Raw genomic sequence first — 68360 nt, forward strand, 5'->3', positions numbered from 1 at the left:
GAAAATTAAAAATTTTGATAAAAAATGGAATGACACCAAATACATTTTGATTTATTAAACAATAATATAAACTTAAAATAATTAATCGGCCCGGCCCGATTATTAAATGGGCCGGCCCAAGCATGGCACGAAGTACGAATGAACCGACTTTAAATGGGCCGGACCGGCCCGTTGTACACCTCTAATTATTTGGTAAACAAATTTAGCAAGTATAAGAATACAAATATGTATGAAATTCATCTGTCCACCCTCTTCTAAGTTTTATTTTGTTCCTTTTTTGGTGTGGGAGGGAAGCCGATGGCCACAAAAAGAAAAAGAAAAGGAAAATTACACTGAGACGTCTCGGAGTCTAGCAACTCCAGTTAAGTCCTCATACGGATAGCAATTGGAGATCCTTGTAACCCAAAACACATCGACAGCTCAAATGAGGCAGTAAAATTGGCAAAAAAATTCTTCTCCCTCAACATATATGAGAGAGTACATACCCTTTCGAATAATTTTTGCTTTTTTTTTTTGTGTAAAAATTAGTGTTTTTTGGAAGCGAAGCCTGAGAGCTAAGCTGACCAACGAAGTTTATGGCTGGAAGAGAATATGCATATTAGAAAAGAGACCAAAGGACATAATAGCCCATTTCCATTTTTGAAGCCCAACAGTTGCGGCTCATTTTCATTTACAGCAATGGATCAATGCACACGACTATGTTATTGAGCCTCGCAATGACGTGGAGAAGTTCGAAGGTTTTATTGATTGTCTAAGAAATGAGTATGGATGGATGGAGTAATGAATTAGAATTAGATTTATATTTTGATTAATTTTAATATTAAAAAAAAAAAACTACAAGAAATAATAAGTATCTTGTTACCAAGTCCAACAAGCAAGCTGGCGATGAATTTTATTTTCTTTTTCGACTTTGACGAAGATGGGTTCAAAATTTGGAAACGTGGAACACACATACCTATAGAAGTAAAATTAGAAACATTTTCATACCAAATATTTAAAACATTAATAATGAATATGTTGAGTGATTGGGTATACATGCATGCATGCATGGTCCTGCCCAATTAAACCCTATCGATTAGAAATTGGTCAAAGGAGACATTGGCCGCTGCAATTGAGTACGTAACACGTCCAAATTATTTTTGGATGGACCTTATTATTGTAGGCAGAGAAAAACTTACTTATTATAGGAATATGGATTGAATTAGGATTTCAAGAGATAGTTTATGTTTTGAAATTAAAGAAATTTTTATATGATGAAATATAAAACATAAAAGTATAAGTATCATCATGTTATTAAATTGAAATACCAAATCAATTGTATTTCTGTTGCAAGGAAGTTTCTCTCTTGTAGGCAGAACCTTCCCCTGTTAGCCTTAATTACCAAATTCCATGTATAGCATCCAACCACAGTGTAGATGAACACATGCTCTAATTAAGAAGTAGGTATTTTGGGTTAGCTGGACCACCATTATAATTTGGTGTGAGCCGGCCACAATTAATTCTAATCGCTCTAACTGCATCACATTAAACAATACAATAATATTATAGCACCAACCATTATGTTAATTTTAGGTACCAATTTATATGAAATATGACATGTCGATCTGTTTTTTATTTGTCGTAAATAAATGATGTTTAGAATAAATCTGGTAGTGAACAAATGAAATATTGTTACATCAATTAGAATTCATAAAGTTGAGATAATAGTTAACGCTTCTCATATTACTCTTAACAATATTATAAGTTGTCACCTCCAAAGGTGTAAATCCCACACCTTTCATACTTGTGAATTACAAGCTGAATTCAAAATCAACATATATATAAAAGGTAATTTATGGGTACTCACATTCCCCGACAATGCAAAGTAGAATTCATTCAGTCATTCCTCTTTTGTTAGAATACAATTTTCATGTTGTAGATGTATATATACATTTTGTGCTTATGTCTCTAATCACGTATTAGACTAAATTAGACGTATCCACCGCAATGTGAAAGTTTATTTCCAACCATTGAGGCATGAGAGGAATATATATAAGATGATCATGTTGAATTATGAACTTACCACAATATATAATCCCACCACAGTTGTTATACTTATTCCATGGGTTTTATAAGCTTTGTGGAATAAACTAGAAAGTGAACATTTACGACTAGCTTAACACATGCGCGCAAAGCAGATTAGTTGGGGAAGCTGATGGGTTTTTTTCAGTTTTTTTATTTTTATATTTTATCTTATTTAAAGAAAAATTAAAAGTAAAATATAATTTTATTCAAGGACAATACTTAGGGGTGACCTCCATATACACCCCATCCCCCAAAAATGTTTGTAATCGGAACAATTCATTTTTTAGATAACTTATTAAAAATCATTTATGCCAAAAATCAACTCAATCAAAAATCGTTTAGTTATATAACTGTTATCGAATAAATAGAATAAATGGACATTTTGTATCTAAAGAGTGGTTTCTTGACCAAACTATCCATTTATTCCATTTATTTGATAACAGTTATATAATCAAACGATTTTCGATTAAGTTAATTTTTTGCAGAGATGATCTTTAATATGTGATCTAAAAAATAGACGGTTCTGATTCTGAACCTGTACTTTTGAATAAGCATTTTTGAGAGGTGGAGTGACCTGCACTGTGATAGAGGTTATGTCTAGGATTAATGAGTGATCAACGTGTTCACTATGTTAGTTAAGACAACTAATCATTTAGTTAGTCTGTTGCATAATTGGGTAGATAGTTAGGACAAGAGAAGGGCATTCTTGTCTTTGTAATGAACGGTATAAAGCTGATCTACTGCAGGTAGTATATTCATTCAATAAGTGTAAAACAAAAACAATTAATCTCTTGCTTACTTTCTCTTTCATTTTCTCTGAACTGTGTTCATTATCTTCGTCAATTTCTCACATGGCTATCACAGTGCAGGTACCCCCCGGGGGTCATCCAAGCATTATCCTTTATTCAATAATTAATCATAGCTAACTAAGATAACCATATGTAATATATGGCAGACACCTAATAAGATAGTAATGCTCGCCACCTAATTCTAGGTGGTGAGCAAATTTGCTCTCAAAAATTAAAAATTAAAAGGTGTGCCAAGCCGCTAGGAGTACCTACATGCAGTATGGGCCGCCAAGGCTGCTTTTCATTAAATTAAATTAAATTAAATTATTTTTTGGCTTCTTGCTATAAATATCATAATAGATCATCTGGGTATGCTTCACAAACTGTACTGCTTTCATAATCATAATTATTCATATCTAAGTGATCATCATCTTTTTGATCATTTTGTTTTTTTTTTCTTTTAGGAAATTTCAATTAATTTCAACAAGGTCTAGCTTTCGATCATCAGAATTATGTCGACTGGTTTGTCAAAGAGAAAGATGGTAACAGTGCTAAGCATTGATGGAGGTGGCATTAGAGGCATAATTCCCAGCACCATTCTAGCCTTCCTTGAATCCAAGCTTCAGGTACATATATATATATATATATATATATATACTGCTTCAACAAATTAGCCTTAATGCACTTAAATATTCTTTAAATTATATTTGCTTATAATTTAGTGTGTGTACAGGATTTGGATGGAGCCAATGCAAGAATTGCAGATTATTTTGACATAATTGCCGGAACAAGCACAGGTGCGCTGGTCACCACCATGCTTACAGCTCCCAACAAGGACAACCGACCCATGTATGCTGCAAAGGACATCAACAACTTCTACTTAGAACACACTCCTAAGATTTTCCCTCAAAAATGGTAGTTCTATAGCAACTAGAGGAATTTTATGGGAATATTCAGTGTTGAATATATATTCCGCAATGTTGTTAGATCAAACTGTGAATCTGTTCATCAGATAAATTTTTATTAAATTACGTAATTTAAATTCAGTATGATAATATAACACGTCATATATTTGACAAAAGACTATACTGAACCAATTAAAATTATACATTTATGTGAAATTAATGTGCAGTTGCAATAACTTCTTGACAACCATAACAAGCATGGTTGGTGCGGTCATGGGGCCAAAATACGACGGCAAGTACCTGCGCACAATGACCAACGGGCTGCTTGGCGACCTCACTCTCAAGCAGACCCTAACCAATGTGGTTATACCCACTTTTGACATCAAACACCTTCAGCCTGTGATTTTCTCAACCATCGATGTACGACAACAGTAAGCCATTTTACACTTTATGATTTTTAGATTAAGGATTGTAGTTATATTGTTTGATGAGTAATGTTAAATGTACCATATTTGTACTGCAGGCAAAAGAAAACCCTTTGAAAAATGCTAAGCTTTCGGACATCTGCATTAGTACCTCTGCAGCTCCCACTTATCTCCCTGCACACTACTTTGAGACCAAGGATAACGAAGGCAGGACCCGCACTTTTGATCTCATTGATGGTGGAGTCGCTGCAAACAATCCAGTAAGTAGTTCGGTACTATTCTTTTGCCAAATACGTGACATGTTATATTGTCAGACTATCAAATAATATATTCCGTAAATAATTTATTTGAAGTATTTGGCTTTTGTACCAATTGGGTTTGTAGGATAGTTTGTATTCATTGATTTTCTGTAATCTACCACAGACAATGATGGCCATAAGCCACATAAACAGAGACATGTTGAAGCGCCACACAGAGCCTATGGATGCCACAAGGTTGCTAGTCCTGTCACTGGGGACGGGGGCTGCCAAGCAAGCAGAGAAGTACAATGCAGCCACAGCCTCCAGATGGGGCTTGCTGAATTGGATGTTTGACAATGGGAGCACGCCTTTGGTAGACATTTTTAGGGATGCAAGTTCCGATATGGTTGACATTCACGTGTCCACCCTCTTCCAGTCCCTCAATTGCAAGGACAACTACCTCCGTATTCAGGTACATTTTTTACGCCCCATAAAATTAAAAATAAAATATTTGAACCATATTTACTGATTACTTTGTCTCTATAGAACTGAAACTCTTTTATATAAGTCAGTCTGACCTCTATTAGACCTTGCACTACAACATCAGAATTGGTGACCCAAAACTCATTTTGGGTCACATATGGGTCACACATGCACACTATAGGCCGAAATTTGTGACCCAATATAGTCTAAGACCCAAAGTGATACCAATATATGGGTATCAGTGTGACCCAAACCCAAATCCAGCAGGAGAGCCCACATGAAGGAGAGAGAATGGAGCGTAGCAGCTGAAGCACGCCTTAGAGGTGGGCCCCGCATGTGGGGCCGGTCTGTGTGAGTCTCCCCTGGCTCGTGCAAACCACCAAAGGCCAGGATTAAAGGCCCGTTGGTGGATGTGCGGTTCAAATTAAAGGACCGTTGGTCCTTTTTAAAAAAAAAAAATTTCTGACACGCCTTTTGAAACCAATGGCCTAGATGCGTGGACCGTTGGGGGTGAACGGCCCTGATCGCTCCTTTTTTATGTTTTTAAATAATACAAAAATCATTAAAAATTTGAAAAAATACTCGAAAAAATTTCAGAAAAATTTAAAAGAATCCCCCAAACGGCCATAGTCCCAAAATGTAGTTGTTGTTGTTGAATGCAGTTGTTGTTATTCTTTTTTTTTTTTTTTTTTAAATCATCTTGTTGTTCTTTTGTTTATGTTTTTTGAAGTCTCGATGTTGTACAGCTTGTGTTGTCTAATTTATGAAATTTCTTGTTTTTATGTGTTATCTACATGGGTATTTGAATTATATTTTAAATATATACAATATTATACTCATTTTGAAGATCTAATTAAAATATTAATAATTATATAATATTAATAATCATAAAAGTTTATAAATTTTTAATTAACAGCCACTTAATCAATTTTAGACATAAAAATGAGAAATGGATTTTAACACTATTTGAGACTCAAAATGGGTTTTGGGTCTCATTGTAGTAGAAGACCTTAGAGATGTGGTCCAAATAGTTGTATTCTGCAAACAAACAAATGTATGATGCTAATAGTTTGCTATTGATGATGTTGTGAAAATTATAGGATGACTCGTTGAGTGGTGATGAATCATCAGTGGACATTGCAACAGAGAAGAATCTGAAGAGGCTTGTGGAGATTGGGAATGAGCTGTTGAAGAAGCCAGTGTCAAGGGTGGATTTGGACACAGGGAAGTATGAGATATCTGAGGGAGAGGGTACCTATGAAGAAGCACTGGTCGATTTTGCCAAACGGCTCTCGGAGGGAAGGAAGCTCAGACAAAGCAATTGATCAAACATTTGATTCATTTTTTTAATTATTCAGTTTTTCTTGATTATTCAATTGTTTTAATTGAAAAATAAAAGTATAAGTACCACTGGATGTAAGATCACTGAAGTTATGTTGAATAAAAGATTGGATTTTTATGTTATCACATCTATAATGGAAGCTAGGTTGAATAGGATGGTTGTCTTTTTTGAACACACAACCCCACAACAATAGATATGGGTATTATAATTCAATAATGTTTGGGTAAGGTCACGGGGCCTGACCTTATCCCATATCATCATAGATTCTCCTTAGCTATGCAAAAAAGGGTCTAACATAAACCAATTAATAAATGAAATCCCATGATGTTCTTGCCTCAATAACCCTGCAAAAATGCCAAAAACTACCAAGGAATTAGTTGCTTATTACAACTTTTCATAAAAAAAATAAATAAATAAATTATAATAATAATAAAAGCTTGTTATTACAAGGAAGAAAGAAAAATGGCAAGTATACAACTATACAAGCAGCCAGGGCTGTGCTGTCTTTCTCATTTGACTTTGACAAAGATGAGTCCGAAATTTGGAAACATGGAACGCACATACCAATAAAAGTAATTTAAAGTAAACTAAAAACATTTTCATACACTTTTGCGTGCATTATCGCGCTCAAAGATGAAAATCCCCAACCTTTCACACGAATGGTAGTTCATGACTTCATGGGTACTCAGATTTTCAGACTGTTAGCATGATGTAAATTGTTGAATGTTTGTTCATTTTTTAACAGCTTAAATTTTAAGGCCTCGTTTGGTGCATAAGATAAGATAAATAGCTAAATTCATGTGTATTCAGGGAAAAACATAAATAGTGTCTTCTAATTTGAAGGAAGAAGATGAATTATTTAATCCCACCATTTTTGGGGGGATTGGAAGGGATGAGTCTCCCCTTATGATTAGTCCATTTTAATACATGTTATTCTTTCAAGTTAGAAACTTCTTCTTTGAATACACATGAATTTAGTCATTTATCTTATCCAATCATATTCTATGCACCAAACGAGGCTTTAGAGTTTAGTGATTGTATAACAGAGTACTAGAGCTCTAGTTCTAGAAAGTCCAGTCTTTGAAACATCTAATCTCATCTTTCACTTATTTTTTATAAAGTGAAGCTGCACTTATGTTATCTGCATTTATATGTTTCTATGTAAAATAAGATTGCACAATATGAGTGATAGAGTGTACCCAGGGCCGGCCCTGACTATTGAAAGGCCCAGGGGCGAAATCTAAATTGGGCCCCTAATAAAATCTTTTGCCAAACAATTCATAATTGACAAGAAATCAATTAAGAAATTTTTGGTTGAACGTTAAGAAAATAATTGAAAAAAAATAATAATTTATAGGAATATAAGAGAAAAATTAAAAGAGAAAAACACACACTCAAACATTAATTACCTTCTTGCCTTAATGGGACCTCTCTAATTTCTTTCAGATTGAAAGAGCCTATGGAGAACACACAAAAAAAAAAAACCATTTTTTCACAAGACTATATGAAGAGGTAGAGATCCTTCTTTACCAATTCAAAGCAAATATGCTCTTTAAATCCAACTTTTCAAAAAAAAGGCATGTACTTTTGTTGAAAAAAAAAAAAAAAAAGGTGTAAACCCAAGGGCAAAAAGGACCCACTGCCATGCATATGAGGATGTTGGCTTGCTTCTCTTGTGATTCACGTATGTGAGAAGCCAAAGAAAAAATAAAGCAAGTTGGCCAAACACAAATTAAGAAAATAAAAAGAAATAAAAAGGTGGCTTTCAACTAATAATAATAAAAAATAGATTGCAGAACCCAAATTTTATATCTTAAAAGGGCCTAGTTTTTTTTTTTTTTTTGTACAAAGAGGGGCCTAATCTCAAAGAAAGAAACTAGATAACTACAACTCTGACACAATAAATAAAAAAGCCTAGTTACAGCGAAGACATTATAAATAGACCCAATATCTATTTTTTTAAATATATATATTTTTTATATTATATATTTTAATATATATAATATAAAAATTTGTAGATTTCCTTAAAAGGTGGGCCTTAGGCGGTCGCACTCGGTGCCTCCTCCCTTCGGGGCCGGCCGGCACTGAGTGTACCTTCATATATATCGTTGACTAATTCTTATATAACTTAAGCAATAATTGTCATATTGACACAAACAATACGATGAAAGACCCGAACGAGAGGCACGAGGAATAATATGGGAAGATGATCACGTTGAATTATAAACACTGCAACAAAATAATGTAATCCACTACAGCTGTTCTACCACTAGCCTTATAAGTCTAAGTCTTCCATTAAATTAATCATTTGAGAAACTACAACTTTGTTTTTTGGCCACTTGAGAAGCTACCAACTTTATGCATTTGGCAGCTTTCCTAGAAAAGAGAGCCTTGCTTTTAATTACCATCGTTCAAACAATGGTATCAAATTATCAATACAAGTCATGCATGGAGCGACCATGCTGCCCTATTAATATTTTGAAGTCAATATTAATTATTAAACTTATGTTCCAAGTTTCCAACAGCATCAACTTCTACCATAAAGAAAAAAAAAAAAAAAAAAGGCATCAATTTGCAGTCCTGCAACAATAATACATTATTGTTATTAAATTAAAACAATTTAATTTAATTTCTTGGAAGCTTCAAATAATGTTAGGGGGTGTGAGACTGTACCTCTTGCTAGGTAATATTAAGGTACACAACAAGTGGATTAAAAGATGACGTGTATCTAAGAAATAAAAAATTATTCATTAAATTTGGACATAAGTGATATTTTAACTACTCATAAGTATGAATTTGGATCATCTATTTGATTTTGTGTAAATTTTAATCCTAATTGTGTGCTCTAAATTCAAAATTCACAGACCATAAGTATTGTATGTAATTAAATTTGAATTCTTTGCTATACTTGTTTTTGCTTGATTCAAATCTAAGTTTGAGCTACAAATTCAACAGTACCAGATGAGGAAATGATAAAATCATGAGTAATTTATTATAAAAAGGGGTAGATAAAAACCAAACAATCATCAAAATCCCTTATAATTAAAATCGAAGTCCCTATGTAACATAATGAAGAGAATTGATATAGACTTGGCAGTTGACCACACATTATTAAAAAGTTAAGGGTGTACCTAGCTATAGTCGTCGGTATGGACCGCCATGGCTGCTGTTAATCTAATTCCATTAAATTATCTTTGGGTTCTTGTTATAAATACCATAATTGATCTGGGAATGCTTCACAAAGTACTGCTTTTTCAATCATAAGTACATATTGATATTGATTTTATAAAAACCAATTTCAATTTCAATTTCAACAAGCTTTGGGGATTATGTTGACTGGTTTGGCAAAGAGAAAGATGGTCACAGTGCTAAGCATTGACGGAGGGGGCATCAGAGGCATAATTCCAAGCACCCTCCTGGCCTTCCTTGAATCCAAGCTTCAGGTATATATACACATAATACTTCATTAGCCTTAATCACTTCAATTTGTTATATAGATTTGCTTATAATTCAGTGTGTATATATAGGAATCGGATGGAGCGAATGCAAGAATCGCGGATTATTTTGACATAATTGCCGGAACAAGTACAGGTGGGCTGGTCACCACCATGCTTACAGCTCCAAACAAGGACAACAGACCCATGTATGCTGCAAAGGACATCAACAACTTCTACTTGGAACACACTCCAAAGATTTTCCCTCAAAATAGGTAAGCTTAAAACAAACTAGAGGAACTTAATTTATAGGATATATTAAGGTCGAAAAGCATGCTGGTTGCCTTCTTCTCTCGAGTCTTCTCTTTCTGCTCCACAATGTGAATTCTTTAATGTGAAATATATATACGCCACAATGTTCTTTTTATTAGACAGTTTATCATATTATGATATTAGACTATAGACCTCAATAATCCTTTAGGTAATTTTTGTTAAAATGTGTGATCTAAATTTAGTATGACAATCAGTACTAGAATGAGTGACTTCCTAGTAAGCCCTCGTGTTGTATCTCTATATTTTTTTGACTAAAAAAAGGAAATTAATATGCCAATATAACATGTCAAATCTTTTATGAAAAAACTTTTGTTTATGTGCAGAAATAAATTCTTGGCATGGAAAACAAGTATGGTTGGTAAGGTCAAAGGGCCAAAGTATGACGGGAAGTACATACGGTCGTTGACGAACGGGCTGCTTGGTGACCTCACTATCAAACAGACTCTAACCAATGTAGTTATACCAACGTTTGACATCAAACGCCTTCAGCCTGTGATCTTCTCAACCATCGATGTACTACAACAATATGCCATTAATTTCATTTTTGTTATTTTTCTTACTGTCTAGCTAGATAGGTGTTTTCAAATACTTTCAAATGAGTAATACTATGTGTATACCATATTTGTACTGCAGGCAAAAGAAAGTTCTTCGAAAAATGCTAAGCTTTCTGATATCTGCATCAGTACCTCTGCAGCTCCCACATATCTCCCTCCACACTACTTCGAGACCATGGATAACCAAGGCACGACCCGCACTTTTGATCTCATTGATGGTGGAGTCGCTGCAAACAATCCAGTAAGTAGTTCGGAACTGTTCTTTTGCCAAATACGTAACATGTTATGTTGTCAGGCTGTCAAATAATATATTTCATAAATGAAATATTTGAATTATTTGAATTATTTGGCTTTTGTACCAATTGGGTTTATAGGATAGTTTGTACTAATTGATTTTCTGTAACCTACCATAGACAATGATGGCCATAAGCCACATAAACAGAGAGATGTTGAAGCACCGCACAGAGCCTATGGATGCGACAAGGTTGCTAGTCCTGTCACTGGGCACAGGGGCTGCCAAGCAAGCAGAGAAGTACAATGCAGCCACAGCCTCCAGATGGGGCTTGCTGAATTGGATATTTGACAATGGGAGCAGACCTTTGGTAGACATTTTTGGTGATGCAAGTTCTGATATGGTCGACATTCATGTGTCCACCCTCTTCCAGTCCCTCCAAGCCAAGGACAACTACCTCCGTATTCAGGTACATTTTATACGCCACATAAAAGAATAGAACTCAAATCCGCCTGCACAAAAGTGGGTCGGAAATGTGATTAGTAAGTGTGGTTCAAATAACAACAATTTCGTTACATGTATGATGCTATAATAGGTTACTGATGATGTTGTGAAAATTATAGGATGACTCATTGAGTGGTGATGAATCATCAGTGGACATTGCAACAGAGACGAATCTGAAGAGGCTTGTGGAGATTGGGAATGAGCTGTTGAAAAAGCCAGTGTCAAGGGTCCAATTGGATACAGGGAAGTATGAGAAATGTGATGGACAAGGTACTTATGAAGAGGCACTGGTCTATTTTGCCAAACGGCTCTCAGAGGGAAGGAAGCTCAGATAAAGCAATTGAAACTAGTCATACACTTCATTAATTTCCTCATTTATTTAGTTTATCATGATTATTCCAATTTTTTAATTGAAAAATAAATAAAGTGCAATTACCAGTGGATGTAAAATTACTGAAGTTATGTTTAATATAAGATTGGAGGCTTTGGCATCACATCTATAAATTAATGCTTTTGGCATTTTTTTCTTCTCTATGGAATAAGTGGAAGGTTGAATAGGATGGTTGTCTTTTCTGACCTTATCCCATACCATCATAGAACAACATAGTGCCGCTAGGCATTCGTGCAAAACTAATACATGGGACATTTCTTCACATACAGACCCGGTGACAACAAAGCACACCTCGGAATATTGATTTTTCTCTCTGCCAAAGTTAAGGTCTCTATAATATTAAAACAAAGGATTGGTTGGAATTCCCACCGAACAAAACAATTCACAACTAAAATAAAGCATAGGCAACAACATAGTAAAAAACAAATCATGAAAAGGTTGCTCTATATATAATAAGTAGACAATGAATGCAATGGATAGGCAGAAGTTCCAAAACTCCTCTGATGCAAAGAGCAAATGGAGTCATATGATGAGCAAAGAGCCCACAGCTATTTGTACAGAGCAAGAGAGTTGGATGAAAGCCCTGAGAAAGCATTGGGGTCTAAGTTGGCAGAACTGATCCTGACCAAGGAAAAACTCAAGAAAGCTAAAGAGAGCACTATGCAGTCATGGCTAGACTCCAGGCCTCTCATTGACAAGCTCGAAAGGCTTAAATCTGGCCTTGCTATTGCCAAAAACCGATGTACTACACCCAATATCATCTCAGAGCTTGAATCACAGCTTGAGGAGACCAGTATGCATATCAAATCCAAAAGGGAGGATGAACGAAAGGCAAGAAATATGATCGATGACATAAATCAGGCTCTGGATGAAACTCGTCAAGAGATGGAAAGGATTAAGTGGGACACAGATGAAGAACGACAAGCAACATCAAGATTGAAACAAGCGCAGCATCTGAGTAGACAGACTCTGCGAACAGTGCAACTTAAACTTCGAGCTGTACGAATAGAAAAAGAAGCAATTGGAGCATCAGCAGCAGTAGCACTTCAATACATAAACAGTTCAGAAATGGAGAGAAGTACCGTCCACCTCACTCAGGAAGACTACCATGCCTTGAAAAAAAGAGCAGAAGAAGAAAATTCTCTTTCAGATTGGCGTGTTTTGGTCTCCACAGAACAGAAGCTTGCAGCTGAGGCAAGCCGAAAAAAAGCCTTGGCAAAATTGAACAGGCTATACTCTCAGAAACGATCAAGAGAAAGGGAAATTAAAGAAGAAAATATAATTGGAGATCGACACACTGGAGGTTCAAGAATCAGGATGGGAGGCCAAGTGAACACCAGGCAGAATATGCTCCCCAATGTTCGGGACAAAGTTATAGCACAGCCAAATCAGAGAAATCCACAACAGCTGAGATCAAGAAGTGATAAAAATAAGAAGTTGACAAAAAAAAAAGTTATAAAACCATCTGTTTTGCAACAAATAAGGCATTTTCTTGTAAGAAACATAAGAAGACTGTTCAGATGATTTCATACAAATTTAGAAAGTAGCAATCCAGTAAGAGCAATAAATTGCTACAGACTAGTCTAACAAAAGGTGAATGCACTTGGAACAAAATTCGGTTTAAGCTTGAGTATTCCTGATTTTCCCTCAAGTCTTCTGCAAGTTTTCTTGCGCTTCCTACAACGCCTGAAACAGAAGAAGCTTTGTTAAAAGCCAAGCAAAGATATTAACCTATCCTCAAATAGGTTTGTGAAGAACAAAGGAATCCTATCTGGATATCTGAAAAACAGTAAGGACTTGCATACAAGAGTTTGGCCATTGAATATAATAAAAAGAGACAAAAAGATGGATACCTAATGTTTCCTAGAGCCAATTAAGACTGCAGACAGAATAGCTTGAACCAGTTGACTATGTAACTTAGCAAGTGCCGAAGGAATCAAAATCAATTCATTCATACCATGTGCAGCCTCTACAATAGCATGAACTAAAAGTCAGCCCCAAAATTGGATAATCACAAAGCAACACTATTAAACAAAAAACTTACAGTGTGACTGCCTTCATCAGTGAAACATTCTAGAATATGCTTTCTTTTCTCGTTCACACCTATCAGCGACCTGTAGGAATTTTCAGATTTCAAATCCCTGAATGGAAATAAATAAAGCATCCACTATTTGGTGAGTAAATCCAAAACACATGAAGCTCACAAACCTTCCTTTTAGCGGCCAGAAACTCTTTCTTAATTCCTCCTGAAAGATAGAAAACATGAGGAAAGGTAAAAAATTTATCATTGAGAAGCTGACTGACTTCTCTAGTTGGTCATCAAATCTAAAAGCATAGGGGTTTAGTCATTCACAGCATCTAGTGCGAATATAAGAGTAAATATTCAATAACCATAAAGCTAATGTCCATGTGAGGTTCCCACATCACATCCCACTAGATCCGGTTTGCTGCTGGGAAAGTTATTTTGGTAAACTTTTACAGTTCCCAGAAAGAAAAAGCTAGTTTATAAAAGGCTTCTTTTTTGGTATTGAAGTTAGGTAAACATCCAACACTACCGACCATCATTTGGTTCTAACCCTAGAGCCTTCTTGAAGCTTTCAACTGCAGCGTCGATGTCTTTAAGTGCCATATATGCCTGCAGCCAGCAAGATGCATAGAGTATAAGTTGATAAACTGCAGCCAGCAAGCATACGAATTCTTGCCAATCGAAGATTATTACCTGGCCTTGGCGAAACAAAGCCTTCACATTGTCTTCCATATCACGCAATGCAAAGTCTGCGTCCAACAATGCTCCTTCTAGGTCTCCTAATTTCAATCTACAAGCCTAAAGCCAAAAACCCACTTGTTAATCAACTAGATAAAAGAAAATGTCTTTACTTTAGTTTGTAACATTACAAAGAAAGTACAACAAAAAAAAATACTCAGAACTTCTGAACATAATCAAGTTACTCATCGAAAAAATATTAACAGTGAAGACGACCAAGCCAAAATAATTACATTCACAGTTGGCCAATTTTCTAGTTATCACTCATCACATGTAAGACTTCTTTACATTAACTAGTATGCGGATGAACATCAAATATTGTCTTCGCCATCAATTGATGTACTAGAGTGTAATAATTGAACATGTAGCAGGGGCAAAGACAAAATGCATGTAGTGTTCTGTAAATGATGAGCCTTAAATTTGTATGAAGATATGGCTTTCATTTCATTAGGATCACCAGAAATCATTTCATATGTCTGATTGAGCACTATAATTTGCATGTTGTTCACATGACACCAGATCAAGGTGGAATCCCCATTCTAATAGAGAATTGTGGGTCTAGAAACCCATCATTGTGTTTACTCATATACAGTCCTAGATTTGGACAAGAAATATGCAGTGCTCAAGCATTTGACTGCTTAACATATGTAAGCAATTAAATGCTTAATGTCAAGCACACCTAAATCATAACAAACGTTTCAAAATATTAAAGTCATGATTGATGGAAACACAACCCTCCATCTTTGGATCCTTCACACTGTAGACTTCCTAGGAAAAAGAGTAAATCAGAGTCACTCAGAATGACTTCCCACCATGCGCATCCAAAAGGACCTTTTACCAACTATAAAGATGTTAAGTGACTCCTAAAAGGGAGAGAAACAATTATTCTAACACGACATATCGATGTGAGTTGGCATGGCTTGAAGTTGCGAGACTAGGAGCACTAGAGATAAATACAATGAATTGGGATTTAAAATGCATTTTTTTGTTAAAGATTGAGTAATAAGGGAAATAGATGGTCAAAGACTCAAAAGTCACAACCAAGACAATCTTATATTGCTCAATTCGAAGATATCGATAAACAACAAGGTCAAGGAGGGGAGGGAAACACAGAAGCAAAAGTACTATTTTTTGGTCCAGCAGGCTAACTTAAATATCATTAAGTTACTGTTACATAATTTCCATGTCAATGATTATCACTCAAGTACATGCACAATTCTTGCAATAAAGATAGCTCAACAAATTGCCATTACATTACTTAACTAAAGATCATTGGTTTACTTGTCAAAAGATAAAACTTTTTTTAGTTTCAAGAAAGTTTCTTAGAGACTTCATCTAACATCCAGTGCTTTTATCGTTTGATAAATAAAAATTCTTACTGAGCTATTAGTAAATATCTGAGACTTTGTCTTCCGCAAAGAGGAGCTCTTCTCTGTACATTACAAAGATAAAGTCATCAGATGATGAAAGCAGGTAAGTAACATTTTATTGGGCAAAGGCGCAAAGCACATAGTTCACCTTCATCAATATCTTCCTTCTCCCAGCATACATCCAAGTAGCGCAAAGCCTTGCGGTACTTTCTAAGGGCCATCTTATAGTCTTGCTTCTGTATGTGAAAAATAAAAACCAAGCAAAACAAAAACAAAGATCAAAGTTTAAACGGGGGTGGTCATCATACAAAAATACTATAAATCATAATAATATTAGCGAATTAAAAGTATATTTAGTTAGTGAGTATGATAATCTAAAAGAACAAACTATCCCAAGCAAATTTCAAAAAATCGAAATAATTTTAGACTTCAAACATGGGTGGTTATGTGGTGATCATTCAAAACGAATTACTAACAAGTATTATAATGTTAACGAAAGACATGTTTTACCAAAGTTGTAAGCTGAAATGAGATACCTTGTACAGTTCATTTCCAAAGGCCTTAATAGAGTCTGTAGCCATGACCCACCAAGAAATTCCCTCTGGTTTTATATCAAGGTCAATGGGCCAATCAGGATAAACATCACCATCTTTGAAAAAGTTACACACCCCATCATCTGCCCCCTCAGGAAGTTCCCCACAATCTGCAATCATGACTTGTTGGGTAGGCAAGTCACCGTCTTGAGTGGTCACATGCTCAATGGAACGAACCACACCCATGCCTTTAGTCACCTTCCCGAACACAACATGCTTCCCATCAAGATGGCAAGTCCGAGTGGTGGTGATAAAGAACTGAGAGCCATTGGTGTCAGGACCTGAATTAGCCATGGACAACATGCCTTTTCTCTCATGCTTTATGTCAAGGTTTTCATCTTCAAACTTCAACCCGTAAATGGACTCTCCCCCACTCCCATTTCCAGCAGATATGTCCCCACCTTGTATCATAAAACCTTTGATAATGCGGTGGAAACATACACCCTGCAACCAAATGCAAATGCAATGCACATTTCTCACTTCTCTAACCAACTTATTCTTATAAAAATTTAATCTTTCTTGTTGTACATGCACAAATAAATGAATTCAAGAAAAACCCAGAAAAGGAAAAAGCTTAACAAACCTTGTAATGAAGAGGAGCACCTGTGTTGGGTCCAATGCCCTTCTCACCAGTACAAAGAGCTCTGAAATTCTCTGCGGTTTTGGGTACAACGTCATTGTAGAGCTCCACCACTATTCTTCCTTCTAGCTCTCCTCCAATGGTTGTGTCCAAGTAACACCTTGGCCTCACCATCTCTCTCACTCTCACTCTCTCTATCTCTCACTGACCCAAAAGCAAAATATGAAAAAAATAAATAAATAAATAAGAAAAACCCTAATCCCGCTTTGTGAATTTGAAACTGGTCCGACCACACAGACTATAAAAAACTCAGACCACAGTCCACAGTCCACAGCCCACAGCGATCTATCAAGGCCTATATATGTATGAAGTCATGTCTCTGTCTGTGTCTCGTTAAGTCATTAGTAGTGGTTGGTGCTAAAGTGCGCGGTTGCGTGGGGTGCGCTTTCACTTGTCTCTGTGCGGGGCTTCGATAAAGTGTTGCGCGGGTGCATGAGGATTAGGAGTTTTAGAACCGTCCGATGAGGGGTTGGGATGGGGACGGACACTGATTCCTAGGCCCAAGGTACTTTTGGTTGCGTAGAGAGGTCTGAGAAGAAGGGCATTTTTGGAAAAAAGCGAGAGTTGACTGGTGAGAGGGCAGTGGGGGCATGTATGTCGCCAACTAGCAAGGTACCATGCTCATGTAGGTTTGGCCCACTTGCTTTGCTTAGCTTTATGGATCTCTCCGGCCGTACCACATCCATGCACTATTGCATTTCACTGTTCATCCAATTTTTTTTTCCTTGACTTATTTACACCATTGTCTTATGTGAGATACACTTTTTCTCACTTTGCTCCCTGAAACTTAAATCCTCTCAGTTTGCCACATGAACTTCACACAGTTGTTGCAAAAGACCCTATGCCGTCAAGTCTGTCAATTTTTCCGTTAAAATAACTGATGTGGCACCTATATGGCATGAGTGAGACCCTTTTCAAGTTATGTAAGATCCATGTGAACAAAAAAAATTATAAAAAATTGACATAGATCTTATTATTTTTTAGTTTAAAAATTGTTTTTGCAATAACTGTGTAAAGTTCAGGTGGCAAACGGAGAGGATTTAAGTTTCAGAGGGCAAAGTGAAAAAAAGTGTATCTCACTGAGAGCAATGGTGTGAATAAGCCTTTTTTCTTTTAAATTTTGTTACGAGAAAATTGCACTATTTGTTACGAAACCGACGACCGAACCGCAGGGGGCGGAAGGCACAAACGCAAACTGATGCTGAATCGACATGGGTCAGTTACTGAAGATTCGGTGTCGGTAGGAGTCGGTTGGTGGTATTTGAAGAGGCGGTTCGGTATTTTAGTGTTTCGTCGGGGGGGTTTTCAATGTCGCTTCGGACCACCGATGGTGGCGGTTGAGTCCTTTCCACCAATCGAAACCGACAAGGCCAAAAAATAACCAAACCTATCGGTGGCGATGTTTGTTTTTTTCGGTTTCTTGGTCAGAAATACCACCCCTATTATTAATCTACTTATTCTTCACTTAGTTTCATATTGGTCTATAATCTTTTTTTTTATTTCATATTGGTTCACTAAATTTATGACATGTTTCATTATGGTCCAAACCGTCAAATTAGCACGAATGACCATCTATTTTAGTCATGTGTTGCCCACGTGAGGCACTGTTTGTAAACCAATATGAAATTAAGTGAATAATAAATAACCCAATATGGAACTAAGTGAATAATAAGTAAACTACAATAGTGCCCTATATACATAGCATATAACTAAAATATACAGTCGTTTGTGCTAATTTAACGATTTAGACCACAATGAGAAACGTCACAAAGTTAGTAAACTTATAAAGAACGAAAAAAAGATTGACAAATATGAAACTTTCAAAAGAATAAATGGACTAATGATGTAATTTCCTCTTTTGTTAAGATGTCCAATTTCATCACTTTAGTTTAAGTTACAATCAACTCCAAATTCTTAATTTTCTTTTCTTAATAAGTGGACGTGATGGAAGGGTATTTTCATCCTTTTATGTCCTAATTGAGGTTTTGCTCTCCCAAGACAAATTTGAATATACAGATTTAGATGTGGCCAAATTAGATTTTTAAGCAATACATAACTCAATGGAACCATTTTATAAATAATTTCTCGCGGATTTATCGGCGGCGCTACTCTCTTTTTCTTGGCCGGAAATGAGTGGATACGTCTCGTTTATCTTGACGAAATAAGTGGAATGGCTATTGCAATTCCAAAAATATTCACAACTTTCAGTATTACAATTACATAAAACTTCTCCATTAAATAACTTGGGGATATAAAATGACAAAGATATTCCTCTATTCGTGTCTATTTATTCAAAATTAAGGATATAAACTCGATTGCAACCCAAATTAAACTATAAGTTTATGATGGAAAACTTTCACACTACGATGATGAAATTGGAAAATCCCAACATAACTTCAAAGACGGTGCAATTTGGCCTTAAAGGTATACCATTGTGCTACGTCATAATGCTAATATTGAGATGATAACTATAAGTCAATTAAGCTATTATTATTGGTGAAATTCATATTATTTAGTAATAAATATTAAAATTGCTGAACTATGAATCAATTAATTTGTAGTCTAGTAGTAATTTTCCTCACAACAGAGGAAATGTCGCAAATTCGGTTCCTCCTTCCTAAAATCACAACAACAACAAAATCTAAAATATTTGTCAAATTTTGATTACAGTAAAAATAAATAAAGTTTTTAATTAGCATAGATATAAGTAAAATACTATGACATAACTTGAGAAGCACCTAAGTTGTCAATACATGGAGATCGAGACTTGCTTGGAGAATGGAGTCTATCAAACACTACTCTCTACTTGTTTTTTGGATTTTTTTCCTCTTTAAGCAACTTCAAGATTCATGTACCTTAACAACAGACATATCATTCTTACTAGATTAAATACTAGTTACATAATTTTTTTTTTTTTTTTTTACAATTTCAAGATCATACAATATCTTACAATCAAATAGAATTACTTAAGGCCGGTTTGGTATCTTATTCAAAAACTTTTTTTTTTTTTTCAAAAACAAAATAACATATATGTTTTAGTTAAAAAAACATGTTTGGTAGACTATTTTCAAAAACAGTTTTTTGAAAATTTAAAACCAGTTCTCTTTTTAATTTTTCAAATTTTAAAAACTCACATTTTAATTTTTGAAAAAACAATTTGAGTAGGATACAAACAGGCCCTTAATTTTTTCTAATTCACCACCCTACAATTCTTCCTAATTTCTCCATTGCGTCCTGTAAGCACACCTATGTTGGCCATCTTCACCATTGATGGCCCAAAGTCCTTGTTAAACAGAAAGGGAAATTTGCTATACCCAACCACCATTGAAGCAGTCCTATTGTCCCCCATAAGGACTTGGTCAGACTGGAGAAGCCCAGAATTGTTCACCAGGTTTTTGAAGTAGATGTTGTCAAACTTGGCAGTGGTGACAGGGTCCAAAGGAGCCAATTTTGTGTCAGAATCGGCTTCATTTGGGCACACGCTTTGTAGGTTTTGTAGAAGTGATGTGTCCAGTGTTGGGTCCGGTTTGCCAGAGTCATCAAAGCTAAAGAGTCTAGTCTTGAATGTGAAGCATTGTGCAAACCCAATGGTATGTGCACCTGCATACAGGACATAGTACATTAGTACATATAAATGGGTTGTAAATTCCAAAAATACAGGGTCTAAACTGCAAATATGTTAAACTTCAAACTTCAAGAGGTGTTTGTGTAATTCCATATCAGCCAAAACTACATACAACAACATTTTTACAAGTGTTAAAATTGTGTGTATGTCCAAAACAATGTTATTTTGAGATTTAAGAGTTACACACAATTATATAGAAGTTTAAAAACACGTAGGAAGTACCTGAGAGCACAACTACATCCTTTAAGTCAAGGCCTTTTGCTGTAAATTTTGCAGTGATGTTTTCCAAGGGCTCAAAGGGTGATGGCAACTGCTCATCAGCTGCACTTGCACTTGCTGTTGTGCCATCTCTACGACCCAAGGGTACAGCCCAATATGGCCCTCCACTCTGAAAATATATACAAGTACACAAGATAAATGATGTAAAAATGTTAGTTAACTTTTTTTGGTAACGAAGAAAGTAAGGTAAATCTCTAATACGTGCAATCTTTCACAAATCACAAATATTAGATAAAATTGAGTTTCTTTCGTGTCTATGTCTATGAGGTTGGAATGGAAAGTTTAACTATTTGAAGGGTTCATTTGACAAATTATGCATAGTAAAGGAGCTTCTTACAAAATAGACAGCTGCTCTTGCTACAAGAGTGATTATGTCAGTACAAGAAACAGTGGATGGGCAAGCTTCCTCCAAATTTGACTTGATTCTGTCAATCACCTCATAACCTCTGACTGAATTTTGGTTGGCCAATGCATTTTTCTCCCCCTTAAAAGTGCTGGTATCATCAAGCAGCAAAGATGCATCACATCCCTACATCCCACAAAATGGAAGAAACAAACAATGTTTGTGGTCATTTTTGGCAGATTATAAACCATAGCTAATCAAATTACTAAACCAACTAATTAGCATACAGTCTAAAATTAATTACAATTCCCCCCTTAAATTATCTTTCTAATTTTTCTTTCGTCAAAGAAATAAGATTCTCTACTTATTAAGTTGTGTATCCTAGTAAACAATTAATAAAGAAATGAGTGAAGGGATGTTAATTACATTAACAAAGCAATCATGGAAGTGAAGCCTTAAAAGAGAGGCTGCAATCCTAGTATCATTAGCAATAGCTGACCAAACACCAGATTGGACAATCTTGGTCAGGCTGGGACAAGAGTAATCATAGAATTTATAATCAAGCTGACAGGACACAAGAGGGGTTAGGAACAAGAGGCAAAACAAGGTAACACAGGGAAGCTTGCACAAATTGTGCTCCATATGAAATGAATGTGAGAAGAGTTTGTAATAAAGTCTCACTAACACTGTGACAACAAGCAGTGGTAAGTACCAAGTACAAGCAGTTTATTTATACACAGAGTTCTGTGAGACAGTCAAGGACTCAAAGGAAAGTGCATGCAAGTATGAAGTATGCAGATGCAGTTCATGTACTCTGAGAGAGTGGCAGAGGCACTAGAAATGTCTTATTCAGTTGGGTTCGGTACAATTGCACTATATCATTAATGGATTAAGAACTCAGCAAGGCCCACTTCAAGAACTATTTAAATTGTTGTAAGTGGTGGTGTTAGATAATCACCAAATTCTAAAAATTTAATAAAGGGTAGATAGATGGAAGAAAAGAAACATATAGGTGCAGTCTTACTCTGACAAAGAAGTGGATAATTGAAAATTAAAGGTTTCGAACTTAGATCCTCTTGCAAATAAGACTTTACTATTATATGTTAGACAAACTACTTGATCAACAATACATATCAAATTGTAACAAAATGAAACAAGAATATATATCAAGCTAAGAAGTTACTCTCAAGTTGACTTAAATGCCTCCATCCCGATAAAATTTGCACTCCAAAGTTCAAAGGCATGTTGTCACTCTCTTTTTGGGCTAGATATGTTTTACTAGGTACCTGTATGTTGCAGATAAGTTGTGGGTAGGAGTTGGAGCGCATTTTTCATGAAAGAAAGAAAATTTAATTATTTGCCGAAAGTCCTATTCATAAAACATATGTTGTGTAAAGTAGTGGAATGAACATACATATGCAGTATGTATAATTAATGGGGGCAAGTAAATGTATCTATCAAAGCCGTATATAAGTTCATGAAGTCAAGCCAGGAAAAGGGGATATGCTTTGAAGAGCAAGCATCACCAATGCAAGTGGGAAGGAGAGCAATTCAGTTGCAGGATATATGTAACAAATTAATTGAATCCATGTGGTGTGTACTACTTGGCTGTGTGAGTACTGTGTGCTGAAACACTTGAACATCTAATACAGTAACACTTATCCTCACATGGGTCTTTAGCCGGGTTCAATACGTAAAATTCAACTTATATTGTGACGCAACAATTATAAAAAATTAAATTCCGGATCCTCTATTCTAATATCATGATATATTCTTAATTACAATATTAATGATCATTTAATTTAGTAGATGACACTTAGTTTTCTTTTGTCGGAATAGGTATTGAGTTCAAATCTTATTAACGACAGTTGATCAATAAAAAAAATGCTAAAAAAGTAAAAATGATTGCAATTGTATTAAATGTAAAATACATAACAATGTACTGATTTGAACGTGAGATCAAGGGATTACAATGAATTAGTTCATGAGCACGCTGGTAACATAAACGCTAAAGTTTGGTGTGAGAAATTTTGTTGACTAGTGTTGACCGTCTTTTTTTGCTTCAGAGTGCAAAATTCAGCCTTCTTTTTGTACCTTTTGATAATGCTGAGATTTAGCAAATTTGGTTGATTTTGTTCCCTTACTTGATTTGCTCCATTGTTAACCTTCATTTTTTTTTTTCTTCTTCTGCCTTTCCTTGTTTCTCAGGGTTTGACATGATTCATTTTCCAACCCTCCAAATTTTGAATGCTTCATTTAGCAAAAATTACTCCAATATCAGTGGATTTCCATGAATCTCTCAATCTTAATCTAAGAATCTATAATTACACATAGACCGAAGAAGGAAAAATCAAGCTCAAAAAGAGGCAAAGCCACCAAATCCCAACACAAATTCTAAACTAGTAAAAGAATAGCCAACTTTTTCAAGAGAAGTGACATCGGAAATGGTGAGTAAAGGTTTAGGTCATAGGTTTGACTGTTTGGGCATCCGTATGATAAAAAGATAGCCATCTTAGTATTGTTTGCAAATTGAAAAACTAAATATAGAATATGGAGTTTTGTATCAGAAAAAATTATAACTTTGAGTTAGTACTTTTTACATATTGTCAATTGATTTTGAGTTTAATGCTCTAATTTTCTTCACTACTTAGCTAGTAATAGTAAAATGTAAATCATTGCATTTTTGGTCCTAGTCATAGAAATCCAGAACCAGATTCCACTGGATCCCAATTCCACAAACACACACCAAGAACGCCAGGTATGGGATTCTTGCTACTCATCATGGCCCAAACACAAGAATTTAAATTTCCCAAGAAATTAACTCAAAAGGGTATGAAAAAAACGCATCATAGTCCCTTTAAATCTAATGGTATAGCCAGCGTTGATACACTAGCTAACATGAACAATGTAAAAGGTACCATTACAACAGCAGATTAAAAAGCAGCCACTCATACCCATCTAACAAAGATTACAGCACAAGTAATCCAAGCAGCTCTCTGTCCAGTCAAAACAGCAGGAACAACTGCATCCACAGATAAAATCATATAAACACAGAAATCAAATTCCAAAGTGAAGAAGCTAGACTACTAGAGACCATAAAATAAACAAGAAATTAATTACTGAAATAGTAAAAATACCATTCATTGATGGCTTTGTCCTGCTCATCTTCTCCTGCCTGGTAGTTGGTGGAAGTCTCTATGGCTTGTGCTGGTGGAGGTTCCATCTATCTCTAAAAGTAGTCTCTGGAGAGGTATGGTCTGGGCAAGCAGAAAGGGTATGTAAATGTATAAATGTTAAAATGGGTTCATGAACCACGTGAGGGCACTACTTAAAGAATATAAGATTTGTATGGATGAAGCCAAAAAGGATTTGTCTTTTCATTTGCAGTAACTGTTCTCTTTCTTTCTTTATTTATTTTGATTTTTGACCATATAATGTATGAATAATGAATACTCAATGTAGCCTAGCCCTTTTAAATTTCAAAGGCAACTAGATAAGAATAAAGAATGAGAAAGTAAAGGGTTGGAGACTTGGAGTGGACCACTAGCAGTAGTGGACAATCAAACCTAAGTTGATAAGGTCTTTTATCTGTGAAATCAATGGTGATTCTATGAGTGCTTATTCAAGATTACTCTTTTGAGCCTGTGACGTGGTTGGTATAAATATTTCTACATCTAGCATTCATTTCAAGAGTAAATTCTGATTTGGATTTTGGACAAATGTTCAGTTTCTTATCGTTTTCATAAGTTTAATGACTTGATTTCATCTTTTTACTTCACAAATTTTCAGTTTCAGTCCTTTAGTATATGACATTTCATCTTTTGACTCCACCAATTGTACATGAAGGTGAAAGTATTACAGAAAATACTCTTTTAAGTGTTTTCTGGAAAAGGCCTGTAACTTTTATTTTCTGGATAACTCCACCAATATGACGTGTCTTTATCCAGAAAATAAAAGTCATAAGTTTTAATCCAAAAATTAGAGTGCATAAGGATTGGATCCTAATTCCTCCTAAAACAAGTGCCACGGCATTTACATTTACAACAAATTTCATCCCATTAGATGCCTGGATGTTGAGAGTTTGTTAAGAATGGATGTGCTAAGAACATGGTGGCAGTTGGCCTCTCTGCAGGATTTTTTAGGAAGCAGCACCTTAGGAAATCCTTACCCTCAGGTGACAATGTTTCAGGAATTGGTGGATATTCTGTCACCATTTTAAACATGGCTGCTTGCTGCAATAATATACAAGAGTTTAGAAAACAGAGGGAGGTTTTAATGCAGTGCAGAAAATTACATATGAAACCTGAACTAGAATACACCATTCACAGTGCCAAGTTCAGAGGCTGATCATCAAAGCTACAATTAAATGCAGAAGATAAAGTTTATGATTTTACAAACTGTACACGATTAGGTAAAAGCATGCACTGCATCTCACTTAATATGTTACAAGCGTCAACTATATTCGACAAGAAATTAGACCTTTGGACACAAACAATTGACTAACCCCCATAAAAGCACAAGACAAAACAAGTTTCATGATTGACTACATAAATGCGTTATGTGCTTACCCTTTCATACTCACTCCAAGGAGCTTTTCCAGTGAACATTTCAATAATTGTGCAACCCAAAGTCCATATATCAACAGCAAGAGCCAGATGACAGTTGTTATCCTTATACATCACAGCTTGAATGAGCTGCAGGAAGAAAATTGTATCAGTATCAGAGGCATAGCCCCCTAGCTAGGACACCACATAGTGATTAGCAGAAGATACCTCTGGAGCCATCCAGTATGGACTTCCCTTTAAAGAAAGTTTCCCTACGAGTTCTGCAAGCTACACAATATGTAAGCGCAAGATCAGATAGTGAAAGATGAATCCCAGAAAGTGATATGGTGGCAACAGCAGTAGAAGCAACAGCAATGTTTATGATGACTGTAATGCTACATAGCCACATGAAAAATGATGATAATGACCATGATGATACATGCTTGCATATATCCATGTGTATACGCGCTAGATAAGATTACGGCAGCTCATTTACAAGGTAACTTAGTTCACTACCCAGCTGCAAAGGATTAAAAATCTACTAACACATCAAAAATGTGACCCTGTTAAAGGATTTTGCAGAGTTAAAAGCAAAAGGTTCTATAAAAATCGATTTCCAAAAATAATCTTCAGATTTAGACTGCACAGGAAAAAAAATATTTTTTAATTAGGATTCTATGAATATTTGGTTTTCTAATTTGTTTAGCACTGTAATCTAGCTTGCACATAATTGGAGCTATATCTTTTACATTCACACAAACAATTTTCTCAACTTGTTTGCAGCAGCAAAAATTATCCGAAGAAAAGAGAGTAAACTAGTGTTTGAAGATACATCATTTCCACAAGATGTCAAGGAGAAAAAGGAGTGCGGGCAATGAGAATCTAAAGAAAGGGGTGAAGAAAGAACCAGTACTCACATGTTTTGCCACTCCAAAGTCAGCTAGCTTGACAACCCCACATGAATCGACAAGCAAATTATCCCCTTTGATGTCCCTATCAACAGAAAAAGGAAATAATGCACATCCAAAATGGACCTAAGCACAATTCTATAGGCCCTGTCACAAAAAATGATTCTTCCACATTTGAAAATCACAAAAATTTGGCATAGGTGAAGTACTCATTCTGATTTGCTAGGCCAAATCCAGTCTCATATTCCAATTTAGCCAGACGAACTTTATGCTGAGTGATACATCAGATTAAACATGGGATTTTACCTGTGTAATGTCTTTTTGCCGTGCAAGTAATCCAACCCAAGGAGTATATGGTGAGTAAAATTTCGAACAACAGATTCCGTTATGGCTCCACAACGGTCATGAATATATTTGTTAATAGAACCGTGATGGACGTACTCCATATATATATAAAATCGATCTCCAACCTGCATATGCATGAAAGTATTTTATGCTTTGTTTTCAGAATAATCCGGTGAACAAACATGAGCCTGGATGCCTAAACATGCAAGTATCACAGTACTGACTCTTTCGCTCCCATAGTACTGCACAATATTAGGATGCTTCAGCTGGCTGAGAACTTTGATTTCCTGAAAAATAAAAAATAAAAAATAAAAAATAAGAAATGAGTAAGAAGCACAGTGACACCCTAACATATTATATCACTCATAAACTCAATACATTTGAAGAACCACCACATCAGAGTCCATCAAACAGATTACATGAACAATCTCTTTAACCCCTACTCAGCCGCCCACAAAAGTACTTTTTTACTTTTCATGTGACTAAGGCTCCACTTGGATAGAATGATTAAAATGGGAGACTTGGATTTGAGTTCTTTGGAAATATTAATTTCCTGTGTTAATAGAATCCGTATAAATTTGATTTAAGAAAATAAGAGAATTCAAATACTCAAAAGAAAAGTGTTATTCCAAATCCTTCATTTTCTTAAATAACCAAAATTATATGTAGATATTCTAACAAAGAAAAAAAGATTATATGTAGATTTTACTAGTATAAAAATTAATATTCTAAAGTTTAATTGAGCAATTTAAGCTAAAACTTGCATCAAAATCTCTCATTTAAACCCTTACACACAATCAACTAGCTATTCGTTTATTGGTATTTCTCTGCACTTTATTGGAAGAGGTTCCAAGTTCGAATCCCTCTCTCCACATATCATTAAAAAAAAAAAATCTTCCAGACAAGTGGATCCTAATATAATTCTAGAAGTTCAGAAATCCAAGAAATTGAAAGCAACCGTACCACCTACTGATACAGTAATACTCCAGAGGTTCAACATGTAATTTAGGGAGAGTGATGTCAAACAGAAAATTCAAGGATAGCTAAATCTACAAGGGGAGAGGTACAAAGCTTATCTATACATTAGTAGGACAATGTGATAGATACAGGATAATAACCTGCTGTAGGTGATTTACACAGTCTGCAGATTTTGGATAACCAGGAAATAATACAGCTTCTTTGATTGCACATACAGCTCCAGTTTCTCTGTAACCCCAAAAAAAAACACAAAAACAAAAACAAAAAAACCTTAATCAGCATTCAGCAAAGCCAATAGAAACTAACATCAGCTATACAAGGAAGTGTATGTACCTATTGGTAGCAACATAAACACTTCCAAATGCGCCACGCCCAATACACTTTCCCTTTTTCCATTGACCTATCATTGGCTGGGACTCTGGTTTGGGTGTGAGAAGAGCTTGTGGTGAAGGCATGTTTGCTCCAGGAGGCAGAGGTAAAGGATGGACTTCAACATTACCATTACTACTATCAGATGGACTGTATATCATACCTTTGACTTCCCCATCCTGTGTATTATTGTCTGTCAATGCTTGTAGAGCAGTCACCACAAGCATTGACAGACAATCCTCTTTCTTCAATTCCCTCAAAGGCACATCCAATCCATCTGTAACCGATGGAGGTTCAGGCACTGCATTCCAACCTTCAATTTGATCTATTTGATTTTGTGCCACAACAACAGTACTCTCTTTCTTCTCCAATTCCGCAGCCCTCTGTTTAATTTGCTCGACCCCCTCCCCTATAGTGTTTACCTTAACCAAGGTCTGTTGCCCATCGCCTATTATCAGCAAACTCAGCATAGACAACAGTTTGGTTAGAGATTTTTCAAAATCGAGAAGTTTCTTGCAGTATTTATACTTTTGCCAGACATTCCACTGTGTAGTCTTTGCGCACTTGCCAACGAGCTTTGCGCCTTTCTGTAGCACATTCCTCATATGTTCCTCCTTTGAACGATCAAACTCTCTGTTGGATTCTGCTATCTCTTTCATCAATGGTTCAAGAGATAGTAGTGTAGATTGGATATCTCCCAAGAGGGAACTGAACATCCTATTCTTGACCTCTACATCCAAAAGGATATCAAACAGCGTCCCTAATGCTGATCCAAGAACAACCCCTCCAGCAACTACAGCCATCTTTGAATACGTACAGCAAAACCCTAAACACCAAAATCAGAAAATTTGTATGCGCTTGGATCTGAATATGAAGGCAAGAGAGCAGTGCTGTATTTGTATACACAGGTGACAGGTCAATGCTTTATGAGATAAAAAGTGAACAAGCAAGCAATGTACCAAGACTTTTTCATCCTCGAGGAAAAACCGCCCATCAAATTGGACCATGGCTTTCTTTTGGCGAGAAATTTAAAAAAAAAAAGAGCGGCAATTTGCACAGTTTTTTTTTTTTTTTTTGGCACACCCTCAAAAATTAATTTGTGAATTTATCTAATTGACACAAAAAAAAAAGACTTTTAAGGACAACTTTTATACACCACATCAACTTAGACAAAAAAAAAAAACATACACCTCCATCCCTATTTTATTTCTCATCACAACACACCTCATCACCTAACACACTCATCAACTCAGACAAAAAAAAAATAATAATAACACACCCCTCTTCCTTCACTGACCAACTCAAACAAAAAAAAAAAACAAACCACACCCCCTCCCCCCCCCCTCTCCCACTGGACCACCTCCCTCCCTCTTTCCCTCCTCCCCTTTCACCAGACCTCACCGGACACCAAGAAAAATAAGAAGAAGGTTAAAAAAAAAATTTGCAGTTGGTTCGATAGTCATCTACCAAATACGACATAATGGTTCAGCACTGTACTTCCGAACGGTTTCACGATATTTTGGTATTGTACTTCCGAACCAGGCAGTCTAGGCTCCATTTGCAATTTTTTTTTTTTTAAGGTTTTGGTTTTGGGCCTTTTGGCTATCTACTTGGCGAGAAGAGAGAAGGAATGAGAGAGAGAGAGAGAGAGAGAGAGAGAGAGAGAGAGAGAAGGGTGGTGCGAGGAAGGAGAGAGGTGGTTCGGTGAGGGGGGGAGGAGCTGGGTGGGTCAGGTGAAAGGGAGGAAGGGAGGTGGTCCAGTGGGGGGGAGGGGTGTGGTTTGTTTTTATTTTTATTTTTTTTTGTCTGAGTTGGTCGGTGAGGGAAGGGGCGGGAGCTAGGTGGGGTGAAAGGGTGTGTTATTTATTTTGTTTTTTGTCTAAGTTGATGAGTGTGATGTGTGATGGGGTGTGTTGTGGTGAGAAATAAAATAGGGATATTATGGTAATTGAGATGGGTGTGTATGAGAAAATCATTTGTGAGAGCAATATGAGGGCATGTATATGAGAAAAAGTGAAAAAAGAGTGTGTAAAAAAAAAAAAAAAAAAAGATGTACAAATAGCAACTCTCTTAAAAAATCAGCCTTTTTTTTGTTCCTTTAAAATTTTTACCTTTTTTAAGTTTTAGAAATGGGTTTTATTTATTTATTTTAGTTTTGGTATCTTAATTTTGGGCATTGTTCCAACTAAATATCTAAATTATTATTTATCCAAATTTCATATTTAAATTTTTATTTTGTCCCAAATTGGTGTATAATGTGAATTTTGTTAAAAAAATACTAACAAATTTTGGTTATGTGTGTTGTACATATAATATACCCAAGGTCAATTTAGTCTATCCACGATTCTAGGTTGACTAAAATACCTCTAATTTTGATGTCTTATTTGTAAAAAGTCATATTATATACTAAATTGGAACAAAATAAAAATTTTATAAAATTAAAATAAATAATAATTTAAGTACTTAGTTGGGACAAAACTCAAAATTTATATACCAAAATTGAAAAAAACTCTTTAAAAATTAAACTCTTGAGTAAAACTAGTACTCTCATTAAAAAGTATTCAAACCTCTCTTGACTAGTATTTAAATCCTATCTAGTCGTACAAAAGGAGAGCACGAACATTAAACTTTAAAAATTCTAAGAAAAAGTTAAAAATCTTTAAATGACACAAATTTTGACCGATTATTATTTTCCTTTTTAGATAGACCCATAGTTCTTTAGTGGTTGTGTTTGGGCAGTTGGGCAGTTGGGCTATGTTGACACATGGCTCTTTAGTTGTTGTGACGGGTTTCATTGGTAAATTTCAAATGGACAGCTACTTTTTTTGTTTTTTTAGTCTGGGACAGCTACTTTTTCATTTTGTCGACAATATCAAGCCATAAATAATTACGAACATTTTGGTTTTTTGGCCCATAAGATACTTTTTTTTGTTAAATAGTTAATATTTATCAACCCCTTTTTCCATCTTTATTTAGAAATATTGCAGGACCCTTTGAATTGCTTTATTCCTTTGCTGGCCCCATGCGTTTGCCTCAGCTGCCACGCGGCAGCCTTTCAGCCTTAGCGTGTATAAATGACAAAAAAAGACACATTTTGCTCAAAAAGAGATTCAAACCCCAAACAGAGGAGTCACACTCCCAAGTCCCAACCACTACATTACACATCCACACGCCCAATTACATGATCATAATCTATGGCACATGATCAATTTTTAACCGAAAGTGTGGACTTGACATAATAGCCTTATTTGACCCTTAAATAAAATATTAGTCCTAATAAAGTTTTTTAAAGGAAAAATTCTAATTTGATTATGACACACAAGTTGAAGTATTTTTTTTTAAATTATTCCTATCTATTATATCCATTTAAACATATATTTGATAAATCGTTATGTTTCTTTTTATCATATCTTTTTCTTGTTCTTTTTTTTGGAAAAATTTTTCTATTCTTTTAATTTGTATAAATTTTAGAATTGTATTGTTTTAAAAAATGTGTATTTTTAAACAATTACAATAGAGTGTACATAAATATCATTACACTACAAAAGTGTATATAAGTATCGAACAACTATGATAAAAAAGTATACATAAGTATGAAACCATTACAATAATGTATGTGTAAATGATTGTTTTTTTGGGTGAAATTAATGATGATCCTATGAGTGCATATTAAAGATAAATTACTCTTTTGAGCCTCTGACGTGGTTGGTATGAATATTTGTACATCTAGCATTCATTCCAAGAGTAAATTCTGATTTGGCTTTTGGACAAATGCTCATTTTCTTATCGTTTTCAGTTTGAGCCCTTTTAATATTTGACATTTCATCTTTTGACTCCACCAATTGTACATGGAGGTGAAAGTGTTACCTAGAGAAGGCCTTGTTAAAACACTTCTGCTGAAGCTCTAAAGTTAGTTAATGGTATACAAAAACTGCTTCTAAATTCCCAATGCAAGATAAACTTCCACCATCAAAAAGGAAGAGGGAAAGAACCTACTCTGGCATTTATATTTACAACAAAACTCATCCCATTAGATTACTGGATGCAAGAGTTTTTTAGGAATGGATGTTCTAATAGCGTGGCGGCACTTGGCCGATCTGCAGGATTTCTTTGGAAGCACTGCCTTAGGAAATCCTTACCCTCAGATGACAATGTTTCGGGAATTGGTGGAATTTCCTTCAAAGCTCTAAACATGGCTTGATGCTGCATTAATAGACAAGAGTTTAGAAAACAGAGGGAGGTTTAAATGCACTACATAAAATTATATAAGAAACTTGAACCAGAATATACCATTCACATTTCACAATGCCAAGTTGAGGGGCATGGAAGCAAAGCTACAGTTAAATGCAGAAGCTAAAATTTTATGTTTTTACCAAACTGTACACAATTAGGTAAAAGCATGCACTGCATCAAAGCACAAGACGAAACAAGTTTCATGGTTGAATATGTAAGTGTTTATGTGCTTACCCCTTCAATTTCAGGACAACCCTCACTCCAAGGACGTTCTCCAGTGAACATTTCAATAATAGTGCAACCCAAACTCCATATATCAACAGCAGGAGCTAGATCAGAGCTGTTATCTTTATGTTTCGCAGTGTCAATGAACCGCAGGAAGAAAATTGTATCAATATCAGAAGCCATAGCCCCTAGCTAGGGCACCACATCGTGATTAGCAGAAGATACCTCTGGAGCCATCCAGTATGAACTTCCCTTTGAAGAAAGTTTTGCTAGGGTTCCCACTAGCTACGCCAGCAATAAATCCAAACTATGTAAGCCCAAGATCAGATGACAAAATAGTATCCCAGAAAGTGATATGGTGGCAACAGCAGTAGAAGCAATAACAATGTTTATGATGACTGTAATGATGCATAGCCAAATTAAAAATGATGATAATGGCCATGATGATACATGCTTACGTAATATCATCAACGTGTATACGCGCTAGATGAGATTACGGCAGCTCTAGTTTACAAGATAACTTAGCTCACTACATAGCTACAAAGGAGAAAAAATCTACCAACACATCAAAAATACGATCCTGTTAAAGGATTTTGCAGAGTTTAAACAGAAGGTTCCTATAAAAATCGATTTCCAAAAATAATCTTCAGGATTAGACTGCACATTTCTGAGTGTAGGAAAACAAAAGGATATTTGAATTAGGATTCTATGAATATTTGGTCTTCTAATTTGTTTAGTGTTGTAATCTAGCTTTCACATAATTGGAGCTATATTTTTAACATTTGCACGAACAATTTTATAAACCTTTTTGCAGCAGAAAAAAAGTTATCCCAAGAAAAAGAGAATTGATGAACTAGTGTGTGAAGATACATCATTTGCACATGATGTCAAGGAAATTAAGGAGTGCGAACAATGAGAATCTAAAGAAAGGGGTGAAGAAAGAACCAGTGCTCACATGTTTTGCCAGTCCAAAGTCAGCTAGCTTGACAACCCCACATGAATCGACAAGCAAATTAGCCCCTTTGATGTCCCTATCAACAGAAAAAATAAAAATGTGCATCCAAATAGACCCAATCACAATTCTATACGCCCTGTCATCACACTTTGACAATGACAAAAATTCGGCATAGGTGAAGTACTCATTCTGATTTACTATGCCAAATCTAGTCTCATATTCCAATTTAGCTAGACAAACTTTATGCCGAGAGTGATACATCAGATTAAACATGGGATTTTACCTGTGTATTGCCTTTGTGCTGTGCAAGTAAGCCAACCCACAGAGTATATGGCATGTAAAATTGCAAACAACAGATTCCGTTATGGCTCCACAATGGTCATGGACATATTTTTTAATAGAACCAGGTTGGACATACTCCAGATATGCATGAAAGTATTTTATGCTTTGTTTTAGGAATACTCCAATGGACACACAGGAGCCTGGATGCCTAAACATGCAAGCACCACATTGCTCACTATTTCACTCCCATAGTACTGCACAATATTAAGATGCTTCAGCTGGCTGAGAACTTTGATTTCCTGAAAAAATAGGAAATGAGTAAGAAACAGAGTGACAACCTAACATAATATATCACTCATAAACTCATTACATTTAAAAAACCACCACATCAGAGTCCATCAAACAGATTACATGAAAAATATATTTTGCCCCCACTCAGCCCACAAAGGTATATTTCAATTTTCATGTGTCTATTTAACTAAGGCTCCACTTAGATAGAATTACTAAAATGGGAGACTTGGATTTGAAAGCAACTATATACCACATACTGATACAGTAACACTCCAGACGTTCAACAAGTAATTTAGGGAAAAAGTCATGTCAAACAGAATAATCAAGGATAGCTAAATCTATAAGGGGAGAGGTAAAAAGCTAATTCTATACATTACTAGGACAATGTGATAGATACTAGATAATAACCTGCTGTATGTGATTTACACAGTCTGCAGATTTTGGATGACCAGGAAATAATTCAGCTTCCTTGATTGCACATAAGGCTCCAGTTTCTCTGTAAGGAAAAAAGAAAACCTTAATCAGCATTTAGCAAAGCCAATAGACACTATCATCAGCTGTACAATGTGTTAGATAACCACTATGCCCCAAAAGCTTAAGACATATGGAGAGCATCCAAATAACTGAATTGGGGAATGGAGGATTCGAACCCGGACCTCCTGCAAACCAGACTCTACTGTGCTCCAAAAGCTTAAGCAGAATGGGCCAAACAATATATATCAAGCTAACACGGGGAAATGTATATACCTATTGGTAGCAACATAAACATTTCCAAATGCGCCACGCCCAATAAGCTTTGTCTTTTGCCATTGACTGATTGACCTATCAGTGGCTGGAACTCTGCATTGGGTGTGAGTTGAGGTTTTTGTAATGGGAAACTCAGTTTAGCTCGCAGTAGTTTTAGAGATTTGTCCAAATCAAGAAGTTTGTTGGTGTAGCTGTACTTTTTGTAGCTCCACCGGCCAATCTTGGAGAGCTTGTGAAGCAGCTCTTCGACATTCTTCACTTGTTTGACCAAATTTTGTAGTTCCTCCTTTGGAAGGTCCACCTCCTTGTTGTGTTTTACAATGGCGTCCAACTGTGATTTTATAGAGTCTAGCATGGATTTGATATCTCCGAGGGGTTTGGACACCGTAACCATCTTCTTTACATCTTTAAACACCTGTCTAAATACTATTTCAAGAACAGCCCCTCCATATCCAAGTGGATCCATTTTTGATTCTTTACAGCAAAACACTAAACACCAAAATCAAAAAACTTGTATGCTCTTCATTCTAAACTTGAAGAACAAGAAAAACTCAGTGCTGTCAGCAAGAAGCAAGATGACCAATACTTTGACTTATTTGCTATTGACCAAACTTCAAGAGCTACCATCCCCACACGGTTTATGGGAGACTTTTCATCCATGATGATATTGATTAATAAACCCACCTAAAATATATGTTTTCCAAAATGCGATTTTCCCACTCCAGTTTTTTTTATTTTTACTTCTTTACTTTTTTTTTTTCTAAAACTTATTAAATATTTCTATATTTTATATTTCCGAATATACTTTTTATAGCTTTTTTTTTCTTTATACTCACGAAAATGCCACCATTAAACCAAATGGTCATCGACTCAGTTTTAGAGCCCATTAAAGAATCTCATTATTACAGTGCTACAAACAATCACATCAAGCAGTAGGACTTTGATTTGCATCAACTTCACATATATCAGTGAGAAACAAAATTTGCAGATGTTTTATCTTGGAGTAAAAGAAGAAAAAAAAAAAAACCAAAAAACAACTAAGTGCAAAACCACTCCAGTTCTTTAATATAGACATTCATCTTTTGACTCCATCAATGGTGAAAGTATTACCTTCAGAAGGCCTTGTTAAAAAGACCTCTGCTGAGGCTCTAAAAATTAGTTATGCTATACAAAAACTGCTTCAAAAATTCTCAGTGCAGGAAAAACTTTCACCATCAAAAAGAATGAGGGAAAGAAACTACTTCAGTAACACTATTTCTGCAGAACTATAATTCCCTTTCCACAAGCCATCTGAAAATGCTTTACTTTTCAGCACCATGGTTGACACAGCACAGAGCATTTGCAGGAGGGTGTGGTATTTGAATCGCAAACTGAGCTGGAGAAGATAATCTGGGAAGGGCCTCAACAGTAGAAGGCCACTGTTAAATCGAGGTGAGTGTTGCCCAGTTTCACTGGAGAAAAAGGATTTTGCAAGAAGCTGGATCTGGCGGAATGCAAGGCTTGGCAATCACCAAACTGGGAATGCACTGGTCTGTGGTCCAAGTATGCCACGGGCATAGGTGCAACTCTTACCTCTCAGAGACCACCTTTCCCGAAAAAATTGCATGCCCGGAATCATCAGTGACTGATCAAGTTCTCTTTCAAGTTCAATTGGATTATGGGGTTTATCCTGTCAACATAATACAAAATGTAATATGAATAACTAATCTTTAATAAAACAAGTGGCATGGAATTAATATTTACCACAAAATTCATCCCATCAGATGCCTGGATGCTGAGAGCTTTTTAAGAATCGATGTTCTAATAACATGGCAGCAGTTGGCCTCTCTGCAGGATTTCTTTGGAAGCAGCACCTTAGGAAATCCTTACCCTCAGGTGACAATGTCTCGGGAATTGGTGGAATATCCTTCATAACTTTAAACATGGCTGCAGCCTGCATTAATAGACAAGAGTTTAGAAAACAGAGGGAGCTTTTGATGCAGTGCAGAAAATTATATATGAAACTTGAACCAGAATATACTATTCACAATGCCAAGTCGAGGCATGTGAGCAGAAGCTTAAATTTTATGATTTTACCAAACTGAACAAGATTAAAAGCATACCCTTCATCTCACTTAATATGTTACAAGCTTCAACCATATTTGGCAAGAAATTAGACCTTTGGACACAAACAATTGACTATCCCCCATCAAAAGCACAAGACAAAACGAGTTTCATGGTTGAATATATAAGTGTGTTATGTGCTTACCCCTTCATACTCACTCCAAGGAGGTTTTCCAGTAAACATTTCAATAATAGTGCAACCCAAACTCCATATATCAACAGCAAGAGCCAGATCAGAGCTGTTATCTTTATGCATCACAGATTGCATGAGCTGCAGGAAGTAAATTGTATCAATATCAGAAGGCATAGTCCCCTAGTTAGGGCACCATATAGTGACTAACAGAAGATACCTCTGGAGCCATCCAGTATGGACTACCCTTCAGAGAAAGATTCCCTACATGTCCCGCAAGCTATGCAAGAAATAAATCAAAACTTTGTAAGCCCAAGATCAGATGGTAAAAGATGAATCCCAGATGGTGATATGGTGGCAACAGCAGTAGAAGCAATAACAATGTTTATGATGACTGTAATGATTCATAGCCAGATGAAAAATGATGATAATGACCATGATGATACATATAGCATGTATCAATGTGTATAGCCGTTAGATGACTAGATTACGGAAGGCAGCTCTAATTTTCAAGATAACTTAGCTCACTACTCAGCTGAAAAGGAGTAAAAGTCTACTAACACATGAAAAATATGACCCTGTGATAGGCTTTTTCTGAATGAAAAGCAAGAGGTTACTATAAAAATCGATTTCCAAAAATAATCTTCACATTTAGATGGCACATTTACAAGTGTATGAAAATAAAAGTATATTGTAATTAGGATTATATGAATATTTGGTTTTCTAATTTGTTTAGGGGTGTAATTAAGTTTCCAAAATTAAGTGTTTTGGTTGCTATTTAATTTCATATTAAGATTATAGTTAAAACCCTTTTATGATTATATATCTTATTCTTTTCCTATTTATAGAACATGGATCAGAGTCATGTTCTAAGACCTCGTCTTTCAGACTGCCAGATGGCAAACCATAAAACAGACTTCAGCACGTTAGATATATGTTGTCATGCTTATGTTCTCAACTTTTTGCAGCAATAATTATCCCAAGAAAAAGAGAATAAACTTGTATGTGAAGATACATCATGTCCAAAAGATGTCAAGTAGAAAAAGGAGTGTGAACAATGAGAATCTAGAGAAAGGGGTGAAGAAAGAACCATTACTCACATGTTTTGCCATTCCAAAGTCAGCTAGCTTGACAACCCCACATGAATCGACAAGCAAATTAGCCCCTTTGATGTCCCTATCAACAGAAAAAATAAATAATGTGCATCCAAATAGACCCAATCACAATTCTATACGCCCTGTCATCACACTTAGACAATGACAAAAATTCAGCATAGGTGAAGTACTCATTCTGATTTACTATGCCAAATCTAGTCTCATATTCTAATTTTGCTAGACATACTTTATGCTGAGAGTGATACATCAGATTAAACATGGGATTGTACCTGTGTATTGTCTTTGTACTGTGCAAGTAAGCCAACCCAGAGAGAATATGGCGAGTAAAATTGCGAACAACAGATTCCGTTATGGCTCCACAATGGTCATGGACATATTTGTTAATAGAACCAGGATGGACATACTCCAGATATATATAAAATCGATCATCAACCTGCATATGCATGAAAGTATTTTATGCATTGTTTTAGGAATACTCCAACTGAAAACATGATCCTGGATGCCTAAACACACAAGTATCACATTACTCACTATTTCGCTTCCGTAGTACTGCACAATATTAGGATGTTTCAACTGGCTGAGGACTTTGATTTCCTGAAAAAAGGAAGAAATGAGTAAGAAACCCAGTGACAACCTAACATAATATATCACTCATAAACTCAAAACACTTGAAGAACCACCACATCAGAGTCCATCAAACAGATTACATGAAAAACTTATTTTGCCCTCACTGAGCCGGTCAGCCCACAATGTGATAGATACTAGATAATAACCTGCTCTAGCTGCTTGATACACTCTGCAGATTTTGGGTCATCAGGAAATAATTCAACTTCCTTCATTGCACATAAAGCTCCAGTTTCTCTGTATCGAAAGAAAAACCATAATCAGCATTTAGCAAAGCCAATAGAAACTAACATGAGCTGCACAAGGAAGTGTATATACCTATTGGTAGCAGCATAAACACTTCCAAACGTGCCACGCCCAATAAGCTTTCCCTTTTGCCATTGACCTTTGACTGGCGGCTGGGACTCTGGTTTGGGTGTGAGTATAGCTTGTGGTGAAGGCATGCTTGCTCCAGGAGGGAGAGGTAACGGATGGACTTGAAGATAAGCATTACTACTACTACCCTCACGCCGTGTTGTGGCGGATTCAACGGATAATCTGGGCAATGGCGATGATGATCCTGGTGGGTTTCGGCAGACACTTGTACGAGGTGGACTGTGTGTCGGGGAGGTATTATTACTACGGAGAGGAATTCCGGGAAACATATCGAAAGTGGGCATCTCTGGTGCAGACCAGGCCTGATTTCCTCCCATAGGAAAAATGTGTGGGAGGAGCAAATCAGCAGCACTCCGTCTGTGTGGGCTGGGTGCAGGACTTGCAAAAGGACTCGTTGGAGCACTCCTAATAGGAACATCCAGCCTCAACTCATTTGGGGATCTCGCTGAACCATTCTTCTTCTTATTCTTTCGCCTCTCGCTGAAAAAACAACACACACATACAATTTTTTGTTTTCCTATTTGTTTCTATAATTGAAATTAGACTTTATGCAAACACTCAAAAAATAAAGAAACAAATGAATCAAACCACAAAGAAAGAAAATGCGAGAAATTACCTCCGAATCGGTGGGGCACCGTCGTCTGCTGCTCTGTCCCTGTCACGGTCCTCAAGGCCTTTACCGTGCGCAACCTTGGGCGACGGCAATCGGCAGTCCCCGACGGCGGAACTGCAGCCGGAGCACCTCTCCCTGGACCTGTCTTTGGCCAATTCCGGCAAAGGCAGCGGCTGCGGGATGGCGGACGAGGACGAACACTTGATCATGGTTGCGGCGGCGGCGGCGTTTTCCGGGTCGCCCAAATGCAGGAACCTCCTCTGGCGCGTGAGCTTCCTCCTGGAGCGGAAAATCCAGCCGCTGCCGTCATCGCAGGCCTTCTTCTTGGACGGTGAGTCCCCGGAGGCGGAAGCCGAGGATCTCGACGAAGCGGGCGAGGAAGACGAGAAGGAAATGCTAGGCAACCACCTCATGGTCGTCGTCGTCGCCAACATTCATGATCAGATAGTAATGGCGGGGAAGCCTAAGATGTCCAGGAGAAGATCATGAGCGCGGATCTTCTTCGAGAGACAAGGCCATGAGAGCGAGACTGAGACGGTGTCGTTTGATTGGTTTCTTTCTTCGGCTTACAACGCGCTTTGCTACAACGGCATTATTAATCGGGAACAAGCTTGTGTTCGTCTGCATATTCTGGTGGTCATATTGAGAGGTCAATAGCCTCTCTCTCTGAACCAAGTCTCAAGTTCAATAGTTTCAGCGTGCGTTTTGGTCTTCTTCTTTTTTTGTTTTTGTTACAGGCAGTTAGTTATTTCCGTTATTTTAAAAAACTCCCAAATAACTTTTTTAAAGAAAAAATAATTAAAGGATTATAATACGAATCATTATCCAATTATGTTTACACAAGTGACGTGGTTGAGTAGGGGGGTTAGTTTCCCTACTAAAAACATGTTTTAATACGTGACGGTATTTAAACAATTTTACATTGTTTACCCATCTAATGAAATTTGTAGTAGTTCAAAATGATTCGTAAAGTATTTAGCCTTTATTCAACAATGAGAATGCATTAGAGGATGCAAATCCTTAATTAATTCTCAAGCAAAAAGAAAACAAACTTTCTTCAAATACACAAAATTTCTACAAAGTACCATTTTTCCACAAATACAACAGACAAGCAAACAAGGCTTGACACTTGACTGTGAGCAAGTATTGTGAAGCTTCAAGTAAGATGCAACGAACTAAGGATCATACGTCTGTATCGGGTTTCAGACATCCACAGTAAATGCACAAAACAAGTTGATAAAAAAAAAAAAAATGAAAAGCACAAGACTTGAGGCTCCCAAAGTGGACGTCAATTTTCTTTTTCTTTTTCTTTTAACTCTACCAAATATCGAAAATATTGATTGCAACAATTAGCATGGCATAGAATAAAGCACACACAGCTCACGTCTCAGCCCTTCACTTTCTTTCTTTTTTCTTCCCCTGGACCTAAGCCTTAGACTTTTATTAAAAATATTTTCATAAAGACAGAACGCTTTCCTATTGTACATTAAATTGTACATTATACAAAGTAAAGTGAAAGAGAAAGGGCAGAATTTAATGTTGACAAGCACAGTATGGTGGTGGCCGGTGGCATCATTTAATTGTGTATTACACCTATAGATATATAATTTATTTTAAGACGTTACAATCGTGAGATGGCCTGATGTCTCTCCCACTTCTTCCCTTTTTTTTTCTCTTTTTACTCTCTTTTTTATGGCCAAGATTAAAGTATGATAAAAAAAAATGAGTAAGCAAATGGGTAGGAAATCCTATTCCCTCTCCACAATGTTAGAAATAATGTCCCAAGTTAAAAAAAAATGTCTGGATTATCAAGGGTATGGGTAGAAGTGTTCATATTTGGGCTCGGCTCATACTCCATTGGTTGAAGATTAGCTTGTCTAAGATCATAGATCAGTACACAATAGTCCATAACGAACAGCCCAATGTAAAGTTTTCCTACTTCAAAAGGCCCATTCTGGATTTGGGCCTTTGAAACTTAATGATGTTGTAAATTGCCTTGGAAAATATATATCATGCACTTTTGCTCCCCTCCCTCTATTTAAATGATGGAACTTGAAAGAAATAAAATTTGTACTGCTTTTTTCATTTTTGGCCTTACTTTGTGTTACTTCATTTCATACCATTTGATTACTTCCACACATAAAAGTCAAGTACACAACTATGAGAAAAAGGTAGAAACCATTCACATCAGCTACCACACAGAAATTAAAATGCACAGGAAGTGAGGAACCATTTCCAAACGCAGGAGAATGTGATTAAAGGACGAAATAACAGATTAAATCCTAAATATTGTGAAATTATTAGAGCCAAAAAAACACAAAAGAGCATAACCAATATCGCTCGTGTGCTGTGAACATGCATGACAATTATTATGAAAAAATAACAAAAGCACACATATATAACAAGCACATGAGTCTATTCAGATTGCTACAAGAAAATTCAGCTTGTGTCTGATTATGACCTAAACAACAATGTCAAATTCTTTTCAACTAGAGAATCCCATAGCACATAGCACCACCTCAATCAGTAGCCTAATGAAATCAAGACTTATTATTCTTGAACTTCATTCTTGTCCTCGTGATTCATGTACCAAATGTGGGAAAACCGTGAAATTGTGCTCCGTACCTAAACTCCTGCAAGTTCTGGGTTCTCCGAATTTGTTGCAACTATCTTACATATGGGCACACTTTCGTTCTTGCTTAGAAGCTTCATGGATGGATGAACCTCAACATCAGGCATGAACACCCTATCTCCTATATCTAGATTGCTGACATCCACCTCAATTTTTGGAGGAATGTGTTCAGCTGAGCAAAGGTACTTTAGACTAGTTCTAAGTTTGTTCAGATGACCACCTGTTTTGGCATGAATGAGTCATAATCAGTGTACATCTTGCATACAGTCATAATTGACTAACACTAACTAATCTTGAACCAACTTTCAGATGCATGAAAAAATTTAGTATGTGCTAGTTATATACAACCTCCCTCTACAACATGCATGCAGAACCCTGTATAACCCGCGCATACAAAAGCATACAAGTAATAAAGCCAGTAACAACATGATGTGTGAAATAGGAACTCCAACAATGATAAGCTTTTGGACATGTATGGCGATATAAATCCCATAACTTGAACAACAACAACAGTAGCTGCATGCATATGCTACCTATTCCTAGAAATCCCATAATTTGAACAACCACAATAGTAGCTGCATTGTTATGCTACCTATTCCTCAATCGAAGCAATGTATCAACAATAGTAACAATAACAGCTATAGATACAAAAAGAGTGAACAACATTTGAAGCAATGCACAACGGCCATAGCCAATATGCTACCTATTCCTCGATTATCCAACTTCATTATCATGGTTTTAGGATTTTAGAATATGCAAGTGTATGTTTACAAGTTGTGTGTACCACCATTAAAGCTTTAAACATTGATCACCCACATGAAATGAAACAGAGGAAACATGTTTGTTAATGTGAAAATTGGGTGTGCACAAAACTAACATTGGGTTGTCAAAGCAATTACCTTTTTTGAGACCCGGACAAACGTCTTCACCTTTGAAAACAACAGGGACGTCCACTTTCAACTCCGAGCCCTCGTCCGCCCAAACAAACACCAAATTCAATATCTTCCCACTCTCTTCATCCCTATGAATCTACACGATCACAATTTACAACCCCAAACTCAAAATCAGACACAAATTTTGTATTTTTACACAAATAAAAAATACATATAATGGATGGAAATGAATAATTGCCTTGATGGGTAGGACGTTTCCGGATTCGAGCAGAACCGAGGACCCGGACCCGGCTCGGATCTGGAGCGGAAATGTAGTGGAGCAGAAAAATGGGAGCTCTACGGACTTGAGAATGGCCTGAATCTGCTTCCTCTCCGTGGTCACCAAGTGCTTCCTCGACGCCGATCGATCGGTGCTGCTTCTAGGGTTTTTGGAGAGGAGCTCCTGCGAGAAAACCACGGCGGGGATTCGACCCTGGGCTCTGTCTTTTACCGAGACTCTGTTCCCAACGCACTCTCTGGGGATGGCTTGGATCGTGTGGTACGGAGCCGCACGGGAAGGGAATGATGGGTGTGGTCCGGAGCTATGCAGAACCGCCCGGAGGCCGCCGCCGGCAGAGCGCCACCACTTGGCCATTTTTTCGGTTGTTGGTTTGCTCTGGGTTTCTTCCGCGAGGGTTTTTGTGTTTGTTTTGGGGTTTAAGGGTCTGGGCCTTGGAGAGAGGCCATTCGGCTTATTGGACTTCGGGGTTGGTCTAAATAATGGGCTTGGGCCTGAAGCGGTTGTGAGATGTGGGCCTATAAATCCATTAGGTTTAATTGTTTAAATGCTCTGATGTATATTACATTATTACTATCTCCGGAGAAATGTTTCTGTGGGACTGTGACCCGTCCGTAATGTTACTAATCTACTTGTTCTTGATCACAATAAATTTACTTATACGACGGGTTTATGCTTTTAAAGTATAATATTAATTAATATACATGTGTATAATATAATTAGTTAATTAACACTACGTGTTATAGTTTCATTGTAAAATTACTCCCTCTAGTTTCAAATTATTGTTCTTGTTTATACCCATTAGGCATTAGAGTTCAAAAGTAACCATAATATATGAAATCATTTGGAACAATATTCAACACCAGGTATTTATTTATGCAGGAGCTAGCCATTGTAAGTTGTAATTGCATTTGAATTGTTTTGGTAATATTGCAGTCAAATTAATACATTTCTATAAATTTTGGAATAATTTTTCATTTCCATTTTTAATATAAAATGGAAAATACAAAGCTTAAGACCTATTTAATTTGGAAGTGTTTTTAGAATACTAAACGAGTTGCCAGATAATTAAAAGTCTCCACGTACTCCTCCCATCTCTCTTTCCCTCTCAATCTCAACTTCCCCCCATCTTTTTTCTCCCTTTGCAACTTCTCTCCATTTTCTTCTTTAATTTTTCATATTTTTATCATTCATCTTTATCCATTCATTATCTAGTGCTATGATTCTTTGTGTTCTCCCTCCAAACCATTCTAACTGACCAAACTAAATGGATGAAAAACCAAATCAGTTTAGATTGTACTCACCCCTAAAATGTATGTCTTAATTAGGTAAGAGAATTTTTAATCCACACCTTTTAAAAAGAAAAAAATGTATGACTCACACTCATAATGTACGCCAAGCGCGACCCCTTTAAATTAGAGAACAAAACTCCTACTAACTAGGTACTTGAATTCAGATTTTCTGCTTGTTTTTGCTTGACTTTTAAAAAATAAAAACAAAAAATAAAATGGATTCGTAACACTTTTTGAGTATCGGTAGAGTTACATAAACCATTAAAATTATATTATATGATTATGATTGAAATAAGTAAAAATAAGACAAGTAGATAATCGAAATCTAAACAACTCAATGCTTTGACTAAACTAAATATATGCTCCTAATAGATTGACCAAATTTTATAGCTAACCTACCCACTAGAACCAAATTTTAAAAATGAAATGAATTGTTTATAATCTTTTCGGTTCTTAATTTACTACGATATTCAACTACATTTTATTATTTCTGCATATTTGGTCGTCTACTCGTCTCTTACCAAAAAAACAAAACAAAAAGAAATCCTCATTTACAAAAGGGTTGGATTGCCTTTCACATCTATGGTGAAGGGAACCCTTAACCTTTTTGATGTTAAAGAAGTAATGTTTGGATTTGGACTACATGGGAAAGGGAATGGAAACTTGGAAAGTGAAGATTAAGGAATAGAGGGAAAAAGTGGCAGCTGATCGAGCCTGATCTGAATGATGGCATCAGAATATTCATTCTCATTTCTCAATCCCATCATCTCATGTGTTGAATAAAAAAACAGTGATTGGCATTCCACGTCAAATCCATGCACGTGACAAACTTCTCTCTCTTACTCTGGGCCACCAGCCCATCTAAAAAGTCAACAGCGAAAAAGGGTTATGGGGAAAAGAGAGAGAAGGCGAATGAAGCAATTCATTAATTGTAAATTGAATTGCTAGTTTAATGGTTTGTAAAAGAAGAAGAATAAACAAAAAGGGGATGGGATGGGATGAGACAAAATGGTTGATATGCATGCAATGATGATCTGGCCATCCAACAAAGTCATCGTTCCTACTACTACTATACTTGTATATTCAGGTGCTCTTGGTTTTTGAGAGCTGTGACCACACGTACATACTTTTTATTTTTGGAATTTTCTATGTCTTTTTATTTTTGGAATTTTCTATGTATTTTTTATGAAAGATTATTTTGATGGTCACATTTAAATGAAGACTATATTTAAGTAAGAATGAAATGCCCACATCTTTAAAATGAAAATAAGAGAGAGAAATTAAACATTGGTAATTGATTCCATTAACTATTTTATTGAAATCCATGGCATTACTTTTTCTTTCTAAATTATGTTTAAATTATTATTTATTTGGCTATTTCAGGTTTTAAATTGTTTTAGAGTGGCACTATTGCCACCCACCCTCTATTCTCACCCTCCACTAAATTTTGGAAAATACTAATATATACTCATCTCACCCCTATTATTCCCAAATTACCCTGATCTCCTTTTCTTACACTTCATTTAACTCTAATATTAAATAAGATTATTGTCTTATGTTTTCTTAAACCTCCGAGAAATCATGCAATATTTTCTGGTAGATTAAGAAAACATTCAAGTATACAAATTAATCATATATAGAAACAGAAATACTTATTATTGGTAATTACCGACTTGATGAGCTACAAGAGCTAAGAGTTTGAACCTGATCAGCAATGATTCAATCAGCAAAGTCATAATTTTGCTTTGTATTTATTATTGTTTAAAATGATATGCTCTTTGTAATGGAGAATAAATGCTATGTGATACTTAGGCTTGTTTTTTTATTTATGTTTGAAGTGGAAAGGGCCACCATGGCAGCTCCTTAAGATGTTTTTTTTTTTCAGATTAAAATTGTGAGTTTTAATAAATTTCATACAAGGTTAAAATAATATTTAAAAAATTTGGTAAAAAGTGGTGGGAAAATAGGTTTAGAGCAACTCCAACAGGTTAGCTATCTCTCCCTCCCTAGTTATATTAGTTGATTTCCTCCTAAAATTATGCTCCAACAGATTAGCTATCCACTTAGCTATATTAGCAACTGCTTTTTCATTAGCTAAATATGGTTGAAAGGAGAGAGAAAATAGCTATAGCTAAAGTTTTCCAGCGGATAGAAATTTTGAATTATTTAAATGAAATTTGATCCCTCATCAATTGTACGTTCAACCCATTTTTATTGTAGTTTTATTTTAGAAGATGGCATTTTCAAGTGATTTGTAAATTTAACCGGGCTTCCACAAGAGATAATCAAAGGGAGAATGAGTGGATAATAAATTAAGGAAATCAAACTGATGATTTGAGTTTTGTTTTTCTAATATATATAGGATAAGGGTATAATTAGATTATGCTTTTTTTTTTTTTTAATGTATAGATTGAAAGTTTAATAATAGAAAAGCTAAGTAGAAAATTTTGAAAAAATTACAATTTGATCAAGATTTGCTTGATGCTGATGTAGCTTTGATGTCTAATTTTTATTAATGAAATCCCACCTTTTGATTAAAAAAAAAAAAAAATTGATCATGTCATCAAGGTTGTTGTAAATTGTAACTTTGAGAAGTTCTTGTAGTGGGTATACGTAGTTGGAAAAAGACCATTTGAGTTGTTATGATTTGTAATAGAGAAATATATAGCAGCTAGCATTCTCATCCAGATTAAGTTGTTGACTAGGCTACTTAAAATTTACAACTGTGCAATCTTAACTAAATCCCATTAATTTTGGCATGCTTTAACATAACAATACTAATCTAAATTTTATGTGACATGAGTCAGCCAAACCTCAAAATATACCCTCATGCAACATGTGAAAACAATGGCCAGTTGGCCTCACTACATGTATATATATATACACATTTAGTGTAGGAAAAATCAAATTAATTAGAAATCCTCATATGATGTCATGGACAGATCACGAAGAGCATGTACAATGGCTTTTGCTATATGTTATGCTATATGTTATATTTAACATGACTTTTAGCATTTAGCAATAGCTTTTGTGCTTTTTGCTCCAATCGCACAAAAGCTATAGCTATATGTTAATATGTTTATATTTTTAATATATTCATATATATCCTTATAAATTAAATTTAATATATTAAATTATTTTAATAATTATATCATTGTAAATATTTTAATGAGATCTTTAATATGAGTCAAATATTAAATATATTTAAATATTATTATTTTAATACTCAAATTAATATTTTAGTATTTTTCATGTCAAAGTCAAATTTAGGAATTGTAAAATTTGAAAACATGACCAATCAACCCATGACAGCTGCCCATCCTCATGCCTCTTGTTGCAACATTTTTCATTCATGTGAATATCTTTTCCTTTCTTCCTCCTCGTGGGACCCAGCACTTTTTCAACCAATCACTTTCTTTCACTTGATTTTTTATTTTTTCTTTACCCATATTTTTCAAATGGTTGGTCAACTTTTTTTTTTTTTTTGAGTTTCTTAATAGCAATAGCTAAATTTTCTGCTATATATAGTGAAAAATTTAGTAATAGCATAACAAATGCTAAATTTAGCTATACCATTATAGTGAGATTTTTTATCAATTCTGCTATATTTAACATATAGCATAGTATTTAATCATGTCATTGTACATGCTTACAATAATACGAATCAAGTGTGTACGCTACAACTCAAAAATTACAAAGGTGCACCTCACCAGCCAATTTATTAGACTCAACAGCAATCCTTTACTAATATTTTATATAATTATGTAAATATTTTTTTTATATATGGAATGGATTTGATAGCAACTGGTCAAAAGACTAAAACGTACTTCACAATACAAATTAAAAATAAAATAATTTGGTTGGTTTGTTTGTTTTGTTTTTTAGAATAAAGAAAGCAAAAAAGTAAAGAGAAAATAAGGAAAAATCCGAAGACAGAGAGAGGCAGGGGTAGTCCGGGCATAGAATAAATGAAATGGAAGGGTGTGCACGCAATTGCTGAACAAGCCACGCCCACTCTTTCTTGCTCTGGGCGCAGTCAGTCCCTCAGTGGTGGCACACTCGCACCCATCAGTCATCGGTCATCACCACCTCTCTCTCTTCCCACCCTTTTGTCCCCCTCCCTGCATGGCCCCACCTAGAAAATACCCAGTCGGTCATTGTGGGCCATACAATTGTGGTGGAGCCAGTTTCACCTGGGGATGTTCCATCTGTTAATTCAATAGTTGAAAAACGTTGACTCGCTACTACCACTTGATCACATCGATCTTCTGTGCTATCATCTGATAGGATGCTTCATAAAACCAACAAAAAGTACTGCCACTCATCTGTTGATGAAAATTCATTACAAACGAGTCATGTTCATCACAATTAATTCACTCTAGCAAGTCATGTTCGTGTCAATCAATTGAATTATAACACAATGTTACATATATTATATGAACCGATCGAGTACTTCAAACTAAGTTTTAAGGCCTTAATTATTTATTGCATGTTCCTATTAATAGGCAATAAATAACTTAATTATAAGCTTAAATTTGGAGACTCGAGGGGTTGCTTTATTAGACTCTTCTTAAAACCAATATTGTAATTTCTTAAATTTAAGATAACTTCTATAGAATGGAGTTGTTATCTTATCATTTGTTGATTTCGATTCTCTTCTAAAAAATGTGAACAATTATTTCGTGTAATCGATACACTACCAAATGATGTAATTAATTTAATGTGTTATAATATGGATGAATGTTATTAATATTGTATCATACTAATATAAATATACCGTCCAATAATAATATCTTTATACGTATACACTTTTAAGAGTATTTTTTAGAGTTTAAGATTTTAAAAATTAATTATTATCCATATGTACGTTATAATTTAAGTGGATTGGTAACACCACATCATTATACTACGTGGTGTTACGGTTATACACAATAATTTCTCGATTGATCGATCAACATTTCAAATATGAATCTATTCTTGACTACCAAGTTTGTTGAGGAATTATAAACTAATAATCTCAACAACACCTCATGATCCTTATAAATAAATCTTAGATTTTGAGTTCATGTTATCTTATCTTGTAGATGAAGTTCATATTAGAACATAACAATTAATGAAAATTAACAGAAATTCAAAGCCTTTCAGATTCATACATAGTCTTGGAGGACTAATTCCAAGATAAATAAGAACTATGTATTTAACGATTGAATTTGACACAATCTCACTTGGCCTTTAAATTTAGATTGTACGTATTGACCAAGTAAAACTACATACAGCTCAACTTAATTTTGAATTTAGTCAAGAATCAAGATCATAGAATCAGCTTTATCAAAACCTTTCTCCATTTTGCATTTTTCGTATTGGATTATAGAGAACATACTAATTATTCAATCAGAAGAAAGATTTTTACAACGAAGTGATTACAGCAATCAATATTTGGCATTAATGGCCATTATAATTATAATTAATGAAATTTCCCTCAGTATCTAAGATTTTTAACCAAACAAAAAGTTTATTTAGGATTCATGATCTAAATAAAGCATTATTCATTCATTAATTAAGATTCGCTCATATTTTGCATTAACGTTCATGCCTCTTTTATAGACTATCAAAATAAAAACAATCCACCTTTGACTCTTATAATTACTTCATCTTCAGCCTCCATTCTTATGTGAACAAAATTAAAATTAAAATGCTTTTATATCACTATTTGTTTTCTCTAATGAGCACATAACAAGATTTTGTCACTCGTTTCTTTTACATTTTCTTAATGGAGGTATTCAACCAAATAACCAACTGACTAACACATTTGATAAGACGCCTTGAGTGTAACTTATATCGAGTTAAACACCTAAAACTCACTCATAAATTTGATACAAGAATTACGTATAAATTAACTAACTATTAATTTAGTAATGTTTCTCTTTTTCCTTTCAAAAAAAATCCCAAATTTAAATCTTCCTTTCTCAGTTTCCCGTATCAAAAAAATAATAATAATTTCAACAAATGGATATGTACAGAAGAAGCACAATGAAAATGACAAAATAAAAGAGAGGGCATTTTGGTCATTGAGTGCCATGCAATGCATTGACAACCAAGGCGATCAAAGCGTCCAAACAAGGGCAGTATCGACATTAAACGCGGACAGTACAGGGACAAAGAGGAAACTCAGAATGCAATTAATGGTTGCTCAGAATAAGATGTCCTTGTAAAGGGTCAGTAATGGTATACCGCATAAATATTACTCTATGCTTAAAAACAAAACCCCACAGCTCAATCGAACGGTCATCACAGCTCAAACCAAATCTCAACGGTAACCAACACTAAGTCATATAAAAATTTGACGTCGACGCCATGGTAACAGGACACCCTCTCTCACCCCTTTTCTCCTCTCTATCTGGTTTTTCATTTTATAATTTTTTTCTTCGGAATAATAAATTTTTTCATCCATTTTGCTTCTGTTGGGATCCTGGAACTCGAAGATCGGATCGAGAGCTCTCTCGCACTCGTACCCGAAACCACCGAGCTCTATCTCGGACTCGGAGGTCTATTTCAATCTCTCCACCATTTCTTTGCTCTAACCGAAACGCCGGCGTTTCGTTTCGCTCCATTGGATTACAGTTGGTTTTGTTTCCTCTCTCGCAGGTGTTACATGGACTTTGAAGGCACGGAGAGAGCGAGAGCTAGAAAGAGAGAGAGAGAGAGAGAGGGTGGAGCGGAAGAGTCGTCGACTGTGATCCGAGCAAGTTGTGAGTAAAATTTTGAAGGTAAAATCATCCTCTTCTCGAGTTTTTGTTTTTTTTTTTTTCTAGTGTTTCGCGGTTTCGATTTCTCGAAATCTGAGAGGAAAAAAAGATGTTGCGGTTTTTCACGCCGCGATTGCGAAGAACTGCTGTGGATTTTTCTGATTCCGGTTTCGAATATTGATCGTTTTCGTTTACTCGGATCTAGAAAGATCCGTTGGCCGAGATTTTGTTGCATTTTCTTGAGCTCGAAGTTAACACACACACAAACACAGTGTTTCTGAGAGCTTCTCCTTCACGCCGTTGATATTTCGGTTTACATTTCCGGTAATTGACAGCAATTAGTTCTTCTTTCATTGTTTTCTGTTGCACTGTCGCTCTCTCTCTCTCTCTCTCTCTCTCTCTCTCTCTTCCAAGGCGTAGTGTGAAGGAAGCCATTGTTGTAGGTTTGACAGTATCTGAAACAATCTTTTCGTCGAACAGATTCTAAACGATTCGCTTCATCCTTCTCTCTTTATTTTTTTCTTAATTTTTCTGCTTCTGAATCTCACAAATTCACAAACGGCTTTAATTGTTTTGATTTTCTTATTATTATCTGTTTGCTTTGGTTAGAAGTCACTGTTTGATTATAGGTATCATGTCGGTTTTCTTTTAATTACCAACAGATTATGAGACGGTTTTAATGGCGACCCATCCATTTTTTCTAAAATCGATAAATCAATGAAGCTTCCCTGAATCCCCTATGCATTTGCCTCTCTGATTTTTCCCACATTTCAATGAATTTATTAAACAAAAAAGAAAAAAAACTCTCTCTCTCTCTCTCTCCTTAGGTTTTGTCCTTGTTGAAAGGTCCATTTGTCTTTCTTGTATTGCATCAAATTACCAGTATTGACTTGGATTCATTTTTATTTATTGTTTTTTGCTCGGGTGTTTGCAGTTGATTAACAAAAAAGAAAAATAAAATCGATTAAACGATGTCGTCGTCAAACTCTCCGTGCGCAGCCTGCAAGTTTCTCAGGCGGAAGTGCACACAAGAGTGCGTGTTCGCACCCTATTTCCCGCCGGATCAGCCGCAGAAGTTCGCGAACGTTCACAAGGTTTTCGGGGCCAGCAATGTGGCCAAGATCCTCAACGAGCTCAGCGCCACGCAGCGGGAGGACGCCGTGAACTCGCTGGCCTACGAAGCCGAGGCTCGGCTCCGAGACCCGGTCTACGGCTGCGTCGGCCTGATCTCGATCCTCCAGCAAAGGCTGAAGGCGGTTCAGGCCGACCTCTTCCAGGCGAGGAAAGAGCTCGCCACTTACATGGGCCCACAGGCCATGCTCTCCATTCTCCAACCCCCAGCTTATATGCCGCAACAGCTTCAAGGAAACGCCTCTTCTTCTGCGCTCCCGCCGTACAACATTTCGCCGATGATGGGAGTTCCGACTGGGCCTTCCGGCGTCCAGTTGATGATTCGAGAGCCTCAGCCAAACCAGCAACAGCAGATGTTTGAGGCTCAGCAATTGGCGGCGGCGAGAGAGCAGCAGGAGCTGTTTAGAACTTACGATCATCAGCAGCAGCAGAATAAACAGCCAATGCACACTCAGCAGACTCAACATCATCATCAAGATCATGTGAGGTTTAACAGTGGGTTCGACTCGTCCGCTGGCTCGGTTACTGTCAGCGGGTTCACTCAGTTGCCCGCAGGAGCATCGCCCAGCGGTGTTTCACCTTCTTTGGCTCTGGGCTTTGATAATGCTTACCACCAGATTCAGCAAACGGAACCTCCTCACCATCACCACCATCCTCATCACCATCCTCACCACCATCAGCTTCAGCTTGAGGCTCAACTGTTGCTCCAATCCCATCAGCCACACCAGGGTCAGCAATCACAGCAACCCCATCTGCAGCTAAAGCCCGAAGGCGGCGAGGAAGGTAGTAGGAGTGTTGGGCCGTCATGTTGATGTCTTCTGCAGCTCTTTAATTTGTGCCTTCCCGCTTTTTCATTGAATCAAATTTTCATTCTAGGTATGCTCTCTCTAATTTTTCTGCTTCCCATTTTGCAATTCATGCATGTCTTTTATTTATTTATTTATTTTTGTCAATGTTAGCTGGGTAGATGTGCTTTTGCATTTATGAATGTTGTGATGGTTTTATGTGCAAATTGGGTTTTGCTTTTTCATGAAAGGGAACAAATGGGTGATATCGTGGAAAGCCAAAATTACTCTTTATTGCATAGAGTAGCTGTGGTTGGTTAAGAGAATTATTGTCTTTTCACAGCCAGGGATGTTCCCCAACGCACCTTCATCAATAACATCTGAGGAGAATAGCAGCCTTAGGTCTTCACTTGACACTTGCTCATGCACTTCGTAATATCCCTTTCTCTCCTGATGAACCATTTTTTTCCTTGCCATGATGGTTTTTGTCAGAGATATAAATATATCCGCGTAGCTGTGATAGTGTGATGTGATGCTCTGCTTGAGCTAATTGGACACATTGATTGCATGTTTGATATATGGGTCCAAATTGTGGAAAAGGAAAAACATGCCATACCTTCTATGTTTGACTCGACTTAACAATTGGACAAAATGGGGGTAGCTAGAAAGGTTTTTAAGGCAATTGGGTTGACAAACAAAATTTATGATCTCCACTTTTAGCCCTTAAATTGTTCTTCGCATTGTGTAAGGACAATACTACCCTTCTCGATCTCCTACCTACCTAATAACAAGTCTCAGTTTTGGCATCTGTGGGACATGATAATGCAAAAGTCAAGTCTTATTCCAAATTCTCTATCTCATTAAGACTGAAACTTCATTTGTGTTCTCTGTAGACTGTGATTTTGCTATATGTATTTCTCAACTACACAGTGTAGAGAAATAGACTAGAGATCTTTTTTGACATGTCATGTAGAACAGTACAACGTATGGCACTTTTCGCCAATATACATATATATTGAAGTACCATGTAGATGAATATTAATTAGTAGGATTCTTGATTTTTTTTGTTTTTAATTTGGTTTTAAGTGATATATGGTGCTGTTCTCAAGATTATGTGAATAGGGCATTACTATATGGTTTTTATTTAGTTTATTGCTTCCTAAATCTTGATTACTTTTTTATCTTTGAACTTTTATTAATATTGTTTGATAGCATGTAGATATACATCAGACATCTCCTAATACGGGTTATCCTTTTATTCTTTTTCCCTGCAGTTCATATCTTATGCATACAACTGGAGAGATCTAGAGAGAGAGAGAGAGAGAGAGCTAGAGAGAGAGATTTACAAATGAGATTTAGAGAGGTTCTATTAATTATCTGAGGTTCAAGTAATTATCTGAGGTCCGAAATCTGCATCATTTTTGAATTTAAAGAGAGAGCTTTCATTGGAGAGACAATTCGAAGTGTAGGAACTGCATTGATCTTCGAGTACAGTCTTGTCTTTATCTTCTGGATTAGTACTAGTGGTAACTTATAATTCATCCTTCTTTTTTGCAAAGATGTAAATCTGAACGTCTGGAAGTATCTAATGCATGTTTCCATCTCTAGTTATATTACTTATTATTATGATTATTATATGTTAATATTATTGTTTCTAGTTGCCAAGGGGCTACTTATTATATATAAGTACAACTACCTACTAGTCTACTACTATTATTATTACTGTTATAAAGTTATCGTTATTTATATTGTTGTTGTAATAACAAAACATATAAAAGAGATAAATTATGTTGACAGTAGTGCATAGTTACACTAGTACGTACAGTAGTACTACCCAATACACAATAATGTATTTTTCTTTGTGATAATTACTTCACATTTTGTTTCACTCGATAAACCTATATATATATATATATGTACTTTGTTGATAGTGGTGAAAACTATAGCATGACCATTCATTATACATTGGTGTTATATAATATAAGGTTCCATGTGGACATGTGCATTTAAAATAAGAGATTTGAATATAATTTCTTTAGTTTACTCCATATGAAAAAATAAAGAACAAGAGAAAGAATATATACATATGTAAATGCTTTTTATTGACATTGTTAATTTATTATTGAATTAAAAAGAAAATACTTAAGTGATTTGAAAAATGAACTTGAAATAACATATTTTTTAAGTCTTTGAATTTCTTCATATCTTAAAACAGTCAAATTTGAATGCTGATATATTAATTTTGTTAATTAACATAAATTTGATATTACTAAAAATCTCATAAGCAATTCATAACAAAATTCAAATACAAATCCCTCATTTTGAATTCACTATCTAACGTAACTTAAATGATAATATTTAATGACTTGATTTTCCTTCTAGTCATTATATTGTAGCAAATTAGCAATACAGCCATATGGTTTGTCTCTCTAGGAAGGAAAAGTTTGGGTCAACCAAAGAGATCTATCATATTGGGATTAGTGTTAGCTTTATAAGAATTAAGGACGTCCATAACAATTTGTTTTTAATAATACGACAGTACGTACAGTGTTTATATTTTATTTTATTTTTGTAAATATTAGGGTCTGTGGTGGTCCACTTTCACCCTGAATCATATTGACTTGTTATTTATTATTCAAACAGTGTATGGATCTGTCTTTTAATGAGACGAAGACCTTGACCTTAAATAATTAATTTGCTGCATGAGAGTCCATGCCGCATTTTGGACATGACAGGCAGCTAGCCATAAAGCTCAGATCGTTTTCCACAAACAAATTAAACTTCACATGTGCCAATTAATGACACAAGTTTAATTAGTTGATAAACATGTTATCTTTATGGCCTTAAAAATTCGCTCTCATACACGTGGATATTGGATAATCTCAGTTGTTATCTTATCTTTCATAGATAGAGATCAATTTTCTTACAAGTAATAAGATTATTGTTATCAATTGACCATTTCGTATATTCTCTCTCCCACATAAATATATAATTTATTATGCAAATGAATTTCACTTCTATTAAAAAAAATAATTCGTTCATATAAATATGTAGTCCCAATATTCATCTGAAAATTCGATCACTTTCATTAGTTAATATTTAAGGCAGATATATTAGAATTTCAACTCATCTCACGCAATGTGTTTTTTGTTTATCTAGCTTACCCAGATTGTATATGAATCATTGAGAAACCAATTTGTCTTCCTATAAAAGGACAATTAATGATACAACACCAATTGTTGCAAATTAATAATGACGTACCCACTAGATGCATGAACCAAATGTACTAGATTCGCAATATTATTTAGTTTAATTCCTTTCATTCTATTTAGTCGGCTACCCTGATTTAAAAATAATTCGTTGAGTGTTCTTATTGTGCACATCCTAACCGATTTAATGTAAAGAATGATTCAATTAGGAAAAACAAGAATGGTAGGAGTGGAGTTTATTCCGTCCCTTTGGGTTTTTGTTACACAAGGATTATCACAAGGAATATATTATAAATCATGTTGACTGATTGAGCTGTCGCTAATTGGCATGATGTTGACTGATTGAGCTGTCGCTAATTGGCATGATGCGATGTACCTTTACACGAATCCATATATATATTATGAAGTAGCTAGTTACATTACATCTGATCATGGTCCAATTCATAGATTGCATGGAAATGTGGAATGCCTTTGAGTACACGTGCTTTCCCTCATAGAATCATCGATTCCAGTGATTTATGAACAAAACTAACCTGTGCATTAACCTTTTTTTTTTCTTTTTTATTGAAAGATATTTTATTGAATAAAACTAAACAAGAGTTACAATACAATTAAAGCTACTCTTGAAGCCACACAAGAGCTTCTCACACCCAACTAATATGATTTACACAATGTAAAACAAAGTAGGCAATAATATGTGTCATCCCATTATAATTCTAGACACATAACTAGAGTAAACCTTAAATAGAATCCAAAACTCTCTTAACTTCTTTCAAAAAGTGCCCGTCAAAAACTAAATCCTTATCTATCTTCTAAAATTGAAAGATCTGCAAGAGAATATAAGAAAACCCATCACCCAAGACATGCAAATTGGATTTCGTGCAAAAACGTCAATCTCTACTTATTGGGAGGAAGCAATATGACCAAGAGGGAGGGCCATAACCACTACAACCTCTTTGTGTGATCATGAACAATCGTACACGCATTACCCACCCCCAAAACGGGAACTAAAGTACCATCAAACTTGAAAAATACACGAACAAGAAACTGGCTAGAGTTCATCTCTATTGACAAAAAGTCAGAGGAAAATTCTAGACAAACCTTCTCGAATAATAAAAAAGTGGACTTGACAAAACAAAACAAAAACTAATCCTCGATCAAGAAAGGGACTCAAAACATAAGAAAACTAAAGCATTAGCCCGCAGAGGCCTAGGACTTGAAGATCTAGGCATTAGCAGACAAAATTTTGGAGGTTGTTTTTCTCTTTAGCGGTTAGGGTTTTTTTCTCTTTTGGTTAATTAACAACTTTTATTGCTTCCTATGCATTAACCCTAAATACATAATAATATAATAATGAGTAGTGTTATTCCCACCTCCCTTTAAAATAATTAATAAAATATTAAATAATAAATTTATTCTTTGTAAAATTACTTAAAAGGACAATGATTTGAAGTAAAAAAAAATTGCCTTGATGTGGTTCCAGCCATGGTGGCTGCCATGACAATCTTCAAGCATGGTGATTATTATTTTCCATGGCAACTGCCATGATATTTTCCTTTGATAAAAAAAATTAAAAAATGAAAAGAAAGAAAGACACAATACCCACTTGTAATCAACATCACTTAATGGTATAATTAATGTGTGAGTGAAGGTTGTGGATTGTGATATTCTTTGGTCGTACGCAATGTTTTGTTGTTGAAGAGATATGAAGATGGTGATGGTTCATTGAATATATGTTTAGGATGATAAATACTAGGGGTTGTAGAGATATGCAACTACCAAAATGGTGATTGTAGTTCAAACAAAAATATCATGGACTTTAGGGATTGAGGATATTTTAGGTGTATTGAGTTTATGAGATGGGTGGGAAGAGTAGAAGTAATATTTCTGGGGGTGAAAAAATTAAGTGTGTGGAAAAATAGAGATGAGGGGTGAGAATAATAATACTCTATAATAATATTATTATTATTAAAAAAAAATTATTAAGACCACTTTCAAGCTTGCTTTTAATAAGGTTATAAACTTATAATTATGTAGAGTTTTTTTCTCTCATTAGAAATTTAATATGTTATATGGTTAAACTGTAAATTCTAACCATTTTATTCAAACAAAAATTTACTTGAGAAATAGTTTAGAATCTTTAGATTGATAACCTCATAACATAACATAACATGTTAAATTGTCTAATAAAACAACTATTTCCTAAAAAATGATATGCATAAACCATGTATGTCAATGTGAACTTTGAAATGAAGCTGGCTTTCATTTTTTGATAAATAAGAAAAAAAAAATGTACAACAAATTCAAGGTGTTTTGACTTTTCAATTCATGTAACTATCAGGTCCAGATTTTGAGATATTGCGACAAGCTGCAAAAGAATAAGTCAGTCTCGCGGCCAAGGTGGGAAAGTGTTCCCTCAACCAAAGATAGTGGCCCAAGACTGTTAGCCAGTTTCCATTGATAATTTGATACCCAGATCCTTTATAACACCGAAAAATGAAAGAAAAGTAGAAAACTACAGCATACTTTTACATGGTCCCCAAAAACTTCCTAAATATATGTTAATTCAGAAAACAAAAATTTTAAGCTTTAGCTTCGAAAACCCAGCACCATAGAAATTCATATATTTTTGTCACTCATCCTTTGCCTTGTTTTCTGACTTTCAAATATCTTTGACTTTCAGTACCAATTTACAGCTTGTACAGCTTTTATACTCTCCTTCCAGTTCCAGCCATGTTAAATTCTTCCCCCACTTCCATGTATCTGCACCTGTTCAAAACCGGGTGTTAGTTTCCCATACAAAAGAAAGCTCGTTTTTCAGTGCATCAAAATAAAACTCAGCAATCTCTTGGCCAAAAAAAAAAAAATAATAAAACTCAGCAATCAGTCCAAAATTCATATAGATAATGTTTTTTTTAGGTGATAGAAACTAAACAAATATTAGCAAAACAAGATTAGACCTCACATCAGGCAGGACTTAGGTGGGCCAAAGCCATTTGTTTCCTTACAGTCTTACAGATTTCTTGTTAATAGATATTTGCATCAGCAATACTATAAGAAACTATTTATCGCATTCCATGATTTAGTACAATGATTACTACTTGTGTTGAACTGTCGGGGAAATCCACCGAAGAAAAAGGTCAAGAGGTGAGGTAAGGCTATGATTGACCAACTACTGTCATTTATGTAATAAAGATAGAATAAATGAAACAGCAAAAGGTAAATTTACACTAACCAGAAAGTTAATCTGAATCAGAGGACATTTGAGAATGAGGATCCAATGTCATGATCATTTTAGACAGCATCTCGCCCATGTCTTCTAATTCTTCTTTTGCAAAGCCCCAACTACTAAGTAACTCAGCCCCAGGTGCTCCTCTGGCAATCCCAAACCTACGAAGACTTTCCAATCTATTCTCCAAAAATGGTAAGATGGCACTGCTAGAACGTAGTCTAGCTGCCATAGGGATTGAATGGACATCAAGCGATCCCCGGGATGGCGAACCAATAATTGGGGTGCCCAAAAGCTCACCGTGTTGGCCAACAAGGTTCCTGAATATTGAAGGAAAAGGCAAAGGTATTGGAAGAGGACATTGAGCCACTGACAGATGGCAGAACATTGGCCTTGTTATTGCATGCTCATAAGCAGCATGAACCATATTCTTCACTTCAGAAATTGATGCCCGATTAACTCCTGTAGAACAGAAACAATCAGTTATGATATAACAAGCATCCAGTCCTCAACAAGCAGCCCCTGACCCTGACTACTTTGTTCAAGGTAGATTGTCAAGAGAGTGGCAATAAGACACAAGCCTGAATAATTTCTTTAACATTCAGTTTCACCAATGAATGGCTCTGCATTTCCACAAGCATCTAAAAATCATCTTTCCTCTAACATAATAGCTTCATTTAGATATACAGTTAACACCGATGAAATGCAGACATCATTCATAATGTAATCAAGATGATAATGGTCATGATCACAAAGTCCGATATTTACATTGCTCTAGCCACTAAAGGCACCTTGATGTCGAGAGCATTAACTAAATTGCATATGCAAATAATATGATCAACTAACAATGTTCCAGAAGCACAAAATATGAACGATCCTGAATGAGCATGTTTAACATTCTCCATAAGACAAATAAAAGAATAATAAAATAGCTGATGAATTGAGGTCCAAAACAGTACCTGATCCAAGGGCCCCATGGACTGTAATGGATTCTACTGATTGCAAGTCTTCAACAGCCTCTGCTATCTCTGGTGTCAATGGCTGCAAATTCCCTAGCAAAGTTTGCTCAACCTGATTCCCTGGATTTTATAATGCCAAATTATTAACTAAATTCATTGCTAATTACTGAGAGCTTAATGTGAAAATCGATAGAAATAAATACCAGTTAAAGAAGGTGCTGGCATTGCAACATCAAGAATAGCAACCATATTCTGCCTAGCTTGCCCCGATAGCATTTGCACAACCTCATTAACAGTCACAGCACCACAAGCATAAGATGAATCTACAGTGGGTCCAAGTGGTTCCATTCGGAAAGGGAGACTAACAGAATGTAGGGTAGCAGCATACGCTGCACTGCAGTGATAAGGGTTTTCATCTTTGATGCGGAGGAATGTTGAAGCTTTGCCTTTGAAATCAAGTAGACAGAAAATTAGCCCACCAGAAAGTGTAAATTGTTCAGAACAGGGAAACAAAGAGATACATAGTACATAGAAATTGGATAGCAAAACAAGTGTTTAAAGCCTCCATATTAAGCAATGAGTTGATACTTAATTTATGCTGATTAATAGGATAAAACCAGATTTCTGAAAATGCTCCAGAATCATAATGCTAGAGCAACAAGTAAAATGAAACAGTCTGAAAAGGCTAGAGAATCATCTGAAATAATTCATTCAATAAACGCAATATTTCTTACTTGTACTCAATGAGGGTAACCCAACTGGAACAATCAGTTTACATAAGGATGATAGCCTTGAAAATGAAACCGCATCGTGAAGCTTCCGAGACACTGTCTGCTTCTTGCTTGTGGGATTCATGGGAGAACCAGGACCACGTACAGAATAGAGCAACACAGGAGCATTTGTGTATTCATCTGCAATATTCTCAAGAAAATCCATGGCTAGAGCAGAGAAACCTCCCGAGTCATCAACAATGAACTGAAACCCCTGTCAAAATACCAAAGACTCCGTCTATAAATTAAATCAAAATTCAAAATTGAAGATTCCAACAAAGCAGGCACAATGCAAAATTCATTTAAAACCAACAGTACTAGATAGTACTTCTACCTTTGATGTTCAAAAGCCAAGAAAGATATATTAGCATAACCTTAATCATTGTCTAAAACTACAAAGACACTGTTAATTCACCAACTTGGACTGTCTACCACACTGGCTTTCTCAATGTTAAAATAAAGTGCACGATCAAAAATCAGTATACAGAATTTGTAGAGTATATTTGAATGCAAACAAAAAAAAAAGTTCAAAATCAGAAACGTGTGATAACTTTAAAGCCCCTGACACAAGTGGTGCAAACTTTAAAACTACAATTCACTTGCCCTTCCTACAAAAGTATATACACATATGTATAATATAAAAAGGGAATGGGGTATTAGCCATTGTACCCAGGTGGTTATCACACTCTCCCAAAGCATATTAGAAACACCAGGAACAGGAATGTGTACTTGAGGACAATACTAACCTCCCACCCAACACTCTCCCCCCCCCCCCCCCCCCCCCCCTTCTTCCTCTTCTAATCCAGGGAAAAAAAGCAAAGCAAAGGTCAATAGGTTGTAGTAATATAATATACCTGAATATGGTCACACTCTTCTACAAAAAAGCGAAGCCTCTCACTCATTTCTTCTCCATGTGTACCCCCAGATAAGGAATTCCTTCCAATCCCATAATTGTCAAATTTCTGAGGATCCATCCACAATCCACTTAATTCATATAAACTCTGGGGATGATACTGAACTTTTGAAAAGTCAGTCCAGAATTGGACACCATTTTCCAAACATTCCACTTTGTCCCTGTCATGAATTTCTCTTCGAGACTTATTCTGCCCACCACTCACACCATTGTCAAGAGTCAAAAAATTCTGCTGATCTTCCTCGTACAAACTTTGCAAGAACAAATTCTTCTTATGTGGTTCAGAGGCATGAGTAGAAACATTGCCATCCCTGCACATTGGTCACCAGACCACACTAAATTCATCTATCTACAACTAAAAAGGCAGCAGATATGGTATTATAAACAACTCCACAAAAGCAGAAATGAGCACCCACGTAGCCTTATAACTGAAAACCCACCAAAGAAAAAAGTCTCACCATGTTCTAATATTTGATGCAGATGAACTTTCATCATACAAAGTACCACGTGAACTCATAGTCCCAAGTGATCCTGCAAAAATCAAAAATTGAATATTTGCAACTTCTATACATTTCTAGCCACTATATACACAAACCCAATCCAAGTTTAAGTACCTTGAAGGTCCACAGAGAGCAAGCGAGGAGTGTAAGTCAGAGCACCCTGTTCATGACATAAACGTACAAGTTGCTAAGTAAAAGAAAATGAAGCAAACACTTCATGAACTGAGTAAAAAAAAAAAAAAAGAAGAAATTAAAAATTTGCACACCTGGTGCGTCTCACCATAGCGGTAGAGCACGTCCATGTTCAAATGCTTGTCCTTGAATATTGGGTCGGCGTGAGGGTCCTCCGCCAACCCTTGAAGCTCGTCCTACAAGCATGTATGAATATGATGAGGAAGTTGTAGAAGGAATGAAAATGGCGGGGTTTATGTTTATGGGTGTGTTGAGTAAAGCTGTGTGTGTACCTGGAAGTTCCAGAAGTGCGAGCCCACAAAGTTTGCGAAGCCTCCGACTTGGATGGTGACGATTTCCCTCATGGTTTTCGCGAAAGGGTCGGAGCGAGGGAATGAGTTTGGAGCCAAAAGGGGTTGGGAGAGAGACTTGGGGAGACAGCGCAAAACGGTGAGTTGGTTGTCCCATGTATATGAAGGCTAGTCGGGTTCGGGTTGGCCCTAGTATTCAAACTAAGCCCACCCATATTTTTAGTTGGGCCTAAAACATGTCCAAGCCTGCTCAAATACAGACGCCAAATTGGGCTGGGTGATCTCCAGACCTGTAGTCAGCTCTACTTTGCAGATGTAGATCCAAACTTAGGGTCTATTTTTTTACCAAAAATTCACACTTGTCTTCCATTTGGAGGTACTTTTGTATGAAGCCGTTCTACTAAACAGCCCGACTCATACAAGGGATTTAATATTAGGAATAAGTGAATGACAATATATTTAATGGTTAGATTTTATACAATTATGAAATTCAAAAATTTATTGAAGTAAATCCAACTTTAAATATATTGTCTCTTAGTCGTCCATCATGTTAAGTTCCTTATATGAATCAGATGTATATATTTTACCCACAACTTTAAATGTATATCTTTAAAACAAAATATTGATCAAGAACCTAAGTTATGTTATACTCACTTGCGAGTGCTTTTTGGTGAAACTAATGTTGGGGCTCTGCATTGCATCAAATGTTGTTCCCAACTTAACTACCTTAGTGCATCTATTATATGCAACTCCACCTTGAACATTGGTTGGTCCTTACAGTTGCACTTCAAACTCAATCAGGATTTTCTTGAGTTGCTTAAACTAGTTTGGGCTCTAGGAATTTTCTCTGAGCTACTCCACCTATTAGGCAATTGAGTCACCAATTGATCATGTGCTTACTTCACCTCGAATGATAGTCATGTGTCATGCGTTCCAGCCAAATTATCGAGTTCTGACACAATTTAGTAATGATTTACTTCTTTCAATACCATCACGTTGCATCGATATTGTCTTCAAATTAACAATCGTAAGTAAGTACAAATATAAAGTTTTATCTTAAAAAGTATCGATGCAATTTAAAAAGATGTCATGTTTTAATATACACAATATTTTATAGAAACTTATTCATCGTGAGATAATTATACTTAACCCACCCAATTTCTAACAGCTAAAGTGCTTTTCTACTAAGAAAATACTTTAATTTATTTTAGCTAAATACTTATTATACTTTTAAACAAGCCATAGTTTACGGCAATCAAGAAAATGTATACTTGACAAGTAGTGGATTTCTTGAATGGTTGACATAAAACAAAGTCCCATTTCAAACACTCGGGCAGAAACCAAAATCTTGGGTCATTGACTCATTTCTCAATTGAACCATTGATGTTTCAGGTGACTTGAACACGTTTTCATCAACCACCACTGAATGTGCTCAAATAATCTAAAGATATGTCTATGTCTAATAAACCCGATAATAAAAACAAAGAAATACCAAATGTTGACATTGACGAGAATAAAAAATGAAAAAAATGTTTGGTAGTTAATCAACATAACAGGAATACAAAAAAGAGGGCTATCTTTTGAATCATTCAATTTTCTAACCAAACGATTCTTGGGGGATCACCAAATCAACTCCATGAGATTCATAACAATTCTTGCTTTATCTTGAGACTGACTGCTTTGTCGTGGATCTATTATTGTCTTTGCATGAGCCAAGCTGTAAGATGAGATTATTCATTGTATAAAATGGATAACATAAAAAATGGAAGCTATTTGGTTGAGAGCTAAGAAATTGATTAGGTCCAAATTTCATTTGACAATGACTGAAATTTCAGTAATGTCAGATACCCATATACATGGCAGAGTTGAGGCTGGCAGATGCTTCAGTAAATGGCATGTCATTTTATTAGGAGAGAGATATTGCAAAACATTGCATTATAATTTGAGGCAAACAACAAAGATTTGTAATTGTAATGAGAAAGTAAAAAGCAATTAGCACACTGAGATCTGAATTTTTGTGCTAATAAGAGTAAAAAGAATACTTACAGTAGCAAAGACCCAGTCTAGGCTAAAAATTCTGGTCTTTTCCCTTTTAATTTGCAAGCAGATGAGAAATTTTGGATTCAGTTTAACCAGATTTGAGCTCTGCATGATGACAATTGACAAGCAACAAGGCAAGGCCTCTATTTTGGCATGGAGAGAAGACATAGGGGAATTGGTTACAGATGTATCTGTATTCCTTTGAAGGATGGAGTTCTATTTTCATGCCAAATCCCCACAATGTAAGTTAAAAAGGGTTTGGAACTGTCAGGTCCAGACCTCAATGCCAAAAAAGTTTTGAGTACTTGAAGGCAAACATTGCCAAACAATATGTAGCAGATTCCCAGTGGATAGATCTCCATTTGACCTCTCAAGCTCAGATATTAGAGCATAGCTAGTATAAGAGAAGTTCAACCATAAGAATTAATTAAGGTGAATATTATGTTGGGAAACACTTTCATGTTACATTCTACAATCAATAGGTGGTCATTACTCATTACATAAACCTGTATAAAAGAAACAGAGGGATAAACTGAACTTGCCCATTACATTGGCAAATTCTCATCACCTCTCTCTAAGTAGTGCCTCAAAAAAAAAAAAAAAAAAACATCAGCTTCAAATCCCTCTCTTTATGTTAAACATCCCTTATTACTTACTATGCCCATCAAATCAGAGAATATGATTCCCCATGTATATTTGTATCTGCAAAACTCATGGGGGCTTAGTGTATGACTATACATCTCCACCTGGGTTGTGAAGCCCACCTTTCCAACTGTGGCCATCTGATTTCTCATCTTCTTCTGCTTCTGTGCTGTCACCTCCTGTTGTAGATTGACCTTTGGCAAACTCACCTGAAAGGAGGGGACCCTGTGGAGAACCAGACTGTGAATTATTTGCCTTAGAATGGTCTCCACAGTGGTCTTGGGGAATCCATAAGCCATTGCCTTGGGCACCGGAAGAAGGTGGTAGCTTTCGGACATGAAGTCTGTATTTCTGCACAGACACAATCACACAAATATATGAATAATTTAATAAACCATTCAGACAGGAAAAGTATGACACAGTAGATGAGAGAAACGAGGTTTGACACAGTAGATGAGAGAAATGAGGTTATACAGATCAAAAACCAACCTGCAAATGGCTTTTCACTTCATCATTAGTGAGACCATCCACTTGCATAAGTTCTCTTATCTGTTTAGGCGTGGCTACTGCAAAACAGAATACACAAATAAGTAAAGGGCACAGAGAATCAGAACATAGAGGAGAATTTGATTCGAACAATTTGAAAAGGACTAAATTCAAGTAGTTTGGCATTGAAACATAAAGAAAAGGACCAAAGACCAAGCATAAAGAATGAAGTATTTTGGTTGTATATATGTTCTAAATAAATAAACCATCCCTTGTTTATAATAGTTCCATATGTGGAAGTGCAAGATTCTTCCCACTAAATTCATTTCCTTAAGCAAATTGTAAGTTGAAAAGACCAAAGACCAAAGACCATAGACCAAGCAGATTTTCCAATTTCAACTTCTTCCCACTACATAATTTTCTCATCTTAATTTCCAAGAAAGCAATATCAATTAGCTTATAACATTTTCTAGTCTAAAGTTCTAACCTTGTGTTCCTCCAAGCTGTTGAAGGGCATCTACAAATCGCCGATGAAGCTCTGGTGACCAGCATCGCCTTTGTTTCCTAAAGGGTTGTTGCTGCTGCTGTGGCTGCTGTTGAGATTTGCTCTGCAATTTCACTTGGCCTGCCAACAAAGATGGACCAGAACCATTTCTGCAACTAGTGCTGCTCTTGGAATTTGTATTCATAGTAGAACCACCAACTTCAGACATTGGAGTCATCAGAGAAAGGCTTGGGACCTGTGAAACCTCCTTGTCTTCCTTCACACATGTCCTTGTAAAACCAGACTCAAACTGTCCCTTGAATGGCACAAATGCCCCTCCCCTGCTTCTCTTATTACTCATCTCAATTGGGTTCTCAGACACAGACCGATCATCTTCCTCATTTCTCTGCCATATTCAAAAAATCGAGAAAACAATGAAAATTACATTCTGCAAAATCCCAATAAAATTGCATTCTTATTATTATTAAAAAAAAAAAACAAACAAGAAAAATTAGAATTTAACCAGTTTGAGTTCTGATACAGAGTCTTGCTTGTTGTAATCAAAGTTGATATTTGTGCTCCAAAGCTGGGCAGAGCTCATCCAGCTCTTCTTGTCAGTATTTTCCTTTCCCAAAACTACCCCTCCATTCTCATCAGAATTACTCTTCAATGGTATGAATTCTTCAATCACTGGCCGATCTTCTATTTCCCTACACTGCATTACTTCCTCTCTCAACCTCTCAAT

The 68360-nt window shown here is 35.8% G+C and overlaps 11 protein-coding genes and 1 pseudogene across 14 annotated transcripts in view; 3 read left to right on the forward strand and 9 right to left on the reverse strand.

Annotated features, from left to right (window-relative positions):
- The first annotated feature begins 3320 nt into the window (after window positions 1-3320).
- LOC147284475 (patatin-like protein 2) lies at window positions 3321-6352 on the forward strand. The gene is made up of 6 exons (XM_086243302.1): window positions 3321-3478; window positions 3586-3767; window positions 3985-4177; window positions 4281-4442; window positions 4606-4893; window positions 6005-6352. The coding sequence occupies exons 1-6, from the start codon at window positions 3365-3367 to the stop codon at window positions 6227-6229; spliced, it is 1164 nt and encodes a 387-aa protein (XP_086099428.1). The 5' UTR covers window positions 3321-3364; the 3' UTR covers window positions 6230-6352.
- Window positions 6353-9491: 3139 nt separating this feature from the next.
- LOC147284476 (patatin-like protein 3) lies at window positions 9492-11786 on the forward strand. 2 transcript variants are annotated; one of them, XM_086243254.1, is made up of 6 exons: window positions 9492-9689; window positions 9774-9955; window positions 10337-10526; window positions 10647-10808; window positions 10981-11268; window positions 11423-11786. In XM_086243254.1, exons 1-6 carry the CDS (start codon window positions 9576-9578, stop codon window positions 11636-11638), a joined length of 1152 nt encoding a protein of 383 aa, XP_086099380.1. In that variant the 5' UTR covers window positions 9492-9575; the 3' UTR covers window positions 11639-11786. The 2 variants fall into 2 exon arrangements, with proteins under 2 accessions (XP_086099380.1, XP_086099381.1); XM_086243255.1 differs by having other exon boundaries at window positions 10337-10505.
- A 1367-nt stretch (window positions 11787-13153) lies between these two features.
- LOC147284477 (peptidyl-prolyl cis-trans isomerase CYP40-like) lies at window positions 13154-17310 on the reverse strand. The gene is made up of 10 exons (XM_086242818.1): window positions 17005-17310; window positions 16365-16865; window positions 15977-16064; window positions 15838-15890; window positions 14414-14518; window positions 14254-14329; window positions 13903-13940; window positions 13739-13808; window positions 13548-13663; window positions 13154-13380 (listed from the first exon to the last, which is right to left on the reverse strand). Exons 1-8 carry the CDS (start codon window positions 17173-17175, stop codon window positions 13755-13757), a joined length of 1086 nt encoding a protein of 361 aa, XP_086098944.1. The 5' UTR covers window positions 17176-17310; the 3' UTR covers window positions 13154-13380; window positions 13548-13663; window positions 13739-13754.
- Window positions 17311-19764: 2454 nt separating this feature from the next.
- Window positions 19765-24898, reverse strand: LOC147284478 (peroxidase 10-like). Of its 2 annotated transcripts, XM_086243016.1 has the most exons (5): window positions 24446-24898; window positions 24263-24330; window positions 21303-21494; window positions 20909-21074; window positions 19785-20661 (listed from the first exon to the last, which is right to left on the reverse strand). In XM_086243016.1, exons 1-5 carry the CDS (start codon window positions 24471-24473, stop codon window positions 20252-20254), a joined length of 864 nt encoding a protein of 287 aa, XP_086099142.1. In that variant the 5' UTR covers window positions 24474-24898; the 3' UTR covers window positions 19785-20251. The 2 variants fall into 2 exon arrangements, with proteins under 2 accessions (XP_086099141.1, XP_086099142.1); XM_086243015.1 differs by lacking the exons at window positions 24263-24330; window positions 24446-24898 and adding an exon at window positions 21735-22379 and having other exon boundaries at window positions 19765-20661.
- A 468-nt stretch (window positions 24899-25366) lies between these two features.
- Window positions 25367-28572, reverse strand: LOC147284479 (mitogen-activated protein kinase kinase kinase 5-like). The gene is made up of 8 exons (XM_086245687.1): window positions 28417-28572; window positions 28224-28311; window positions 27330-27392; window positions 27067-27230; window positions 26770-26845; window positions 26081-26140; window positions 25877-26002; window positions 25367-25540 (listed from the first exon to the last, which is right to left on the reverse strand). Exons 1-8 carry the CDS (start codon window positions 28536-28538, stop codon window positions 25367-25369), a joined length of 873 nt encoding a protein of 290 aa, XP_086101813.1. The 5' UTR covers window positions 28539-28572.
- Window positions 28573-28708: 136 nt separating this feature from the next.
- On the reverse strand, window positions 28709-29255 carry LOC147284480 (RPW8-like protein 2). Its single transcript, XM_086245688.1, has 2 exons — window positions 28875-29255; window positions 28709-28765 (listed from the first exon to the last, which is right to left on the reverse strand). Exons 1-2 carry the CDS (start codon window positions 29253-29255, stop codon window positions 28709-28711), a joined length of 438 nt encoding a protein of 145 aa, XP_086101814.1.
- A 3232-nt stretch (window positions 29256-32487) lies between these two features.
- Window positions 32488-35651, reverse strand: LOC147284481 (mitogen-activated protein kinase kinase kinase 5-like). The gene is made up of 9 exons (XM_086245689.1): window positions 35383-35651; window positions 35186-35278; window positions 34847-34934; window positions 34370-34446; window positions 34149-34310; window positions 33866-33941; window positions 33117-33195; window positions 32920-33038; window positions 32488-32655 (listed from the first exon to the last, which is right to left on the reverse strand). The coding sequence occupies exons 1-9, from the start codon at window positions 35649-35651 to the stop codon at window positions 32488-32490; spliced, it is 1131 nt and encodes a 376-aa protein (XP_086101815.1).
- A 492-nt stretch (window positions 35652-36143) lies between these two features.
- On the reverse strand, window positions 36144-40859 carry LOC147284482 (mitogen-activated protein kinase kinase kinase 5-like; annotated as a pseudogene). The gene is made up of 10 exons (XR_015122252.1): window positions 40149-40859; window positions 39476-40012; window positions 39307-39394; window positions 39065-39127; window positions 38803-38966; window positions 38519-38594; window positions 37639-37698; window positions 37434-37559; window positions 36929-37118; window positions 36144-36854 (listed from the first exon to the last, which is right to left on the reverse strand). The product of XR_015122252.1 is annotated as a mitogen-activated protein kinase kinase kinase 5-like (transcript).
- A 1666-nt stretch (window positions 40860-42525) lies between these two features.
- LOC147284483 (Ribosomal protein L25/Gln-tRNA synthetase, anti-codon-binding domain-containing protein) lies at window positions 42526-44357 on the reverse strand. The gene is made up of 3 exons (XM_086242914.1): window positions 43909-44357; window positions 43677-43806; window positions 42526-42997 (listed from the first exon to the last, which is right to left on the reverse strand). Exons 1-3 carry the CDS (start codon window positions 44302-44304, stop codon window positions 42771-42773), a joined length of 753 nt encoding a protein of 250 aa, XP_086099040.1. The 5' UTR covers window positions 44305-44357; the 3' UTR covers window positions 42526-42770.
- Window positions 44358-51954: 7597 nt separating this feature from the next.
- On the forward strand, window positions 51955-53932 carry ASL1 (ASYMMETRIC LEAVES 2-like 1). Its single transcript, XM_086242904.1, has 2 exons — window positions 51955-52006; window positions 52920-53932. The coding sequence occupies exon 2, from the start codon at window positions 52957-52959 to the stop codon at window positions 53926-53928; it is 972 nt and encodes a 323-aa protein (XP_086099030.1). The 5' UTR covers window positions 51955-52006; window positions 52920-52956; the 3' UTR covers window positions 53929-53932.
- Window positions 53933-59540: 5608 nt separating this feature from the next.
- LOC147284485 (plasma membrane, autoregulation-binding site, misato segment II, myosin-like, tubulin/FtsZ protein) lies at window positions 59541-64065 on the reverse strand. The gene is made up of 10 exons (XM_086242901.1): window positions 63946-64065; window positions 63748-63849; window positions 63596-63641; window positions 63440-63512; window positions 62923-63292; window positions 62033-62282; window positions 61502-61744; window positions 61299-61418; window positions 60346-60801; window positions 59541-59879 (listed from the first exon to the last, which is right to left on the reverse strand). Exons 1-9 carry the CDS (start codon window positions 64015-64017, stop codon window positions 60353-60355), a joined length of 1725 nt encoding a protein of 574 aa, XP_086099027.1. The 5' UTR covers window positions 64018-64065; the 3' UTR covers window positions 59541-59879; window positions 60346-60352.
- Window positions 64066-66438: 2373 nt separating this feature from the next.
- Window positions 66439-68360, reverse strand: part of LOC147284486 (Homeodomain-like superfamily protein) — a 2330-nt gene continuing 408 nt past the window's right edge. Inside the window, exons 2-5 of the mRNA XM_086242902.1 lie at window positions 68139-68360; window positions 67619-68021; window positions 67135-67211; window positions 66439-66996 (exon numbers count right to left, since the gene is read on the reverse strand). The exon at window positions 68139-68360 is cut by the window's right edge and continues 2 nt beyond it. Of these exons, the coding sequence (XP_086099028.1) occupies window positions 66736-66996; window positions 67135-67211; window positions 67619-68021; window positions 68139-68360 (963 nt within the window). The 3' untranslated portion in view covers window positions 66439-66735. The remainder of the gene's footprint in view (window positions 66997-67134; window positions 67212-67618; window positions 68022-68138) is intronic.

The sequence above is a fragment of the Dryas octopetala genome, chromosome 5, assembly GCF_963921425.1.
Source record: "Dryas octopetala chromosome 5, drDryOcto1.1, whole genome shotgun sequence".
Classification (NCBI taxonomy): Eukaryota; Viridiplantae; Streptophyta; class Magnoliopsida; order Rosales; family Rosaceae; genus Dryas; species Dryas octopetala.

Coding starts and splice junctions, on each gene's coding strand:
- ASL1 (XM_086242904.1), top strand. CDS start 52,957: ATGTCGTCGTCAAACTCTCCGTGCGCAGCCTGCAAGTTTCTCAGGCGG.
- LOC147284475 (XM_086243302.1), top strand. CDS start 3,365: ATGTCGACTGGTTTGTCAAAGAGAAAGATGGTAACAGTGCTAAGCATT. Junction 3,768..3,984: donor AAGATTTTCCCTCAAAAATG/GTAGTTCTATAG, acceptor ATTAATGTGCAG/TTGCAATAACTTCTTGACAA. Junction 4,178..4,280: donor TGATTTTCTCAACCATCGAT/GTACGACAACAG, acceptor TTTGTACTGCAG/GCAAAAGAAAACCCTTTGAA.
- LOC147284485 (XM_086242901.1), bottom strand. CDS start 64,017: ATGAGGGAAATCGTCACCATCCAAGTCGGAGGCTTCGCAAACTTTGTG. Junction 63,850..63,945: donor CGCACTTCTGGAACTTCCAG/GTACACACACAG, acceptor ACATGCTTGTAG/GACGAGCTTCAAGGGTTGGC. Junction 63,293..63,439: donor GCATCAAATATTAGAACATG/GTGAGACTTTTT, acceptor ACCAATGTGCAG/GGATGGCAATGTTTCTACTC.
- LOC147284481 (XM_086245689.1), bottom strand. CDS start 35,651: ATGGATCCACTTGGATATGGAGGGGCTGTTCTTGAAATAGTATTTAGA. Junction 35,279..35,382: donor GGCCGGTGGAGCTACAAAAA/GTACAGCTACAC, acceptor CACCCAATGCAG/AGTTCCAGCCACTGATAGGT. Junction 32,656..32,919: donor GTTGTCCTGAAATTGAAGGG/GTAAGCACATAA, acceptor CTATTAATGCAG/CATCAAGCCATGTTTAGAGC.
- LOC147284476 (XM_086243254.1), top strand. CDS start 9,576: ATGTTGACTGGTTTGGCAAAGAGAAAGATGGTCACAGTGCTAAGCATT. Junction 9,690..9,773: donor TCCTTGAATCCAAGCTTCAG/GTATATATACAC, acceptor GTGTATATATAG/GAATCGGATGGAGCGAATGC. Junction 11,269..11,422: donor ACAACTACCTCCGTATTCAG/GTACATTTTATA, acceptor TGAAAATTATAG/GATGACTCATTGAGTGGTGA.
- LOC147284479 (XM_086245687.1), bottom strand. CDS start 28,538: ATGCCTTCACCACAAGCTCTTCTCACACCCAAACCAGAGTCCCAGCCA. Junction 27,393..28,223: donor GTGTAAATCACCTACAGCAG/GTTATTATCCTG, acceptor TTTATTTTTCAG/GAAATCAAAGTTCTCAGCCA. Junction 25,541..25,876: donor CTTGGAGTGAGTATGAAAGG/GTAAGCACATAA, acceptor ATATTATTGCAG/CAAGCAGCCATGTTTAAAAT.
- LOC147284477 (XM_086242818.1), bottom strand. CDS start 17,175: ATGGTGAGGCCAAGGTGTTACTTGGACACAACCATTGGAGGAGAGCTA. Junction 16,866..17,004: donor GTGCTCCTCTTCATTACAAG/GTTTGTTAAGCT, acceptor ATTTGGTTGCAG/GGTGTATGTTTCCACCGCAT. Junction 13,941..14,253: donor AGGGTTAGAACCAAATGATG/GTCGGTAGTGTT, acceptor TCTATCTTTCAG/GAGGAATTAAGAAAGAGTTT.
- LOC147284478 (XM_086243015.1), bottom strand. CDS start 21,950: ATGGAGCACAATTTGTGCAAGCTTCCCTGTGTTACCTTGTTTTGCCTC. Junction 21,495..21,734: donor TCCATGATTGCTTTGTTAAT/GTAATTAACATC, acceptor TGTGGGATGTAG/GGATGTGATGCATCTTTGCT. Junction 21,075..21,302: donor CAAGAGCAGCTGTCTATTTT/GTAAGAAGCTCC, acceptor ATATATTTTCAG/AGTGGAGGGCCATATTGGGC.
- LOC147284480 (XM_086245688.1), bottom strand. CDS start 29,255: ATGGCTGTAGTTGCTGGAGGGGTTGTTCTTGGATCAGCATTAGGGACG. Junction 28,766..28,874: donor GGCAACAGACCTTGGTTAAG/GTAAACACTATA, acceptor ATCAAATTGAAG/GTTGGAATGCAGTGCCTGAA.
- LOC147284483 (XM_086242914.1), bottom strand. CDS start 44,304: ATGGCCAAGTGGTGGCGCTCTGCCGGCGGCGGCCTCCGGGCGGTTCTG. Junction 43,807..43,908: donor GAAACGTCCTACCCATCAAG/GCAATTATTCAT, acceptor GTGATCGTGTAG/ATTCATAGGGATGAAGAGAG. Junction 42,998..43,676: donor TTGTCCGGGTCTCAAAAAAG/GTAATTGCTTTG, acceptor ATGCCAAAACAG/GTGGTCATCTGAACAAACTT.